We start from the raw sequence: 72089 nt of genomic DNA, 5'->3' as shown, positions 1-72089 counted from the left end.
AGTTTCGTCTCTGAACAGGGAAGGTAGTAACACTGAGTCATATGCGGACTCCTCCACACGCACTGCCACTGCCACAAGGAGTTTGAACGCCTCTCGCTCCAGATTGTAACCGCACTAGGGATGGTTGAACTATTAAGGGAAGATGTCACTATAAATAAACAAACATAGCTGCCGTTCCCTTCATCTCCATCTTCACATTCTAAAGCTGAGCATCACTTTCACATTCACATTCACATTCTGATTTGTATCCAAGATTAGCAATGGGGAAGTCAGGCATGGTGAATCCGATAGTGATGCTCATGATAGTAGTTATAACTAGTCATGTATCGCGTACACGGTTGAGCACGCTGAGTGAAGAAGGGGAGCGTATGTTGAGAAGTTGCGGGCACTGTGGACGGCATGATCCTCTAAAGAAGCCGTGCTGCCCACCACACGCTCAGATCATGGTGTCACCAGTGTCACCTGCTATGAATACATCCTTCATATAACTCTCACCAGTGGAGTACGTTAAAGTTACAAGTGAAGGACATGTGTTGAGAAGCTGCGGGGACTGTAGACGCAATGATCCTCCAAAGGAGCCCTGCTGCCCACCACACGCCATGGCCTCAGCTACAAAGCTTGCCCATTGAATTGATCATCCAATTGGTACACCATAAGTTTCAACATCCGATATGCTCATCGGTTGCCACTAGTAGACAATTGATTATGTTAGAATTAAGTATAGATAAATAAACTCTGCAATTACTCACTTTTGTGGATGTATTAAGATGACTTGAATCCAATACTAGATACCTCTATTTTTCACGTGTCTATGAATTCCTTTGTTTTACCTTATGATATTTGAAGCTATGAAACTCGACGAAAACATTGCTAACCAGCTATCATAATCTATTATTAGCAATTTTCGCTTCTGATTAGTTCTCCTTCTTATTAGATAAATTATTCTCTTTTATATGAATTGAAATCTTGCCATTAGCTTGTTTACAGAAATATAATCATAATTCTCTATAATATAGTACTCAATCGTGGGATGGTTGACTATATAAGATTAATAGCTCAAATAAGCTGGACTAATTATAAAATAATGGAGAAAAATAAATATAAAGTTCCCAAAAATCTTATATTGAATATGAAAATCAACACTTTTAATATATGTATGAAGAATAAAAATATATATTTTCCCAAAGCTTCAAATTTATAAGCAATACATGTGTAGAATGTAAAGATAATGGAAAATGATGATCAACTATTGAGTTAATTATTAAACGCTAGAATTCCACAATTCCTCTTTTTTTGCAATTGGAATTTTTTTTTTGAAAAACTAAATAACCATTAAAATTCTAATTAATATGTGTAAATAAATGCTAAAGGACATTTGCAAAGAAGAAGGAAAAGAATTAACCTATAAATGAATAAAACTTTTGTATAAAATAACTACTAATAAAATAATAATAAACATTTAATTTCTACTATTTCTATGTCATTAAAGATAAAATTGTGTAAAATAATTAATGCATAAATATTTTATTTGGATCACTCATTTCTTTGTAAACTATTTTGAATGCACAAATTGCACATTTATTAAACACCCCTACTCTTAATAGATTCTAAAAGAAATTACCTCAGTTCAAAGTGGAAATATGAATTCACTTGTGGACATCATCCAAATGTGACAAAAAATGAAATGTTTTACATATCTACAACTAAAATATTGGTCCAAAAGTGGTGAAAAATAACAATACAATATAATATAGGTTTACCTCAAGTAATCCCTAAGAGGAAAGATTTCCCTATATGATAATTTAGTTCATAAAATAACCCTATATGTGAAGTAAATAATGTTTAATTGCAATAATAATCCTTATGTAATGAATCTACCTTATCTTGAAATTTTCATTATAGGTAGCTCATGTTGGGTAGGAAACTAAGTGTATATTTGCTCATGAAGCAAACATATGAAAAGAACCATAGATAACATCTTCAATGCTAAACTTTGTCAATTATTGAATGTATTTCCTTGTTCTCATGCGGGTGTTTAGTAAATGAGGAGATCTTCTTTTATATTGAAACTCAAATGTAATTTTTGAAAAATACCTAAATAACATTGATAAACATATGTTAGTGTAGTTTTTTATTTTTCCTATTTTGCTAGGTTTTTCCTACACTTTTTAATAATCTCGCTTAGGTTAATAAAGCATGTCTTATTAGGTGAATGGTTGTGAGGTGTCACCTTCCTACATGTGAGCATCCATTAGCTATCTTGGGAAGATACTTTGCTATCTTTAGTCCAATAGATGGTTGCTCCTCATTGGTTGGTGTTGTCACCTCCTCCCTCTTCCTAGCCTATATAAGCATGCTACCTGGCTTGTATTTGTATCTCTTATTTTTGCATCCTCATAATGCTATTTTGCTTCTAGAATTTGTATTACTCTCTTGGAGACTAACTCTGTGTTGTTATTTTGATTTTGTATCATTTGCATTCATAGTTTAGATATTTACTCTTTGTACTAGTTTTCTGGGTTGTTAATCTTTTTAGATTCTAACATGGTATCAGAGTTTTTCTATGTGCAAGAGTAGATTTTAGTTTTCTTATTTGAGAGATTCGGGGGGGGGGGGGGGGGGGGGGGGGGCGCTAATAAATTTTATTGTAGTTTTTGAAAAATGAAGTATGCTCTTCTCTTGCATCTTTGGATGATCTTGAGAATCAGAAAAGTTTTGACAAAAATGATTTTTCTCTGGAGTTTCAATCTCAAATCTGACAACCAACTTGCATATTTGGAGTTTTCAATCAGTATTGCAGGTTCCAGCATTTGCATGTCATATTTTATTTTTTGGGGTCATTTCTTGATTTTTGGATCCATTTTTTACTGATAAAGGCATCCAATTTACACTATAGTAACAACTTTTGTACATTAGCAAGAAAAATGCTTTTTGGGTTTTGTTTGCAGCCCCGAAAAACCATCTGGGTATCATTTAGATTTTGCATGCAAGCTGTATATTTTGCAAAATCGAGCATGAAAGGCTACAACCATACCCCTCTCCGTTGGCAGTCGCAGATTTGAATGCAGTTTTCAAATGTCTCGTTCTTGCTCATACGGACTCCAATTTTGATGATTCTTGTTATGAACTTGGCTATTTTTTTGTGCTCTATCCACTAGTGGAGTTGTTTTTTTATTTTCATTCATGAATTCTTCAGAAATTGCAGATTCTCAGCCGTGACTGTGCACAGTTCTCGTTTTAGCATTTCTTTGCATTTCTTCATCATGGATCAAACAAATATGCCCATCCTAACTCCATACAATTACTTTGAGTGGAAATCACGCATGATAATTCACTTAAGGAAAGATGGATTAAATAGGATAACTATGGGACTTGAAACTGAACCTGCTAAAGATGAAGACAAGCCTAAGTGGTTTAACAAATGTGACGAGGCATATGGAACATTGTGTTTGTCTATTTCTCCTGACTTGCTATTTCACATTGAGTCTTTGGATACGCCAAATGAAGTATGGACAAAGCTAGAAACATTGTTTGGCACACAAGATTCAATGAGGGGTCATATGTTGGAAAATGAATTGATTAGTTTGAGTCCAGGCAATTTCAACACAATCCAAGATTTCTTCACCAAATTGAAATCACTAAGGTTGCAGTTAAAACAATGTGTAATTGAAAAGAAAGATGAACAACTGATTCTCAGTATTCTCTCTATGCTAAGTTCATAATGTTCTGTGTTTGTCTCTACCTTCTATGCTACTAAGGGTGCACTTGGTACTCAATTCACCATGCCATCTCTAGATGATTTTTCTATCAATCTCACTTGAGAATAGGACAAGCTAATCTAGATGGGCACTCTTAAGTCCTCTAAGTCGCATGCCTTAGCAACCAACCAAGGCACAAAAGAACAAAAAGGACAAAGTAGTAACAACAATAGTAAGGATGAGAAACAAAATAATTAATGTAGTCTAGAAAATACACTCCAAAAAATGATAGCAGAGACCAAAAGACTCACAGAAAAAGAACTCGAATAAAACAGTCGGATGTAAAACAACAACTTTATTTACATTATGGTTTACCATACACTACTTATCATTCTTGCAAGCTGCACTGAGGCTTATTTTATACTATAAAATAGGCTAAGTTAAGCTTTAAACTAATCTAATGACATCCCTATAATGTCTCAACTTCCTATTACATAATTGGAACTAATCTATTCCAAGGTTTGTGAGAGCCTCACCACCTCAGATTATTTATCTATAAGTTTCTTGATTAACAAACAAGCTTAAAATAAAGATTGCGCCTGCATCAGACTCCCAAGAAACAAAAGATTTGTTCATGAACTCCTGTCCATGAGGTCTTCAATATTTGTACCATGCTTGGATAGTTCTGAAGCTGTCATCCATGTGGCATCCTCAAGTGGATGGCCCTTCCATTTGACTAGGTATTGGAAATATTCTTTGTCTCTGGTTTTCTTGACCACTTTCTTGTCCATAATTTCCTCAAGTTGCTTGGGTGTTTCTTTGGGTAATTGTTGTTTGCACTCAACAATCTTTTCTTTATCTTTTCTAGGTGCTTTAATTGTTTGTTGTTCAACTTTGAAAGGGTATAAATCTACAACATTAAATATAGGAGAAATCGCAATTCCTGGTGGAAGTTCTATTTCATATGCATTACTAGAAAACTTTCTTAAGATCTTGCAAGGGCCAATTTTCTTAGCCTTTAGCTTATTATACTCAACCTTTGGAAATCTCTCTTTTCTAAGATGAGCTAGAATAAGGTCACCAATATTAAAGTTGACTTCTTTTCTTTTTTGATCAGCTCTCATTTTGTACTTGATGGTACTTTCTTCAAGTTTCCTTTTTACCTGTTCATGTAAATCTTACATTGCTCTTGAAAAGTCTTCACCATCGGCACTTCTTGTTTCCAATTTACCCAAATTCCTTAACTCATATACTCCTCTAGGATGCATACCATACAAAATATGAAATGGACTCATACTCGTGCTTCTGTTAGGTGAGTCATTGTATGCGAACTCTGCTTGTACAAGTACCAAGTCCCACTGTTTGGGATGCATATTGATCAAACTTCTCAAGATGTTCCCAAGGCTTCTATTGACTACTTCTGTTTGACCATCTGTTTGAGGATGATAAGCTGAGCTAAAGCTTAAATTTGTACCCAAATTTTTCCATAGAGTCCTCCAAAAGTGTCCTACAAATTTAGTGTCCCGATTAGAGACAATGCTTTTAGGCAGTCCATGTAACCAAACTATCTCCTTGAAGAACAAATTGGCAATATTTGTAGCATCACTTGTCTTTCTACATGGAATAAAATGAGCCATTTTGGAAAAGCGATCAACTACTAAAAAGATTGAATCATGCCCTTTTTGAGTTCTTGGTAAACCAAGTACAAAAGTCCATACTTACTGAATCCCATGGCCTATTGGGAATTGGCAATGGCTGATATAAACCTGCATTTTGACCACCTCCTTTGGCATGTTGACACACTTTACATCTTTCTACAAAATTCTTAAAATCTTTGCTCATACCTGGCCAGTAATAGTGTACACTCAACTAAGCTAGTGTCTTGTTTTGCCTGAAGTGTCCAGCTAAACTACCACTATGTTTTTCTTTCACCAAGTTCTCTCTCATGGAACTTCTTGGGATGCAAAGCTGACTTCCCTTGAACAGAAGACCTTCTTGTATCATGAAATCCATCCAACGACTTCTATCCTTACTAAGAGGATTCACACATGCTTCATATGCTTCTTTGAAGTCTATGTCTTCCTTGTACATCTCCTTTAGATCACTAAAACCCATTATGCTTATTTTAGAGCTCTGCATAATCAAAATTTTTCTGCTCAAAGCATCTACAACTTTGGTAGTTTGACCACTTTTATGCTTGATAACAAAGGTGAAATTTTGAAGAAATTCAATCCATTTTACATGCCTTTGATTTATTTTAGTTTGGTTACTAATAAACTTTAAAGCATGGTTATCAGTATACAACACAAATTATTTGGGCATTAAATAATGCCTCCACTTTTTCAGAGCTTGAACAAGAGCATAAAATTATTTTTCATATGAAGAATATTTCTTCCTTGTATCATTTAGTTTTTCACTATAGTAAGCAATTGGCTTACCTTCTTGACTTAAAACAACACCTACAACGATTCCACTAGCATCACATTCAACTTGGAAGAGTTTATCAAAATCAGGTAAGGCTAGAATAGGTTGTTTAGTAATCTTTTTCTTAAGTAAATGAAAACTTGTTTCTGCTTCTTTAGTCCATTGGAAAAACTGTTTATTTCCCTTGATTGTTTCAACAATTGGAGCACAAATACCACTAAAGTTTCTTATGAACTTCCTGTAAAAACTAGCTAGTCCATGAAAACTTCTGACTTCAAAAACATTTCTTGGAGTAGGCCAATCTATTATGGCTTTAACCTTTTCAAGATCCATTTTCAATCCATCTTTAGATATTACAAAACCCAAATAAATTAACTCATCCTTCAAAAATATGCACTTCTTAAGATTGATTAAAAGTTTTTCTTGCTTCAACTTACTTAAAACCAATCTTAAGTGTCGAAGGTGCTCTTCCTTTCATTGACTATAGATTAAAATATCATCAAGATAGACTATTAAAAATTTTCCTATGAATTTCTTAAGCATTTCATTCATTAATCTCATAAAAGTGTTTGGAGCATTTGTTAAACCAAATGGCATTACTAACCATTCATAAAGCCCATCATTAGTTTTAAATGTTGTTTTCCATTCATCACCTTCCCTTATTCTAATATGATGATATCCACTTTTTAAATCTATTTTAGAAGAATACTTAGCACCACTTAGACAATCCATTAAATCATCCATACGAGGTAAAGGAAATCTATACCTGATGGTGATTTTTTTTATGGCTCTAAAATCTGTGCACATTCTCCATCCTCCATCTTTTTTGGACTCAATACTGTAGGAATGGCACAGGGACTTAGACTTTCTCTAACCAACCCTTTGTCAAGCAAATCTCGTACTTGGGCTTTGATCTCTTCATTCTCTCTTGGAGTCATTCTATAGGCTGCTTTGTTTGGCAAGTTAGCTCTGGGGATAAGATCAATATGATGGCTGATACTTCTTATTGGTGGTAACTCATTAGGCAAATCATCCACAACAATATCAATAAATTCATCTAACATATTTTGAATTTCCAAAGGTAAATCAACCAATTTTGTACTTGTAAGAATTACCTTTAGTTTCCCAATTAGAACAAAATTTACCTCCTCCTTCTTGATTTGATGCAAAAATTCTTTCCCACTTACCATTAATACCTTAGGACTAACCTCTTCAGCTACATTTTCATCCTTAAGAGGTATTAGTGCGTGTTTATGTCCATCTTTTTCAAAAGTATATGTGTTACATCTTCCATCATGGATTGCCTTCCTGTCGAATTGCCAAGGTCTACCTAAGAGAATATGACAGACATCCATAGGCATGACATCACATATTACTTTATCTTTATAACTCCCTATTTGAAATTCTATTTGACACTGTTCCATTACCAATGCCTGATGTCCTTTTTGTAGCCAAGACACCTTATATGGGGTTGGATGAGTTGTCCTTTTCAAGCCTAACTTATCAACCATTCCAGTGGATACAAGGTTGTCAGTACTCCCGCTATCAATTATAACTTTACAACATTTACCTTTGGCTTTGCAGGTAGTTTTGAATAATGCTTTCCTTTGTACTAGCTCTTGAATTTCTTTGGTCGGCTTAAGTAGGACTCATTTCATGAGTAGTGATTCTCCAACCTCAGGTACATCTGTATGAACAAGTGATTCTGTAATCTCCTCCTTAGCTTGAGCAATGTGTGCACTTTTTTGGCTTGTCACAGAGTTCTCTGGACACTCATAAGATGTATGTCCATACTTATTACATTTAAAATATTTGCCAACAAATCCTCTACCTCTACCTCATGAATAGGGTCTTCTGATTCTAAAGGAATCATTACCTGGGGAAGATTGTTCCTGGTGATGTGAACTACTAGCTTCTTCCCTATGAGCTTGCCATTGGTTTCTACCACTTGATGATCCTCTTCCTTTATAGCTCCTATTTTTCCCTCTTGAGCTTTGTGAAATTTTCTAGATAGCTTCTCCTCTACTTTGAGAGCATACTAGTATGCTTCTTCCACTATTCTTGGACATAAAAGATTAATTTCATCTTGAATATTTAATCTCAATCCATTGAGATATTGAGCCACTTTTTCTATATCATCTTCAATATGACTAGCTCTAATGGTCAACTTATAAAATTCCTCTATATAATCTTTAACTGACACTTCATTTTGCTTAAGATTTTGTAATCTCTTAAAAAGATTAACCAGGTAATCTTTAGGTAGGAATTTACCTTTTAGCTTTGCTATCATCTGATCCCAACTCTTGATCTTTAATTTCCCTTTTTGTCTTCTTTCATCTTGTACTCCATCTCACCAGAGGGATGCATGACCTTCCAGTCTTGTTAGTGCAAATTTTACTTTCTTGTCATCAGCGACACTTTCATACTCGAAGTATTTCTCCATTGCACTGATCCAATCGATCAATTTCTCACCATCCAGGCTACCTTCATACATAGGCACTTCCAACTTGGGTTTGGAAGTCGCTCTGGTAATTTCTTTAATGAATCTTGTCTCAAATCCTTCTTCCTCAGGTTCTACCTCTGCCTCTTGAGCTTATTCTTTGTCACTGATATCTTCCATATCAATACTTCCTCTTTGTGCAAGTTCCATAGCTTGCAGTCATGCTTGCATGCGTCTCATCTCTTCTAGGATTTCTACATTTGTAGCTGCTCCTCCTCGACCCCCTCCTCAACCTCCTCTTCTTCCACAAACTCTGAATGCCATCTCTAGGCAAAGGTCTTCTTTCACACTCGTTGGGACTTCTTTATTTTCAGACAATAATGGTAGGGGGCTGAAGAATAATCTTTTTCTCATACAATTTGTTTTTATTCTTACTAAGATCAAAATGTCCTCTTTTATAAAATGGATCACTTAGGAAAGAGATTTCAAATATGCAAACAGTATTAAATTTAAATTCATAACACTTACTCCTATATATTGTAGTAAAATCTGTCACCTTGTGATGAAAGCTGCTCATTCACTTAAATGAATTATTCAAAATAATTTCTGGGTTTGATGCTCCTCTCTCCCAGCTTTCGAAAACATTTTGAATTTCTGAATTTCATTGGAAAATAAGAAACTTATGAGCATTTTATCGGGACTGATCTTTTATATTTGCACCTTCACAGTGATGCCAGATAACTTAACATTTCTCTTTTCTTCTTGCACTGATCTCTACATTGGGTCCTCATAAAAAATTTTCCAAACTGCAAAGACTTCCTTCTATATGCTATTCACGTGGCTGTGAATGTATTCCTCACCCAGCGGCTGTATCAGACTTGCTTTGATACCAAACAACAAGCGGTGACTTCAACAACGATCTGACTTTGAATCAGCACCTTATGATCTCCTTAACTTGGCATCTTCAACAATCAAAATTATAAATCCAAGAAGATTTCCTTCTATTGAAAAATGGTTATGCTTTATTCACAATGTGACCTCATCTAATAGTCTAGCAAGCACTTTGACTATTGTGATCAGCTGTAGCCTGGAGTAGATTAATATACAATCGTCTAATCTAATCAGAAGCTATTGACAGGCTCTGATACCAACTAATGTAGTCTATAAAATACACTCCAAAAAATAATAACAAAGACCAAAAGACTCACAGAAAAAGAACTCGAATAAAACAGTCAGATGTAAAACAACAGCTTTATTTACATTATGGTTTACCATACACTACTTATCATTCTTGCAAGCTGCACTAAGGCTTATTTTATACTATAAAATAGGCTAAGTTAAGCTTGAAACTAATCTAATGACATCCCTATAATGTCTCAACTTCCTATTACATAATTGGAACTAATCTATTCCAAGGTTTGTGAGAGCCTCACCACCTCAAATTATTTATCTAGAAGTTTCTTGATTAACAAACAAGCTTAAAATAAAGATTGTGCCTGCATCAATAATAGTGAGGAAAAGAAGGATTAGATACCAATTACTTCAAAAGAAACTATTGATACCTCATCCTCTAAGGGTGATAAGCCTAAGAAAGAAAAGGTTAAATGTGCCTATTGTAAAAGACCCAGTCATGATGAAAATAAATGTTTGAAGAAACAAATTGATCACTTGACATACATTCTTGAGAAGAATAATATTAGTGTTCCTGAGTCTATCAAACAAAGTTCTAATGAAGATTCTAACAAGGAAAAAGAAAACAACAAGGGGAAAGGAAAGGGCAAAGCTCTTGTTGCAGTTGCTTCCTCACCATCCACTTGGGTTCTTGATTCGGGTGCTTCGCACCACATGCCTTCATCTAAGGAAGAACTTGCATCCTTGGAGCCATGTTCTATGCCTTCTATTTTGATGGGTGATGACACTCCTATTGAGGTGTGTGGGAGAGGGTCTATTGATGTGGGGGATGGAACATTCCATGATGTTCTTTGTGTACCCTCATTATCAACTAATCTCCTATCAATATACCAAATCACTCACACAGGTTTAGGCAAGCGGGTTGAGTTCACTCCTGATTTAGTGGAGATACGTGAGTTGCATAGTGATTCTGTAGTTGCAGTTGGGAGAGCAGATCATTAGTCACAACTCTATTTGTTTTCTCACATTGTTCCTAATCCTCCTTCATCTATTTTTCTCACTCAATCTAATGATGTGAGTAAATTATGGCATGAGCGGTTTGGCCATCTTAACTTCCACTATTTGCATCAGCTCAACCAGTAGAGCATGGTCACAGGGTTGACTTTGGTTCAATTCTCAGGAGGTGTTTGCCAAGGTTGCATTCTTGGTAAGCATCCTAAGGAAAAGTTTGACAAAAGTAAGGCATTGAGAGCTTCACAGATACTAGAGTTAGTTCACAGTGATTTGGCTAGTCCATTTAAATATCCTTCTTTTAGTAGGGCCCGATATGTCCTCACATTCATTGATGACCTTTCTTGATATACATGGGTGTACTTTCTCAAACAGAAGTCAGAGGTATTTGATCATTTTCAAGACTTCAAAATTTTTGTAGAAAAGCAATTTGGAAGAGCCATCAAGGTTTTGCGCATAGACAATGGTGGTGAGTATGTCAACCATTGGTTTGAAAGATTTTGTACTTCAAAGGGGATTGATTTACAGCATTTAGTTCCATACAATCCTCAGCAAAAAGGTGTTGCAGGACAGAAGAATAGATCCTTGAAGGAAATGGAAAACTGTATGATTCGCTCTAGATCTCTTGCACCACAGTATTGGGTAGAAGCCATTAACTATGCTTGTTATATCCAGAATCATGTTCCTCATCGAGCCTTGAAGGGAGTTACTCCTTTTGAAGCTTGGAGTAGTCGAAAATCATCAATTAAGCACTTTCGAGTTTTTGGCTCCCCTGCATGGGCCAACATTCCTACAGAGAAACATAAGGCCTTGGATCTGCAAAGAAGTCCTTGCATATTTGTAGGTTATCCTGATGGTGTGAAGGGTTATCGATTGTTCCACCCTACTACACATGAGTTATTCATTGAGAGGAGTGTTAGGTTTGAGGAGGGATCTTCAAGCTCACTTTCTATCACTTCTCCAACTCCTTCTACCTTGACATTAGAGTCACTTAGAATACATGACAGATCTTCTGATGAGTCAGATTCACCTAAACAGTCTTCTACCTCTACTTCTGATGCAAAAAGTGATTCAAAGAACTCACCTCCTTCTTCTCCTAGTCATCATTCAGAGGTTAATGATTCCCCTCTAGATTCTCCATCTTCTTGCCCACTTTGGGCTAGACAAACCTTGCAGTCTACAGGTGATTGGGTTGGGGATCAATCAGACACAAGGTGAACTCGTTCACAATTCCAAGATGCTCCACATGTCTTCATTGCTACTGCCTCAGATCCATAGTCCTTTCATGAGGCTTCTGGTATTTCTGAGTGGGATACAACTATGCAAGAAGAGTATAGTTCCTTGATGAGGAACCACACTTGGGATCTTGTCCCTCTTCCTAAAGGAAGAAAACTTGTTTGATGTAAGTGGATCTATCGGACAAAATTTGCAGCAGATGGGTCAGTTGACAAACACAAGGCTCGCTTGGTCGCCAAAGAATTCTCCCTGGTTCCTAGGATTGACTACTCTGAGACTTTTGCGCCAGTTGCCCGAATGAATTCCATTCAAATTGTTCTTGCCATTGCTACAACTAATCGTTGGGAAGTACATTGAATGGATGTGAAGAGTGCTTTTCTTCATGGTGACCTTCATGAGGAGATCTACATGGAGCAGCCACAGGGCTTCCTTCAAGATTCTTCACTTGTGTGTCATCTTTGAAAGTCTCTCTATGGCCTCAAATAGGCTCCTTGGGCTTGGTATGCCAAGATGGACTCCTTCCTTCTATCAGTTGGATTCACTCGGTGCCATTCTGATTCTAATGTCTACATTTTGCAATAGGGTGATTCACTTCTATTTTTGGTTTTGTATGTTGATGACTTGCTGATCACATGAAGTTCTTCACCCACCATTAAGGCTATCAAAGTGGCCCTTCAGGACAGTTTTTTGATGACTGATTTGGGCTTGTTGCATTACTTTCTTGGGATTGAGATCCTTCAGTCTCCTTCTGGGATTACCATCACACAATCCAAGTATGCTCTAGATTTACTCTCGAGGTTTCATATGGCTGACTGTAAGCTTGCTCCGACTCCCTTCCTTTCTGGAGTAAAAATTGAGGCTCAATGTTCTTCTCCACTTGTTGATGGAACTTTGTACTGCCAACTTGTTGGGAGTCTCATTTATCTAACTCATACGAGACCTGACATCTCCTATGCTGTAGGCATGGTCTCTGAATTCATGCAGGAGCCCCATGAGTTACACTGGAAAGTAGCCAAGCGGATCCTTCACTACATTCAGGGTTCTCATAGTTGTGGGATTCACTACGTAGCAGGTATTGAGCTTGATTTGGTGGGCTAAATAGATTCAGATTAGGCAGGTGATTCTGAGGATCACAAGTCTACTTCAGGGTATAGCTTCTCACTTGGGTCAGGTCCTGTTTGTTGGTCAAGCAAAAAGCAGTCTGCTATTGCTCTGTCTTCTACTGAGGTTGAGTATCAGGAGGCTGTAAATGCTGCCACTGAGGCCATTTGGATTCAACATCTTCTCACTGAGTTTGGTATCCAGATCAGATGGCCATCAGTCATATTTTGTGACAACCAGAGTGTCATTCAGATCTCACAGAATCCAGTTCATCATCAGCGGACCAAACACATAGAGGTCCACATGCACTACATTCGGGAGCTCATCCATGGTCATGTCATTGACCTTCACTATTGTCTGAATTTTGAGCAAGTTGCTAATATATCCACCAAACCCTTCACTAAGAGCAAGTTCCTTCATTTGTGAGCTTTGCTGGGAGTGCGGGATGCTTCATCTTTTGGGGGGGGCTCTTCCTCTCACTCGGAGTCTTGACTTTTTTTGTGTGGGGGGGTCTCTTTTCTCTCTCTTTTGGGAAATCTTATGTACATGGTACCTCATCAAGCTTGACTTGCTAGGACCCATTTCTACATCCACCTAAGCTTCGCTTATGGGGGGGTGTTAGTGTAGTTTTTTATTTTTCCTATTTTGCTAGGTTTTTCCTACACTTTTTAATAATCTCGCTTAGGTTAATAAATCATGTCTTATTAGGTGAATGTTTGTGAGGTGTCACCTTCCTACATGTGAGCATCCATTAGCTATCTTGGGAAGATACTTTACTATCTTTAGTCTAATAGATGGTTGCTTCTCATTGGTTGGTGTTGCCACCTCCTCCCTCTTCCTAGCCTATATAAGCATGCTACTTGGCTTGTATTTATATCTCTTGTTTTTGCATCCTTGTAATGCTATTTTGCTTCTAGCATTTGCATTACTCTCTTGGAGACTAACTCTGTGTTGCTATTTTGATTTTGTATCATTTGCATTCATAGTTTAGATATTTACTCTTTGCACTAGTTTTCTAGGTTGTTAATCTTTTCAGATTCTAACAATATAGTGTTTTTTTACTTGCTAAAATAAGTCCATTAACATATTTTAAAGTAATCTTTTTTTTTCTATATTGCAATATCTAGTCCCAAGGTCTAAGTGAAGTATGGCACAATGAGTATGACACCAAGCACATACACCACTAAGAATAGGGTACAATAAACTATGGTTTGGTCCTAAAGGATTGGATGAGATGTCAAAGAGGCTAAAAAGATGGCATGTTATAAATAATTTTAAGATGATTAAAAGAGCTACAAATTTTATGTATAATTTAATCTATATAGTTACATCTCTATAAATTTAGAGTATTTCCCTTAATTATATGTATGTTTAAGTGATCATATATATATCTAAGACACAATTATTTTTTGGGTGTTCTTTATATGTATAAAAAAGTGTAGTAGGGAAGTCATTTCTTATTCTACTCACAGATCTTATTTTTCTTAGTTTAAAAAGGTATATGTCTGTTGCATGTGGCATTGCTAATCAAGGAGTAAACAATATGTTAGGAAATTTTATAGATTGAAAAAGTTTAATCTTGGTCCCATTTGATGAAAAACATTATCTACAAAATTATAAGTAAATAAAATTAGTTGAATTAGGATCATATTGATCACCATCTATTCTACAACATTCTAAATAATTATATAATAATGATAGGTATATCTCAATGATGGCCCTCTTTCTATTTTTTTCTACCTACTAAGATAATATTAGCTAGAGTGAAACAATTGATAAATATTTTAGACTAAAAGTGACTCTCTAAATATCATCAATTATTTGAAAGGTGTCATTCCCTTGTTGCATGATTAGGCCCATTATAAATTATTTCCTTCAAATATTTAGGGACTTTGATTAATGCATTATTTATAATGTGCAATGTGAAGAAAAATATGTTACGATTTGGTTATCAAACATTGGTGTTAGTTTGGAATGTAAAAGAGAACACAGTACTAGAATGTTACTACACAATGATTATAGTCTTAGAAACAATAGTCCACCAAGATAACTTGGGCAGGGGGGGCAGGCAAGCGGGGTGAATCAGGTATCCAACAATTAAAACATTTATCTTCTTTAAACAAACTTAATTTTAAAACCAAAGTAAACAAAAACAATAATAAGATGCACATAAACAATTGCACTAGATATGCTAATTAGGAAAACCCTTAATTAGAAGGAAAGCCCTAATGAGAATGATACCCACATGATGATGTACTAATATAAATATTCCCTGTTAGAGGATGGACCCTGTTAGGAGAGTATTACAACATTCAATACATATGAGTCCCTGTTAGGAGACTTTGAATCCCTATTAGAAAATTCCAACCCTGTTAGGAGTTATAGTAAAATGTATGCAAGAAGAGCCCACTACCCAAACATGAAATTTCAACTACAAGAAAGCTCACTTTTCAAACATGCAATTTACTATTATGTTCTTCTTTCCTTTGTTCTATTAAGAAAATGAAACACTATTAGACCTTGTAGACTATTTCATGAACCTTGGATCCAAATATCAAACCTCGAATCACATAATAAAATCTTGGCAATGAAGTTTCCTTCACTTTAGTTCTATTCTGCTCAACTTTGCAATCCACTCTCTCTATTGTTTACAATCACTTCTTCATCTCCAATTCCATGTCATCCCTATATCTCCATGATAAAGGAAAATGTTTTTCCTTTATAACAAGTCCATAAAATAATTCTTTGAGTTAGCTATTAGTCCTTCTCAATTAATCATTGTAGGACCACATTAAGAGCACATTACACTTAGTGATAACATTAATCTTCTACCTTACAACATGAATAAATTTTTGTACATGTAATATTATAACAAGAAAACTTAGCCATGTCATCAGCAACATGACTTCTTCATATCCTCAACCTCGATTTTTAGAATAACAATTTTTCTATGAGATATAAAAATTTTACCAAAACATGCCTTTGTAAACTCTATCTTAGAATAGACATCACCAAAACTTGCATATCTTATTCTAGACTTATCATTTCTTCATTTAACATTAACTAGATAGAAGTATTTCTTATAAATTTGAATGGTGAGAACACTTAACTAGTCATCTATACCAATTTTGTCTATTCATGCTTCCACCAATCCCCCCCTTTGGAATTGATGCCAACAAAGATGAAAAACATCTAGTTCCAAGAATACCAACAAAAGACTATTAATCTTTCTTTTCAAATCCTTTTCATCATTCATTCTCCTCCATTGATATACCTCAATGTGTTTTCCATCAAACTGTCATTCCATGTTTTACTTCTTCTTGTTTGTCTTCTCCTCATGATGTTCTTCCTTGTGATCATTTTGCTTCTCTCATATGATGTTTTTCATGTCATACTTCTCCCCCATTGACATCAATATCAAAGGTTTTAGCAACCATCAAACTTAGCAACAACTGATTCTTACTAGCTCAAATGTCCAAAGACATTGTTCAAAACAACATCCAACAAGAGTTCTAGATGACTCTGTCCATCATTGATGCTCCCCCATATAGGAAGCATCAATATTTAGTCCAAACAAATAATGATGTTGTATTACACTAGATTGATGCACTCTTACATCTTCTACTTTGATGTAGGAAGGGGCATAACCCCTAGCATGCCTCACAAATACTCAAAAGTCTCTTTCAGAAGAAGCTTAGTGAATAAATGTGCAATCTGATCTTTAGTGCTCACATACTCCAATATTATTTCCTTTTCTACAACTTTCTCTATCAACATGTGACACTTGATAGAAATGTACTTAGTCTTTGAATACAACACTAGATTTTTAGACATATTTACCATTCTTGTGTTGTCACAATGTATGACAATATGTTCACTAATTTCTATACTTATATCCTTCAACATTTGCTTCATCCAAACAACTTCATTACAATTATTTACTACTACAACATATTTTGCTTTCGATGTACTTTGTGAGGTACAATCCTACTTGTTGCTTATCCAAGAAAATAATCTTCCTCCAAGAAAGAAGGCTCCACCACCAGTGCTCTTTCTGTCATCCATATTGCTTGCAATCAACATAAGTATAAGCACTTTGAGTAAAATCATTAGATCTATCATACCACAATCCAAACTCTAATGTTCCTTTTAGATATCCAAATATTCTTTTGACGGCTACAAAGTGTGCTTCTCTAGGATCAACTTGGAATCTTGCAACAATTCTAACTACATTTGCTATATGCAACCTTTTATGAGTTAAATATTGGGGTAAAAGTGCAAAGTTGTGTCACCTTCTAGGCTAACTTATTAGAATGAAAGAATTTGAATATTTCTATCTAAAACTCAATTTTTTCAAAACATATAATCTAGATAAATTTATTCTAGCTAACTTGTGTATGGTCTCACACTTTTCTAATTAAAAATGTCTATTAAATGCACGTTTTATACTAGATTGTATCCAATCAATAAAGAAATAAAATTATTTCAGAAAAGTGGCTTTTCAATAATTCTTACAATTTTTTATGATTTTTTTAATAACATATAAATATCATTTTATAGAGCTCAGAGTCAAGAATGTTCTCATGTATATTTTATAGTTTTTTAATTAGATGTATTATATTGTAATTAAAAAATTCCACAACTACGTATTTTAACACTCAAAAAGATGGCAATTTTGAGAAAGAAAAATATATTAAATTATATAAAAAAAATCTTAAAATAATATGATGTTCTAGAGGAGAGAGTCTTCTTCTAGAATATATAACTTTTCTTTTGGTTAGAATAGATTTGTTTTGAAAAATGTTGTGGTAGATGAAAACTATCAATTTCAAGTGAGTTGAAATTTCAATCTGTATAAAAGAGAACATCTAGGTCTAAAGCCAATTTTCATTTCTTATCATTCTAGATATTTATGTTAGCTATAACATAGTCTAAAATCAAAGGGAAATAAGCTTATTTCCATATATTTTGGTGGTGGGAACTAGACCCCCAATTTTCAACATTTTTTTGACACCTAAAAAGTTATCTATAAAAATTAGGAAAATATATCAATTCTTATTCCAAATAATTATTAAAAATTACAATCCTAAAATTCATCCATTTCTACACATTTCATTAGTTTGTTTCTTTTCCAAATTCAAAATAATAATACCAATTTTATGTCATTAATGGTGAACAATTACACTTTTGTTAGCCTTTCCCTTTACAAAAGGGTGACACAAGTTTGTGCTTTTACCCATTGAAAACCTCTAATCATAGATGTGTACTTCTTTTGCTCAACAATAGGTGTCTCATCCTTTGTAGCTAACTTTGTGTCTAGTTACCATATGTGTTCCAATGGGTTTACATGTTTCCAAACCAAACCTTTTCAGTTAATCCTTCAAGTACTTAGTCCAAGAAATAAAGGTTCCTTCTTTATTCTATTCAATCTACAATATTAGAAAATATTTCATTTCTCCTATCATACTCATCTCAAATTCTTTCTTCATCTCTCCAACAAACTTTTCACTTTCCTCATGATTTCCTCCAAATATGATATCAACAACAAAAATTACCAAAATCATCAAACCATCATCAATTTCTTTCCAATAGAGATTACTATCTGCCATACCTTTGCTATATCCAAACATTTTCAAATGTTTGTCCAACCTTACATACCAGGTTCTCGGTGCTTGCTTCAAGCCTACAATGCTTTCTTTAGTCTACATACTATGTCCTTATCATCTGTCAAAGCATAACCTTCAGGCTTCTCTATGTACACCTCTTCTTCAAGTTCTCCATTCAGAAATGCTAACTTGACATCGATCTAATATAGTTTAAATTTCCTTTGTGTTGTATAGGCTTAGAATAAACCTACTGCTTCTATCCAAGCCACAGGAATGTAGGTCTCACTATAGTCTATTCCTTCTTATTGTGAGTAACCTTTACATACTAGTCTTGATTTGTTTGTTACAACTTTACCTTGCTCATTCATCTTTTTCGTAGATACCCATTTAGTTCTTATCACATTCATGTTTGCTAATGTGGGGACCAATTACCATGTCTCATTCTTTACTATCTGATCCAATTCCTCTTTCATAGCTTGTTTCCAATAATTATCTTTACATGGTTCATTTGCATTCTTAGGTTCAACTTGAGATATCAAACATAGTTTTTCTTTGACTTTCCTTCTTTTCATCACACATTTATCTTTTCTTCTGATGATCTACTCAGATGGGTAACTCTTTATCATATTATTTCTCAAAGTAGGATTTGCTATCTCAACTATTGGCTCCACTGAAGGTTCTGAGCTTTGTTCTTGCCTTGACTCTCCTTCATTCTACAAATCATTGTTAGTCTCACCAAATACTCCATTATTCCTTAACTTAGTAGCAACATCATCATTTGAATTGTAATCAATTATACCCTCTTGTGTCCTAAATTTCTCATCATTTCTCACATTTTCACTTTTCATAATAGTCTTAGTTCTTAGATTATAACATCTATAAGCATTTATTTTCAATGAATACATCACTTATAGCATCAATCGTACCAATTTCATCATCTCTTTTCATATAGCATTTACTACCAAAAATTCTAAAATACTTAACTATAGGTGAGTGACCAAATCACAATTCGTAAGGGGTTTTGTTTGTGTCTTTCCTAACTTGCACTTTGTTCATAGTGTAGACTATTATTTTCATAGCTTCTCTCCAAAACATCTTGGATACATCATTCTTAGCTAACATAGGTATTTTTTCTTTTGTAACTGGCTTATTCCTTCTCTATACAATGCCATTTGTTCAAGGGTTCTTAGAGCTAATAATTGTCTTTTGATTACATTAGCTTTACAAAAGATGTTAAATTCATTTGAAGTGAACTCTCCTCCTCTATCTGATCATAAACATTTAATCTTCATACTAGATTCATTCTTAACTCTATTCTTAAATATCTTGAACTTATCAAATTCCTTAGATTTCTCTTTAAGAAATACAACCCACATCATTCTATGAAATTCATCAACTATAATCATAAAATGCCTTTCACCATAGAATCATTTAGTCTTTGTAGGACTACTGATGTAATGCCCACCCATAGTTTATATTTCCATTATATTTACCAAACTCTTTTTATTCCTATTTCATGTATGTGTTAGTTTCAAAGATATTAAATTTATAATTAGGCTATTATTTCATAACTTGGACTAGAGATATATCAATGATGATTACTTAGTTGACTATATTCCATGTGTTGTTTAATGATTATGGTTTCAGGTGCATCATTTAATGATGCTTTAATGATTCATAGTTAATAAATGTGATTTCTTTGATAGCAATGTCAGATGATGCTATAATGAGAATTACTTCATATGCATAATGATGTATTATTTTATCTGAGCATTTGATGGTTGACTTATAATTATTATGGTACCTACCCCATACTTGCATGTGTATGGTGCGTGTGTTTGTTTTATCTTTCTGTATATCATGTTTGATGTGGTTAAGAGAGTGAGTCGTAGTCACCTTCTAGTTGGGATCTACATGATGTACCACTCCCCACCATTTCCTATTTAGTTTAGATATATATTCACATGTACATACTTGTCTTTTATGCAAAATATAGGTATTAGGCATTGACTTTCTTGAATTGTCAGGATGAACGTGCCCTATCACAATAACTCAATGGTAAGAATGGAGAGATAATGTTTAGGTCCTGTCCTAGCCATAACCTTGAGGTAATCATATAAATAAATATTATTTGTTTGAAAAGAAAATAGTAAAATATGAGAATATTTAATTAATTAGAAAACTAATTAAATATGTGCTTTAATTTAAAAGTATTAATCTAAATTTAGAAGTATAATTTTTTTTTAAAATGGTTTAAAGAGAAATTCGAATATGATGTTATTTAATTAATTATTAATTAATTAAATATGTACTTCAATTTAAAAGATTTAATTTAAAAGTTTAATTTAAGAAGTTGGACAAAAAGAGAATTAAAATATTAAAATATTAAAGATTTAATATTGATTTATTCTAATTAATTATTTAATAATAATTAAATTACAGTTATATTTAAACAATGAGATTTGATTATTATTATTATTAATTTAAATAATAAACTATGCTTTAATTACTACTTGCACTAATTAATAAATTGGAGGAAAAAAAAAAAAATTTAAAATAAAATATAAATATAAAGTTATATTTCTAATTATGGCATAGTTATATTTATTTAATTTAATGATAATTATCTAGGATTTTTATTTTAATATTAAACTCTAAATTGTAAACATCAAGAAGAACTTTACCAATCCAATTGCTATTAGCTTTATAGAATTCAGCAAGTAGCCCGTTAGGACTAGGGGCTTTATCATTCTTAAAAGAGTTAATGGATTGCTCAATCTCCTCAAGAGTTAGAGGTTGCTAAAGGAAAGAAGCATCATTATCCAAGATCCTATTGTGGATGAGACATCTACACTAATTTCGAAGAATCTCAGCTTCCTAAGAATCCTCAAAGGTGAAGAGATTAGCATAAAATTGAAATTAGTGCTTATCACATTATTAATTAATAATTTATCAATATTCTCTTTGGCCTTTTTCTAATTAATAAAATTTAAAAAGAACTTACTACCTTTGTCGCCAACTTGGAGCCATTGACACTGGTACTTTGGATAGAAACATTAATTCTAGAATTATCAAACTTATCCCCAAGTAGGGTAATAAATCCTTTATTAAAACTTGGCATCCCATAACCCTATTAAATCTTTCCTATAAAATTCTTCCTGAGGTTATGACTCATAGGCTAAAGAATATTCTTCCTAAGTTCATTTTCCCTTCCCAAACTAGCTTTGTTAAAGGTAGGTTTATCCTCGAAAACTTGATCACTAGTTGGGAAGCTCTTGATTGGGCTAAGCACACTAATCAAAATGCTTCTATTTTCTCATTGGATTTTGAAAAGGCCTATGATAGAGTTGAGTGGGACTTCATTATCATGATGCTTGATGCTTTTGGATTCCCCTCCTTCTATGATATTGTTAAAATGCTCCTCAAAGATGCGTATGCTCAAGTTGATGTTAATGGATCCCTTCCTTCCCTTTGGGTAGATCGATTAGGCAAGGATGCCTCCTTTCCCCTACCCTCTTTTCTATCTCCTTTGAAGCTCTTTTCTATATCCTTAGGGACAACACTCTCTCCCCTGCGGTCAAAGGTATCACCCTCCCTGATAATAAGGACCTTACCAATTGCCAATTTGCTGATGATGCCTCCCTTTTCTTTGAAGATTTTGAGTCTAATTTTGAAGCCATGATTAGTAAACTTAATTTCTTTAATAAAATATCTAGAGCTCGGTTAGCCCCCTCTATATCTATTTGTCTTGGATGGAGTACCCAATCTCTAGATTGGTTTGAGAAATTTGGTTTTCAGTGGGGTGGCCTGTCCAAGCTCATTAAGTATCTGGGTATCTTTTTCTCAGTTGATCCATCCTTAAAGGAGATGTGAAGATGGGTCAAGGATAAAATTCACAGCAAGCTTAACAAATGGCACAATAGGTCCTTGTCTCTTGCGGGTAGAATTCAAGTGTGTCAAAAAATCCTTTCCTCTTATAATATTTACTATGCTTCAACCTAGATGTTTAATGACTATCAAGTGCTAGAAATTTAGAAAGCCATTAGAAATTACATGTGGTCAGATGGTAAAGGAAACAAGAAGACTCACTCTGTCAAGTAAATTGGTGTCACATCGACAAGCTTCTTGGGGGCTTGGGTCTTAGGGACCTTAAGTTAAGCAGTCTAGCTTTGGCCTCTAAATGGATTTTTCATGCTTTGGAGGGACAGGACCCCTGGAAAGTTTTGATCCGTATTAATATTGGAAGAGGCTATCCTAAAAAGGCTAAGTTTTGGAAGAATCTTCCCCTTGTTGACCTTATTAGCGTTGACTTCCCTACCATAGTCCAAGGCTCTGCTATTTTAAAGTCCATTTGGAAAGCCTGGGACTATGTTAGGCATCTCATCACCAATAAGGACTTCTTTGATAAGAATACCCTCAATGGTGAAAGGTACATTTGGTGGAACCTTAAGCTGGGCAATAAACCCCTTGCTCTTACTCAATCCTGCTCTGCCAAGTTCTAGGCTAACCACAGGACCAAGCAATTCGTTGATATCTTTGAGAAGGACTCCCTTATTTAGTGGGATGAGTTAAAGGTTAAATTTAACCTTCCTAATGTTCATAAGAAGACTTATAATGTGATTGTTAAAGCTAGTAAAGACATCCCTACCTTATGTCATGTTGATTCTGACAGTTATTTCAAAGTTAAATGGCTTAGTGGTATAATTATGTCTAAACTCAAAGCTAAGGATATTTACAAAGTTATTAATTTTACAATGAAGATATTTTAAATCATATTAATAATTTTTGGTATACTAATTTGGATAGTTGTGCTTGGATGAAAAGGTTTGATTATCTTTGTAAAAGTTCTATTGACCCTAAAATCAAATGTTTTAAATGGTTGCTTATTCTTAACAAGCTTCCTATTAGAATCTCTTTCTCTAATACTAATTATTGTAGCATTTGCAAAATCCTAGAAATGGGAAGACATATTTTATTTGAGTACAGTTTTGCCAAAGAAGTTTGGCTTATGTTTGGTATCTCTATTCCTCATTCATTTACCATTTTTGAGATTATTACTGGTTTTATTTGTAATGCTAAAAAAGATGTTAACATGTTTTGGGATAATCTCTCAAGTAACATTTTATGGCAGATCTAGAAGTGTAGAAATGAAGAAAGGTTTCAAAATATACTCAGGTTGCTTACTAAGTCTTTTTGAAGTCTCACTTATTTTTAAAAAAATTCACAAGTCTAAGTTACGATGAGAACCAGCAGGTCATAATTCAAAACGTTGCTCAAGAATGGTTATGATACCTTCTGTGCCAATGAGGTTAATGATGGGAACATATGGAGACAACATTTGGATAATATTAATCTTTTCAATCAGATTGTTCAATGCATCAGCAAGGAAATCAAGAGACCACTTCAGAGTTTCACTAGTGACATGATATATATACTGAAACAAATCCAAGTTCAGAAGAACCTAATTTGGATGGAAGGCAATCTAGGCTAGACAGCATGGATGGATACCTATGTAGATGTTCTTTATTAGTTGCTCCTCTTGATCTCTCTCTCTCTTTTGCTTGGTTTCTATGTAATTCCTCCTTTCTTTTGGTGAGGCTTGTCCTCTTTCGAGCTGTATCTGTTCAGACTTGATGTATAATTGTTGATCCTACTATACTTAATACAAAAAAATAATAAACTCTAAATAATTTTATTAATTAAATTAATAAATATATTGTTAAAAACACTTCAAAAATCAATTAAAGAGAGAGAGAGAGAGCTAATTATTAAATTAATATATATTGTAATTAACTATATAAAAGAGTTGTGCATGAAACGGTAAAAGGTAATAAAGTAATAAACAATAATTTATAATTGAGTTCCCTCTCATGATTGCACAATCAGAGCCTCAATTTAGAGGAGAACTCTTTATCAGAGACATAGAGCTCACTTTGCAATAACATAGGTTTTGGAAGCAAAATTCAGAATTGGATCAAAAGAATTGTTGAAAGTTTTAGAGGGTTTGGATTTGCATGAATTTACAAATTGTCTTAGATTTTAGCTGTGGTTTTGAGGTAGGGTTTGAAAACTTATTTTAGAATTGTATTGAAAGATCTTTCTACTTTTTGTCTTCTTGGGTGTTTGCATATTGTTTATGAATTTACTATATTGATTGTTGAATAAAGAATTATGCTATAAATTTTGAAAAAAAGAAAACTTATTAATCAAGAAAACTTGATCGAGGAAAATTATAACAAAAATATAGAAAATTATTGTGACTATATTCTTATAAACCCCTTTCTAATATAATGAAACTTTGATTATTAAAATTTGGAAGAAAACATTAAATTGGACAGTTAGGGTTCTAATTTAAATTTTTCATCAGAGCCATCAGATTATCATGAGTTTTCTAAATATAGATAAATAATATTCTTGTATGTAAAAATAATTTAATTGTAAAATTTATTGGAAAAAGAAAAAGGATTAATTGAGAGGAAAACATGTTGTAACCAAACTTATGCATGCGCGCTAAAAATAGAAACTTAGTATAGTATAGTTACATGCATGTGAAAACAATATGCTAAAAATAGAAAGTTGAGTTATGGTTACATGCATGTGAAAATAAATATGCTAAAAATAGATGCTAAATATAGTGTGGTTACATGCATGTGAAAATAAATATACTAAAAATAGAAGCTAAGTATGGTATGGTTACATGCATGTGAAAACAATAATGCTAAAAATAGAAAAGAGAGTATAGTATGGTTGTATGATTTGAGAGATCAAAGACATGCAGAAATACTAATTGCATGTGTATTTTTATTTTATGTAATTTAATTTTCAAATTTAAAAAAAAAATAGTTAAAAATAAATAAATGAATAATTTTAAATTTTTAGAATTAAATAAATATTATTTATTTAGTTTAGTTGGATGTTATCATTATTGATTCTTTAAATCTAATTAAACTTTAGCTACATATAACTAATTTTATATTTATTAATGCAAGAGGGAAGTTAATAAATAAATAATTATAATTTTATTATATTTTATGAGAAGTTGTGGTGGAGTCCACTTTGTAATTATTGAGTTAATAACCATTTGACTTTATGAGAGAAATTATAGCTAATTAAATTAAATTTATAATTTTATCACTAGTTGCATTATGAATTAAAGGAAAGGTAAATATTAATATTGGACTTAAATAGAAGTCAAATTAATATTTTAGAAATGAAATTGAGGTTAATATTTAATTTAATAATATACATTTATGCTATTAATTAAATTATTTATGATTCAAGATTATTTAAATGAGTAACATGATAATATTGCATGATATTTTATATGTACAAAGAGATTGGATATTTAAATAATTATATTAGCATAACAATTTATATTAACACATATATTATTACTTTATTTTTAAACACATCCTTATGACCCAAACTAAATAAGAGAAATTTGTGAAATTAAATGATGTGGCTGAAAACTATTTTTTTTTCTAATATTCTATTTATAGTGTTGTGATGTTTATTTGCATGATGATTTTTCTTTGTGGGTTGTTTAGTTGGCCAAGTTAGGATGTGCTCTAGAAGCATTTTTGAGATTTCTTTTATGATTATTTGAAAAAGACAGAATCTCATGATGAGCTTTATGATTTGAATTGAGATTTGTGTTTTATGAGCTTTATGCTATTGAGCATTTATGAAAACTTGAGTTTCAAGATCCAATTTTATTTTTTGGGTTGCCTATTAAGGAACCAAATTCGATTAATATTACTTTTTGTGGTATGTGAAACTATTGTGGTTTGCAATTTTTGAGAAGGTAGTCTAGGTGCATGTCTATGGGAGTGGCTTGCAATGGAGGTCGAGCCCCAAAGTGGTTACCAAGGTAGTTCATTGTAAGTTGTGTAACAAGTGATAACATAGTAATTAAAATATGTTGGCTAGCCCTTTTTTTTAAGACACATTTAAAATATAAGTTAGAGATTTTTCCTCATCCATGTCTTAAGTTGTTGTATAGACTAACGATGAGATGGAGATGATACCTTGAGAGGTATGACTAGTTTCCTTGTCATCACGAGAGAGTATTCTAGTTCTGTATAGAGTCACTAGGGGGCCGAAGTTCTAAGAGACTACCAGAGTAACCTTTGAGTTGGCTCATTTGATGACACTCCATAGTATGAAGCCTAAGTCTCCTTCATGGTTTTCCTATATTTTCCTCTAGTGGTGTACTTGTTGGATATTACTTCTAATGATGTATTTATTGTGAGTTGTTATTCATTGATTTGATGTCATTTATTATTGATAGTTGGCTTTTATTAATGAATGATCAGTTATTCATTACTGATATTTTTATTGTTGGATTTAGTGATTGGTAGTTTACTTTTATTGCTGATAGTTGTTATCTATTAGTCATTGTGCTTGTAACACTTGACATTGATTTTGAGGTGGTTGTATATTTTTGTTTTTGGTATTTATATGTTGACTTGGTATGAGATGTTAGTATTGAAATGCATGTCCTTTCGATTTTGATTATCTCTTTTTCTTGAGTAGTTTGTGTTACGCTTGAGGTAGTTTTGGCTATCAAGATTTCTTGCCTAAGATTATTTTATAATTTGATTATTTGTGTGTGGATTGTATATTATCTTTCCTACATGGTGGGAGTGGGAGCCTAATTAGGTGACCACGTAGTCAAGAGGTAGTGTATTCTTACCATTTCAGTCCCACTTCAAATCGATAGATGTTGGATGCTCCTTGATACAGTGGTACCATTACTCTTGAAGACTTCTATTCATTTTATGTATCTATGTATCATGTGTTTTGATATCCTATGGGATATTGTATTGTATATTGATATAATTGTATCTATTTTCACATACCCTATGACATATGCAGTGGATGTTATTCATTAGATGTGATTTCATATTATTAGTTGTACTGATGCATTTGCTTATATGATTATGTATGTGTTTATTTATTTTATGTTTATGGACATTATAATTGAGACTTAAACTTATTAATAAAACTTTCTTAAATGTGACTAAACATGAAGGAACCTTTGAAGAATTGAAACTGTATTTGTAATTGATTGAGTATTCTTGATGTGTATGTATATATTGCTTCCACATTGTTGTTACTTTGATGTTATTTAAACTTTTTTAAAAATAGTTCAATAAACTTTGTGACTTATTAGGTTTTTTTAGGGTTCCCGAGCAGGGAGTTACATCTGGTATTAGAGCCCCAGTTTCAATATTGGGAACTCAAGGTATATTGTGCATCATTAGTTAGCAAGTAGTTAAACTTGAAACATGATTTAAACAATAAATATTTCTCAACATAATATTTGAACCTAAACAGTTTGAACAAAAGTGTTAGAACTAGTGGAACTTTTGAACATAAAACTTGCAAACTCATAACATATATGTTCTTGACTTTTGATTAATGTCTATGAGTTATAACTTTTATGTTTTTCAATGGATTTAGATATGTTGATCTTTTTTTTTGGAGTGTTCTAGGAATCTATTTCAGTATTTATTAAAAAGATGAATATTGGATTAATACAGTTATTGGTATATTATTATACCATAATCAAATTGCTCTAAGTGATTGAAAGTGTATACATGGTTAACTTATTTGTACTATTTTCTTAAATGATCATTTTGCTTGACATTGTAGACAATACTCTTTGACTTTTAGTTACCCTAGTCATTTTAGTAGGCTTCCAAGAGCAAGCCTAAATCTAGGAGGGTGGATATAATGCCCACCCATAGTTTATTTTTGCATTATATTTACCAAACTCATTTTATTTTTATTTCATGCATGTTTCAGTCAAGGATATTGGATTTATAATTAGGATATTATTTCATAACATGGACTAGAGATATATCAACGATGATTACTTAGTTGACTATATTTCATGTGTTGTTTAATGATTATGGTTACTATTGCATTGATGATGCTTTAATGTAGTTAATAAATCTGATTTCTTTCATAGCAATCTCAGATGATTCTTTAATGAGAATTACTTCATATTTATAATGATGCATTATTTTATCTGAGTGTTTGATGTTTGACTTATAATTATTATGGTACTTACCACATACTTGTATGTGTATGGTACGTGTGTCTGTTTTATCTTTCTATTTGTCATATTTGATGTTGTTAAGGGAGGGATTCGTAGTCAACTACTAATTAGGATCTACACAATCTACCACTCCTCGCCATTGCCTATTTAGTTAGATATATATGCACATGTACATGCTTGTCTTTTATATAGAATATAGGTATCAGACATCAACTTCCCTGAATTGTCAGGATGAGCATGCCCTATCACAATAACTCGATGGTAAGAATGGGGAGATAATGTTTAGGTCCAATTTCAGTCATAGCCTAAATACTTGTCTTGCACATGGAAGACTCGTAACTAACTTTCCACCCTTTTTAAAACCCGTCAGTTTATATTTGCCTATGTTGTTTGATTTTGAGTTTTCATCTATTTTGGTAATGTTGCTTTTATGTGGATTTCTCTATGTGATTTATTTGATAAATAATTTAATTATAATATTTAGGTTAAACGTATAATTAAATATTATTTGTTTAAAAAAATATTAAAGCATGAGAATATTTAATTAATTAAAAATTAATTAAAAATGTGCTTTAAGTTAAATGTATTAATCTGAATTTAGAATTCTAAATTTAGAAAAAAATAGTTTAAAGAGAAATTAGAATATGATGATATTTAATTAATTATTAATTAATTAAATTTGTACTTCAAATTAAAAGATTTAATTCAAAAGTTTAATTTAAGAAGTTGAACAAAAAGAGAATTAAAATATTAAAATATTAAAAATTTAATATTGCTTTATTATAATTATATATTTAATAATAATTAAATTAGAGTTGTACTTAAACAATGAGTTTTGATTATTATTATTAATTTAAAAAATAAACTATGTTTTAATTAGTACTTGCACTAATTAATAAACTAGAGGAAAATAAAATATAAAATAATAAAATTTATAGATAAAGATATAGTTCTAATTATGGCATAGTTATATTTATTTAATATAATAATTATTATTTTAGATTTTTATTTTAATAATAAACTTAAAATAATGTTATTAATTAAATTAATAAATCTATTATTAAAAACACTTCAAAAATTAATTAAGGAGAGAGAGCTAATTATTTAAATTAATATATTGAAATTAAATATATAAAAGTGTTGTGCATGAAAAGGTAAAAGGTAAGGTAATAAAGTAACGAACAGTAATTTATCAGTGAGTTCCCTCTCATGATTGCACAATTAGAGCCTCAAATTAGAGAATTCTTTATTAGAGACATAGAGTGCACTTTGTAATTACACAAGTTTTGGAAGCAAAATTCAGAATTGGATCAAAAGAGCTATTGAAAGTTTCAGAGGGTTTGGATTTGCATGCATTCACAAATTGTCTCAAATTTTAACTGTGATTTTGAGGTAGCGTTTGAAAACCCCTTGTAAAATTTTATTGAAAGTTTTGTCTACTTCATGTCTTCCTAGGTGTTTGCATATTGCCTATGAATATACTATATTGATTGTTGAATAAAGAATTAAGCTATAAATTTTGAAGAAAGAAAAACTTATTAATCAAGAAACTTGATTAAGGAAAATTATAGAAAAATTATAGAAAATTATTGTGAATGTATTCTTATAAAACCCTTTCTAATATAAAAAAAAAAATTGATTATTAAAAATTGGAAGAAAATAATTAATTGAACAATAAGGGTTTCAATTTAAAATTTTCATTAGAACTATGAGACTATCATGAGTTTTCTAATTATAGATAAATATTATTCTTGAAAATAATTTAAATGTAAAATTTATTAGAAAAAGAAAAAGAATTAATTGAGAGGAAAACATATTGTAACCAAACTTATGCATGCATGTTAAAAATAGAAACTAAGTATAGTATGGTTAGATGCATGTGAAAGCAATATGCTAAAAATAGAAAGTTGAGTTATGGTTACATGTATGTGAAAATAAACATGCTAAAAATAGATGCTAAGTATAGTGTGGTTACATGCATATGAAAATAAATATACTAAAAGTATAAGCTAAGTATAGTATGGTGCCATGCCTATGAAAACAAATATGCTAAAAATAGAAAAAAGAGTATAGTATGGTTGCATGATTTGAGAAATCAAAAATATGCAAAAACACTAATTGCATGTGTATTTTTATTCTATATAATTTAATTTTCATATTTATTTGTTTTAAAAAAAACTATTAATTAATTATAAATAAATAAATAATTTATTAATTTTTAAAATTAAATAAATATTATTTATTTAGTTTAAGTGGATGTTATCATTATTGATTCTATAGGTTTAATTAAACTCCTAGTTGCATATAAATGATTATAAATTTATTAATGCAAGAGAGAAGTTAATAAATAAATATTTATAATTTTATCCCTAGTTGCATTATGAATTAAAGGAAAAGTAAATATTAATATTGGAGTTAAATAGGAGTCAAATTAATATTTTAAAAATGAATTTGATATTAATATTTAATATAATAATATACATTTATGTTATTAATTAAATCATTTATGATTTAAGATTATTTAAATTAACAACATAATAATATTGCATGATATTTTATATGTACAAAGAGATTGGATATTTAAATACTTATTTATTTAGATAACTATATTAGCATCACAATTTATATTAACACATATATTATTATTTAATTTTTAAACACATCTTTATGACCCAAACTAAATAAGATAAATTTATGGAATTAAATCATGTGGTTGAAAACTATTTGTTTTCTAATATTCTATTTATAGTGTTGTGATGTTTATTTGTGTAATAGTTTTTCTTTGTGGGTTGTCTGGTTGGCCAAGTTAGGATATGCTCTAGAGGCATTTTGAGATTTCTTTTATGATTATTTGATAGAATGTCATGATGAATTTTATGATTTGAATTAAGATTTATGTTTTATGAGCTTTATGCTATTGACCATTTATGGGAACTTGGGTTTCAAGAACTAATGTTATTTTTTGGGTTACCTATTAAGGAACCAAATTTGATCAATATTATTTTTTGTGGTATGTTACACTATTGTGATTTTTAATTTTTGGAAAGATAGTCTAGGTGCATGTCTATAAGAGTGGCATGCAATGTGAGCTAGGGCCCAAAATGAATGCCAGGGTAACTCATTGTAAGTTGTGTAATAAGTGATAACATAGTAATTAGAATATCTTTCCTAACCTTTTTCCTTGAAATACATTAAAAAGATAAGTTGAATATTTTTCCTCGTCCATGCCTTGAGTGCTTGTATAGACTAAGGATGAGATGGAAATGATACCTTGAGAGGTATAGTTTCCTCATCATCATGAGAGCTTATTCTGGTTCCACATAGAGTCACTAGGGGGTTAGGGTCCTAAGAGACTGCTAGGAAAACCTTAGAGTTTGATCATGTGATGACACTCCATAGTATGCAACCTGAGCTTTCTTTATGGTTTTCTTATATTTACCTCTAGCGGTTTACTTTTTGAATATTACTTTTGATGGTGTATTTATTGTGAGTTGTTATTGATTGATTTGATGTCATTTCCGAACCGTTTACATTTTCGAAAAGCTCTCAAAGCGCTCTATAGCCCTATGGATGAGCTTTGATCATCCCCCATTTCTTGGCCCTTTTCAAGGTCATTTAATGCTCCTAACTTGACTTTGAAGCATTCTTAGGAGGTTTCCAAAACTTGAAAAACTGCAATAACTTTCAAACCGTGGGGTCTTTTGACCTGATTCTTTTTCTGGAATGCTCTAAATCACAATTACATTCATTTGGCCAATTCACACCTTCTAGTTTACCAAAATGATGGCCCAATTACATGCTCCTATTTTTTTAGGATTTACACGAACACTGATAGTGGAACTGTGAGAGTTGGAACCTTTATTTGACCTAAATGGGTATCCAAAAATGAAAACACATGAAACAGAAACTAAGTCTAGGTACATTTTTTTGGGTGACACAGGATTGCCGTTATACCTTTGGATGCTCCTGCATCATTGTTGATAGTTGGCATTTGTTTAGTGATTGTTCTTGTGACACTTGACATTGATTTTGAGGTGGTTGTATATTTCTAGTTTTGTTATTTATATGTTGACTCGATATGAGATGTTATTACTGAAAAGTGTGTCCTTTCTATTTTTATTATCTCTTTTTCTTGAGTAGTTTGTATTACCCTTGAGGTAGTGTTGGCTATCAGGATTCCTTGCCTAGGATTATCTTATGATTTGATTATACGTATGTGGATTTTATATTATCTCTCCTACATGGTGGGAGTGGTAGCTTGATTAGATGATCATGCGGTCAGGAGGTAGTGTATTCTTACTATTTGGGTTGCCCTTAGATTGATAGATGTTGTATGCTCCTTGATATAGTGGTACCATTATCATTCTTCATCTTATCTTGAAGACTTTTATTCATTTGATGTATCTATGTATCATGTGTTTTGAGATCCTATGGGATATTGTATTATATATTTATGTACTTACAAACTATTTTCACATACCATGTAACATGTGCAATGGATTTTATTCATTAGACATACTTTCATATTAGTAGTTGTACTTATGCATTTGCTTATATGATTATGTATGTGTTTATTTATTTTATGATTATGTACATTGTAATTGAGACTTAAACTTATTGATAAAACTTTCTTAAATGTGACTAAATGTGAAGCAACCCTTGAGGAATTGAAACTATATTTGTAATTGATTATGTGTTCTTGATGGGTATGTATATATTGCTTCCACATTATTTTTAGTTTGATGTTATTTAAACTTTAAAAAAAATGTAGTTCAGTAAACTTTGTAACATATTAGGTTTATTTCTTTTGGGTTCCCAAGCAGAGTGTTAAAACTGAGATCTATGTGTGCAATCTCCAATTTTGTTGTAGTAGTAAACTTCTTGTTGGGAAAGGAACTCTTGTTATGCTTTGCCAAAACACATTCTTTGCAAATTGTGTTAGTAGGTTTTACAATCTTAAGAAAATCTCAAACTGCAAACATACTACTAGTCTTCACAATACTACCAAACTTTATATGACAAAATCTCTTATGCCATAACCAACTCTTATCTACCTTTGCAAAAAAAAATGTCATTTTAGTAGGATTCAACTTAAATACATCACCTCTAGATGTGGTTCCTATTCCAATTACCTTTCCATTTTTTTCTTTGATCATGCATATCTTCTCTGTGAACTGCAACTAATAATATTTGTCCACTAGCTATCGAAACTCAAAAGATTGTGCTTCAAACCATCAAAAAAATATACATCCTCAGTATTAGTTTTAGCATCAAGAGTTATAGATCCAATACCTTTAACTTGGCATGCTACATTGTTTCCAACTTTGACACCTCCATCCCGAATTTTAAAGTCAAAAAACTTTTCCATATTGCCAGTCATATAATGTGAACAACTACTATTAATTATCCAAATAGATTTATTTTTAACCTATGACAACAAAGCTACTTTCTCTCGACTTCCTTTTTCAATTGCTACAAATCTTATTTCATCATCACTAGCACTTACTACTTGTTCATTAGAATCATTTTGTTCATTTGCATACAAACACTCTCTATTTCTTCTAGGCTTTTTATTTATTTTATAGTTTTTCTCTCTTTTATGACACTTAGATGTATAATGACCATATTCATCACAAGTTCAAAATTTAAATATTTTCTTACCTTCTTTTTCTCTTCTTACCAAAAGGGCTATTCCTTCAATCTTTCTATCCTCATCATCTTTGCTACTACTAGAAAAATCTCATCTAGCACTTATGCTCCTTGATAAACTAGGTCAAATATTCAAGGCACTGAAAGTTGTTTCAGTTGAAGTCAATTCTCTAGACTGTCTAAGCTCATTCTCAACTACTTCAAGTCTTCTAAGCAATGTCTCCTTTGTGAAATCTTCAGTAAAAGATATCAATAACTATGTCATTTCAACTGTTGACTTGAATTGTGGCGTTAGAGTCTTTAATATCTTCCATATAACCTCATCATCTTCTTTGGTTCCTCAAGATTTAATACTTGCAATAATTTTTGATACCATGCCTACATATATTCTTACATATTCATCTTCTATCATTTTAGGATCTTGAAATGCACAAATCCAACTTTGTAGTCTCAAATTCTTAGAATGTGCATCACCTTCAAAACTATTTTCCAATGCTTTCCAAATTAGATGTGAAGTAGAAGTGATTTTACCTAATTGTATTCAATTTCAAGAAGTGTAGTGAATAGTGCTTCTCTAGCTCTCATATACACATAAAAAGATCTCTCTCATCCTCTGTACAATTTTCCAAATCTTTTTCAGCAATGTTTGTCTTCATTTATTTTTTCAAGATCCAATATCCCACACTCATACATAGTAGATGTGTCTTCATCTTTTCTTTCTAGCTCTCACAATTTTTTCCATCAAATTTTGGACTATCTTTCCTAAAAATACTTTCTATGGATCTCCCAAAGTTGTTAAAATTTATCTTCAAGAACTTGATTTTCTAATACCAATTAATAGAATAAATAGTCCACTAAGATAAATGAGAGGGGAGGGTGAGCGAGGGGGGGGGGCGGGGGGTGAATCAATTATCCAACAATTAAAATATTTATCTTCTTTAAACAAACTTAACCACTAAACCAAAGTAAACAAAAACCATAATAAAATGCACATAGACACTTACACTAGATATGTTAACTAGGGAAACCCTTGATCAGAGGGAAAACCCTAGTGGGAATGATGAATACAAGATGATGTACTAATATAAATATTCTTTGTTAGGAGTCTATTACAATATTCAGTACATAAGAGTCCTTATTAGGAGAATTTTAATCCCTTTTAGGAGATTCAAACCCTATTAGGAGTTATAGTACAATGTATGCAAGAAGAGCCCACTACTCAAACATGCAATTTCAACTACAAGAAGAGCTCACTATTCAAACATGCAATTTACTGTTATGTTCTTCTTTCCTTTGTTCTATCAACCAAACCAAACACTCCCATACCTTTTAGACTAGGTCATGATCCTTGGATCTAAATATCAAACCTTGGATCACACAATAAAATCTTAGAAATGAAGTTTCCTTCACTTTTTCTCTATTCTGCTCAACTTCATATTCCACTCTTTCTATTGTTTACAATAACTTTTTCATCTCCAATTCCATGTCATCCACATATTTCATAATAAAGGAAAATGTCCTTCCTTTATACAGAGTCCATAAAATAATTCTCTAAGTTAGTTGCTAGACCTTCTCAATTAATAATTGTAGGACCACATTAAGAACATGTTACACTTAGTGATAACATTAATCTTCCACCATGCAACTTGAATAACTTTCTATACATGTAATATTATGATGAGTGAAATTAGCCATGTCATTACCAACATGTCTTCTTTATATCCTCAACCTAAATTCTTAGAATAACAATTCCACTAAGAGATATAACAAGTTTACTAGAACATGCCTCTATAAACTTTATCTTATAATAGACATCACCAAAACTTACATAACTTCTTCTAGGCTTATCATTTATTCATCCAACATTAATTGCGTATACTAGGTACTTAGAAGTATCTCTCATGACCTTAGATGGTGAGAATACTCAGCTAGCCATCCATACCAACTTGATCTTTTAATTGTTCTTCCATCAGATACCACAGAAGACTGCTATGTTGACATCAATGATAGACTTAGTCATGAATATGACACATCATCATAGTAACATATCTATAATACTCCCCCATATGAATATCATCAACATTCATGCTTCCAACATATAGATGATACGATATGCGAGTCATTTTAAAAAATGATGACCTTGGAAAAATATAATTTATGAGGGAAAAGTTTAACATTTTCATTGTTCTTCTTGGTATTATGTTTTCTTCCTAGAGAAGCTTGAGTTTTTACTCTATTTGGTAGTGGATTTGGCAGATTTTTTGAATGGAAAATGATAAAGCCTATTTCAGGCCCCCTCATTTTGATAAATAGAAGAATATGGAACTAATTTGGTGTAAGCTTATTTCATTTAGATTAGCAAGGTATATTGAGTAAAAAAATATAATTTATACTATGATTACTAAGGTTTTCATACATCATTCAAACTATGTGATTACCAATATCAACAACGTATCACTATAAGTGAATGAAGACCTTATGGACAAGAACTCCAACATTTTAGGTGATGGTAAAAACTCTATAGGGATTTAAAAAGTGTGCCTCTAAACTACGTGTGTCATTAATCTTATCAAGAGAAAGTGATATAATGAGAAAGAACAAAAATGGTGGTTTTTATAAAACCTCACTCCCTAAACCATTATGTGTTTTTACAAATATCATTATACATTATCCTCCCTTATATGGAAAATTTTGTAGTATACTCAAATACCAATTTGTCATATTGAATAATTTTGGCTACATTAATTGCATTTCTCTACCCTGTTATTTTATTTCCTATTTTAATAATAGTATTAGGGCTAATGAGAAATCTATGCCTTCCTACATGCTCTATTAGGTACTAATTCTCTTGATTAAGGAGTATGTTAAAGTTGTACATGTAGATATATAGTACGTTGACAAGTTTGGTTTTAAATTTAAGAAAAGCTCTAGGGTTTATGTCTCTTGTAAGAAGGGCACATCATAGGAAAATTAATGATAGTAAAATGGATGATAGGACTATTAGAGTGAAAGAAAAGAATGGTGAATATAAAACTGGGGTCGGTTATAAACATCTTATGAATAGACAATAGTATTTTTAAATAGATTCACCATTGGAATTATGTTGGGATAAGAACTATTTACCAAATGTAAGGATGTTTACATGCATTGTAATGTCTCCACTTAAGATTCTCTTTTACTTCACCTCCAACTCCTAACTTGTGCTTGGATTTCACTATAAAGGGAACTTATAAAATTTCTCTTCTATTACCCAAAATAATTATTCAACATTTATTTTTTATTCTTATTTGAACATCACTCCTAGCTATTCTATTTTAAATCTTCAATTATTTGTTTTAATCTTTCAATATAATACCCCCCCTTTAAAATAACATCCTAGCTAATAAATTTACCACCCTTCTATTTAAATTTTCTTATATGTGTATTATGTTTCTTTCCCTCCTATAAATGAGAATAATCCAAACTTAAATCATTATAGATTCCTCTTATCTCTTTATTTATAACAAAGAGAACTTGAGTAAGTGCTCCCTATACTTGATTGTTTGTGCTATTTATCTCCTCTCTCTTTATCATGTTGTCATCTATCACTTCAAAAACAATTCCTCTTTATTTTACTATTTATATTTCCTTCTCTTCATTGATTGATAATTTACATGGCTTGGTCAAAATACCCTTATTTAGTTTAAAAAGTTGGCTAACTAATTTGTTCGCCTCACAACTTTATCAAGACCTTAAATCACTTCTTTTGTGATTATAGAGTCTTAATTGATAATGCCCCTTACACCTTAGTTTCTTTTCTATTTGTTAAAATTTTTATTACTATATTAACCCATGTGTGGTGGCTTATGCTCCTTATCAAGTGACATTGAATGTGAGAATTTGGTGCCTTTCATTCTTCACCCCTCTTTCTTGGGTTAATCATGCATGAGTGGTACTATACAAAATATATGTATCCACATGATAGGGTTTTAAAATTTGATCTTTCCTTGCTCCACTTATTATAGGTGACTCTTCATTTTAGTAATTGCTCAACTTTATATTCCTCTTAGATACATTCAGTTCCTCTCTTCTTCCCTTTACTAATTGCCCAAATTTAGTATTCCTCTTAGACACATTGAGTTCCTCTCTTCTCTTAATTCTTTGTCATCTCCCATTATGGATAGTATTTTGCACTTCTATGCTTTTAATATCCCATTATCCCCTTTTTAGTATTCAATTCTTTTATGTTTATTCACCAACCCACAACCTACCCATATTAATTGAGGCACCACATTTAAATGAGTTTGCATGCTTTAAAGATATGTCGCCTCATTCAATATATCCCAGACTGACCCAATTATGTGGTTATTGGTTAATTTTTTAAATTTCAATATTATGTAGTGTGTTTCCAAATTATACATATTACCTGGTTAAATACATGTATAAATAGATAATACAAAATTATTGTTAATATTAATAATAATTTTGTATTATCTAATTATACATATATTTAACTAGGTAATATATAATTTGGAATCACAGTACATAATATTGAAATAAATAATAATAATAAATAACCCCATAATTGAGTCAATCAAGAACATATCAAATGAGGCACCTCTTATATATAAGAGACAATCATGATGAAGAAATGAGTCCTCGTAGGAAAATAATGTTGCATAGTAAAAAAATGCCACTATACTAAGGAAAGTTGATCCTTAGACCAAGAGAGAAATAATGTACAAAAGTCCTTTCCACCCAAATGTGAGATAAGAAATAAATCCTATGGTATGATTATACCATAATATCTCATGAGGTATGAGGATGAGTTGCAGGTAACAATGATAGTTATGAAAAAAAAATCCTATATCCAAAAAATACTATAGAATTTAATGTTATACCATAGAGTGATAAAACAAGAAACATCATATGATAACCTACTATAAACATCATAAGATTATAAGATAGATGTCATATGAAATTTAAACTATAGATGATTGCAAAATGAGAAACACTAGAATCCAAGATATAAAAAGGCATTTACTAGGAAAAAGACACACGATCTTAGATGTAACAAAATATTTTCATGACCAAAGATAAAGATGTACCATAAAATAATACAATATATAGAGAAATAAGAAAAGATGTAAATGAGAAGCATGCTATACTTATAACAAAAGATAATATGAAGAATAAAAGGATATAAACATCCTTCTAAGATATATAATAATATTATTATTAATATTAATAATAATAATACTATTATTATTATTATTAAATACTAGATGATAAAATATTAAATGCCATTACCATTTCAAAATGGACTATACCTAAATATTCATATGTTTGTTGAGAATATTATTGTTGACTTACTTCTTTCTATTACTCTTATATATGTTCACCATTTTCATTAGTGCATAAAGTCTGTCAATGAATACAAAAGATATTGGTCATTGAATACTATTACCAAGCCATAACATGTAGACCAAGCCAAGGTAGAATAGAAATGCATCTATGAGTCAATTTATAGCTAAGCACTATATATATTGAGTAGTTATATGTATGCCAAAAAAATGTTGAAGTTGATGAAAGATTAATCCCACAACTCCCAAGAATCACCAGCATGCAAACACCTATCACAAAAGAGAGAAGCAAAAGGCTATGGAGGTTGGAATTGCCAGATCTATAGATGAGACATTCTTGATGAGAAAAAAGAGAAATTGCTATTATCAAAAGTGAATCAATAAAATTGTAGAAAGAGATCAATCCTTATAAAAGCAGATCAAAACCCTAAAAAGGTCCAATCTAGATTGCGTTGTAATAATTAATAAAATAATTAATTATTATATGCCTAAAGTTTAGCTTAATTAAACTAAAGATAATAAGTGAATTAATAATTGAATCAAATTGATTTAATTAATAAGGAAATATCTTATTAATCTAACACCCCTTCTTAAGATAAATTTAGAGAGTAGCTAAAAACCTAGAAACAACTACTGAAAGAAAATTTAGATCCTGACAATAAGGCCTAATGAGATACCCAAGTGTAACCAAATCTCTATAAAGAGTAGGAATAGAGAAAACCAAATGGGGACAACCCTACTCTAAAAGGAGATGGAAATAATGTTTTAGAAGATAGGAACAAAAGGATGATCATGAAGAACACCACTGAAGCATGAAGCTGCAAACACTATCAAACTACTGATCTCAAGAACCTCCACTAGATAGGACATGACCAAGTAGAGAAGACTAAGTCTGAAGAGTTGATCAATTGATGATGAAAGGTATCTTCATGGCCTCCAAAAATAGGAAAGAAAGAATTTCTATATGTTAAATGATCCATCTCACCGAAATGAATACGTATCTAGCCATTGTAATCACCTAGTACATAGGATCAAATACTAACTATATAACTCATTCCATAAAAATAAGAAAGAAATAGAACCAACATAACCCCCCTATAATGCTAAGAGGTAAGACATAAATACTGAAAGTCAATCCAATATCTTTTGTAGAAAGATGAACTAGGGACATTGAGCGTGCAAAAGAAGTTGAAACACCTATAATAGAATGTGTCATTGACACATCATGAGGCTAATGAAATGGAAGGAAAACTCACTTGAAAAAGGAAGATGGGGAATGTGGCCAACATGAAAGCACCCAAGGCACTTTATAATGTAGTGTAAGTACAACAAAACACAAAGATGTGCAAGATCCCAAAATGCAATAGAGTGACATTTTATCTTAGTGCATTTGCAAAAATACTACAAAACAATGTCAATAGAGATCAAAAGATACATAAGGATAATGCAATAGATAGTATAATGCATTAAAAATTATCCAAAACAACAAAATCGATCCCTAGACCTAAAAGAACCAAAATATCTATCAGAATGCAAAATAGAAAAAGACTGAATGAGATGTGCCTAGAGTAGAATCTAGAAAATAGAATGTCTCAAGATATGTCTCTGAGAGTGCAAAATGGATCTTTTGACATTGACACCCAAAATAGGCCACCAAATAGCATCAAACATCCAAACAAAGTACACCATCATGACAGGCTTGGAATCAACTTTTTAGATCAAAAAATAGAGTTTGAATGAGCAAGTTATTGCCAAAAATCTATACGTAGGTCTAAAAAAGTGATGGAAAGGAAAGAAAAATTGTTACATCAGGATCCGTCCCAAAATACCTTGAAAAATGTGTCCACTAGTACCAAAAATTGCCTCAGGAAGCATGTCAATTTTTTACCAAAGCTGTCTCAAAATTTGTGTGGCAAAAAAATCTCGATTTGAATGTCAAATATAAAAAATTGATGCCTCAACAAATGTGAAAAAAGGAGAAAATCACCACCTTGGGAAATGAGCCCAGTTTGGGAGCAAAAAATTTTAGCCTCAAATTCCAACTGTAGCCAAATGGGACAATTTTTAAATGAAAATAGGGGTTTTTGGGCACTCTGAGCTCAATAGTGATGTTTGTTTTGGTTCAAAGTGACCTAAAAATTAATGACCCCCTAGATTTAATAGAAAATAACTTTGAAAAATGAAACTCTCTGAAAAAATGTACAAATCTAAAAGCCAAGATACACTTCTCGTGAATAGAACAAAGGCATGAAGATCTGGAGCTCTGATAACATGTTGAAGTTGATGACAGATCAACGCCAGAGCTCCCAAGAATTATTTTCATGCAAACACCTATCACAGAAGAGAGAAGCAAAAAGACATGGAGGTTGGAATTTCTAGATCCATAAATGAGACTTTTTTATGAGCAAAAAGAGAAATTGCTATTATCAAAAGTGAATCAATAAAATTACAAAGAGATGAATCCTTATACAAAGAGATCAAAACTCTAAAACTGTCTAACCTAGGTTACATGATGATAATGAATAAATTAATTAATTATTATATGCCTAAAGTTTAGCTTAAGTAAACTGGAGCTAATAAGAGACTTAATAATTAAATCAAAATTATTTAATTAATAAGGAAATATCTTATTACTCTAACAAAAAAGACATAACCAAGGTTGACATGCTTAACCATGTCATGAGCATACTAAATTTGAGCACACCTAGTGAGCATGAAGAAAGTATTTACCAAGCTACACTAGAAGTACATAAAATTTTGGAATGACACTAAAATCTATGTATGTCAATTCAACTAAGCAAGAAAAGATGTTTGTATAGATTGAGAAGAATGTTTTGTAAGATTTTCTTAAAAGATTAATTTGACTACTGGGGATCCTAATTTAGAATATGAACCAATGGAAGAAAAGAAGATGCATAAGATGATAAGGATAATTCTAGATCATAAATCTTGATCAAAGAGTGTATTCCAAAAAATTTAATAACCTTAATTATGTCATGAATCGAACAGGCAAAAATGATTTATATATGAGGACCTATAGAAAAATTTTATGTCATTAATTCTACTACTTTATGTTGAGAAGGTGATATGATGGTGTTGAAAATATAAGAGGAGTAACTAACAGGGGAGAGGTGAATCAATTACCGCTAAAATAAATCCTAGATCCCTTAGATGTTAGTACAAAACAAACTTTGAAAACTATATACTACTGAAGCTTAGCAGACACATAGAAAATGTTGTAACATGGTAAACAATTAATTGCTTGGTAAACATTTAATATGTAGATATTAAGATGTTATCTAAGATTACCATTACATTAAATTAGTTGCAAAACACATAAGTAAATAGCATGAACACATTTGACACCAAGATTTAATGTGGCAACCCAATTTGGGAAAAAACACTAATTACAACTAGTTACTATTTTCACTCTTTTGAAGTGAGCCCTATTAGGATACAACCCTATTAAAGGTTAAAAAACACATTGCTAGGTGTTACCCTATTAGAGGATTTAATCACCCTATTAGGAGTGACCTTGTTAAAGGTCTTTGGACAATTCAGTAGAACTACCACCTCATTAGAGGATTTACAAATAGTTGTTAAGCCAACTCTATTAAGAGATTTTAGATCATTGGTACAATTATTAGAGAGTAACGATGAAATGACCTTATTTCTAACGCAACTAAATTGTTGATTACAGATGTCAATTCTAGCTCATATACTTGATCCTTACTGATCAAAAATATATTTTCAGCTTCACAAGGATATTATTCTTATCCTTCAAATTCACTACCTCTTTTCATCATTAAATCTTCAATGTATTCTCATATACTTCCATAATTTCAAATCCTCAACTTGACCTTTTACTTATATCTTTCATATTGTCAAGTAAGCTAGAATACAACTTCGAATAACCAATATTTGTCTTCTCAGTCAGCTAGAACCATCAGATAAATTAATTAAACTCAATATGCCAAAATAAGAAAATCCTTCATTAGGTGACCCTACTCAGTAGACACTAACTCATAAATGATTTTCCTATGTTAAGAAAGTGAGCTCAGTTAAAACTACATATTCATAAAGTTCCTTTGGTAACCAAGTGAGCTTAGTTAATACTAGTTCGATCCAACTTTTCCTTCATTAACCAAGTGAGCTCGGTTAACACTCGTCTTCTGCATGCTTTCCTTTGTCTCTTGAGTGAACTCCATAGACACTATCTTTTAAACATGGAAAACTCTATAATGCTTAGTAGACATAGAAAATTGTCTTCACTACCTAAGTGAGCTTGGTATACACTGACTAATAATGATATGAAATTTGTGTAACATCAAAAAATATACACAATTAATCAATGTTCTCAAAAATCTCCCTCTTTGGCATTGATGGCAATAAAAATGTCATAATGAATTTTTAGAGCAAGAATAAAGTAAAGAACATATCCTTAGTTTCATTTTGATTCTCATCCATGAGAACTCCCTCTGTCAGTGTGAACTCTTTCTACCTCTAGTTTCTCCCTGTGTCAAAAAACTTATGTCTGTTATTCTCCCTCTAATGAAATGACAACAAACTTCTCTCTCTTTGATATTTCTATGAGATATGATAGTATATTTCTCCCTATTTATAAAAATTTCTATGATATTATTCTTCTCACTCTTTGACAACACATGCCAAAGAAAATGTTCATTGAATATCAGTGTACCTCAAGTAATAATTCATTTACAATATGCCCTTGCTAATTATGCATCAACTAATTTATATTCAACATGCTCTACTTTATGCACCACTAAATTTCATTTAGTGAGCTTCAGATAGGGGAATGACCCCTAGCTTACCTCTTAGATACAGAAATGCATCTTTACATAATGGCTTCATGAATATGTTCATAATTTGTTCTTTTGTATTAACATATTCCAATCTGACTTATTTTTCTTAGACCAATTCTCTAAAGAAATGGTATCTTATAGCAATGTGCTTTATTTTGGTATGCATCACTAGATTCTTTGATATATTGATTGTACTAGTGTTATCACTCTATATAACTACTGGATCCTTGATCTCTATCTTCATACCTACTAGAAGTTTCTTGAACCAAACAATATTAGAATAATTAACTACTATAGCGATATATTCTACCTCTATTGTGGACTAAGAGATACAATTCTAATTCTTGCTTGTCCAAGAAACTGGTCTTTTACCAAGAAAGAATGCTCAATACTTTCTGCCCAATTAGCATTAGTAAATACTTTTGAGTCCAGATCTCCTCCTATTTTGTACCATAATCCATAGTCTTATGTACCTTTTAGATATCTAATGATTCTCTTTATTGACATCATGTAATTTTCTTTTGGATTTGCTAAGAATCTTGCCACCATACCAACTGCTAAAGCAATATCATGCCTTGCATGTACTACATGCTACAATTTTCCAATCAATGATTTTTATGTGGTCTAATCTACTATCTTGAAATCATTATTTTTGGAAAGCTTATGTCTAGTAGACATAGGGGTTCCAACTAGTCTTCAATCTTCCATTCCAAATTTCTTTAGTATCTCTTTGATATATTTAAATTGAGTAATATAGATAGCATCTTTGCTTTGTTGAATCTATAATACAATAAAGAATTTTATCTCACCAAACATAGACATCTCAAATTCTTTACTCATTTCTTCTAAAAATCCCTTGCACAAGTCAGCATTTGTTGTGAACAAAGTGTCATCAACAAATATTTTTGCCAACACAATCTTCTTGTATGGTCCTTCTTTGATATATAGACTACTGTTATCATTTGTTCTTTGAAAAGAAATCTGTACTAAGTAGTTATGAAGATTTTCATACCAAGCTCTAGGAGCTTGTTTGAGACCATATAATGCCTTGTGTAATTTGCAGACCATGTCTCTCTTGCTAAGATCTACAAAACCTTTAGGCTATTAAATCTAGACTTCCTCATCAAGAATTCCATTAAAGAATGCAAATTTTACATCCATTTGATAAAATTTAAATCCTATATGAGCTGCATATGCAAGTAAAGTTATAACACCTTCCAATCTAGCAATAGGAGCAAAAGTTTCACCATAATCAATACCTTCTTCTTGAGAATATCCTTTACACACTAACCTCACTTTATTTGTAGAAACTTCTTTATCTTCATTCATCTTATTTCTGAACACCCATTTTGTGCTAGTTACATTTTTGTCCTTGGGTTTAGGAATAAGAGTCTAGGTTTTGTTCTTCTCAATATGTTCTATTTATTCATTCATTTCCTCAACCTAACTTTCATTATCCAAACCATCTTTAACATTTCTAGGTTCAAATTTAGTAAGTAAACATGTACCTTTTAATTTTCTTCTTGTCATTTTTTTATTTGATTTGTCTCTAACGATCTCATCAAGTGTATGATGCCTTCTAATGTATCTTGGTAACACAGTCTCTCTGGATAAAGAATGACTTTCATTGACTTCATTATAAACTTCAATGTCAGGCTTGGGTCCCACTATCTGTGACATAGGTACATCAAACAGAGTTTGTTCTAGCTCAGTAGCCTTTGACTACAAATTGGGTTATTTAGACTATGACTCGAGTTGGAGTGTGTATAACTTGGTAGCTTTTGAAGATTTTGGGGTCTTGGGAGGTTAAGCCTCCTTTCTCTTAGATTGGTTTGGTAGGGTATTAGGTTCATAGTAAACAAATCTGCTATAATCCTCTAGCTCTTTGTTGCTTTCTTCTTTACTATTTTCTGTAAACTCTACAATCCTTACATGTGAACTTTCTATGATTTATGAGTTGATAGATTTAAACATTTGTATGCTTTACTTTTGTAGGAGTATCCTAGGAATATGCCTTCATCACCTTTGACATCAAATTTTCCTTTCTTTGATTCTTTCAAGATATAACATTTTTTACCAAATAATTTTAGGTAATTTACATTAGGTTTATAACCATACCATAGTTCATAAGGATTTTGGTTTGAGTCTTTCTTCAACTATACTCTATTCAAGATATGAACTATAGTGTTGATAGCTTCCTTCCAATATTTGATAGCAACATTCTTTCTATCATCAATGTTCTTGCATAGTCCATGATGGATCTATTCCTCCTTTTAGCTATACCATTCTACTGAGGTGTACCAGGGGTTGATACTTGTCTTTTGATTCCTTTCTCAATGTAGAGTTCATTGAATTCATTGGAGATGAATTACCACCTCTATCTAATCTTAAAAATTTCAACTTCTTTCTAGTTTCATTTTCTATTCTTGCCATATACCACTTAAATTTTTGAAAAGCTTCAGATTTTTCTTTCAAGTATATTACAGTCATAATTCTATAATACTAATTAGCAAAAAGAATGAAAAACTTGTCTCCACTTTAACTCTCTACTCCAATAGGTCCACATAGGTCTATATGTAAAATCTCTAAGACTTCTTTAGAATGATAGTTTTTAATTTTTGAAACTAGTCTTTACCATATTACTAATTTGAAAATTCTTGCCTAGACCCATATCAGGTTTTCTTAAGCTAGGAATACCTCTTACTCTTTTATGTTTGCTTAAATCTTAACCATATTATCAAAGTTTACATGACATAATCTTTTATTTCATAACCATCTTTCTTTTACTTGAGCAATAAAACATGGACTTTTACTGAGATCAAGATGAAATAGATTAACTTTTGTTTTCTTATGTAAATCAGTTTTTGGATTAGATTGTACAAATATTTTTACCATCAACATTTTGAATCACACTACGTGATCCATCATCAGGATGAGAGAGCAAGAGATGTCAAACAAAGTAAGTAGCAGATTTAGCAAACGCTCAACAAATAAAGGAGAATATGAAAAAAGGATTGCACAAACCCCAAAGCTGAACCAAATAATAATAAATATAAAAATGAAAACAAAAGAACACAATTGGGGTGAATGACTAAACAAAAGGACATCACACCAGAATAAGCTAGATCCAACTAGATTTCCTTTACCATCCAATAGATTGGCCTTTCCATTCATGAATTCTATGTTGAATCCAATGTTATTCAATTGTGCCACACTCAGTAGATTATGCTTTAGTCCTTCAACCCAATAAGCATTATCACATACAAGTTCGTAGGTTAATGATATACAACCTTATCCTTTTATGCAACAAGGTTTGTTATTCCCAAATCTTATACTACCTCCATCATAATGTTTCATGTGTTCAAATTATTTTTTATCTCCAGTCATATGATGTGAGAATCTAGTGTAAATAATCCATGTATCAGTTTGTCTAACATGAGAGATAAGTGCTATCTTATCTCCATCATTAGATTCATCTTTTACAACAATATATACCATTTCATCTTCACTAATATCAGAATCTTTAGCTAGAAAAAAAAATTTCTTACCTTTTTCCTTGTAGCCCTTGTATTTTTTGGATTTTTTCTTTCCTTTGTACTTATTACTTTTCTTCTTATCATTTTTTTCTCTATTTGGACATCTAGCAACAATATGACCAAATTTTTCACAAGAAAAACCTTTTAAAGGAATCTTGCCTTTGTACTTTCCTCCACCTTTTAAATATTTCCTTGAAAGTAGGGCTTGAACAACTTCAAGATCACTATCAAAAATTTCTTCTATTTCTTCTTCACTTTCTAATTGAGTAGCCGTTGATTTCTTTTTCTTTTCCTTGAGTGAGAGTTTGGCTTCAAATGAAGACTCAACATTTTTGGAACTAGTAACATAGTTATCATAGTTATCCAACTCAAAATCTATCAATCTTCCAACTAGAGCATCCAAAGTTGTATTGCTATTTTGATCACATCTCATTTCTTGAATAGAAAATACTCTAATTGCATAAATAGGAAGAAGATTTTTGAGTACCTTGCTTACAACTATTTTGTCCTCTATGTCTCCTCTAGATGCTTTGATTGCACTCACACTTGCTTTGATTTTTTCAACATATTTTGTAATGTTTTCATCTTCATCTAATCAAATTGACCTCTGAGACTTTCTACTTTGGCTCTTCTTACATTGTCATATCCTCCATAGATAACTTTCAAATTGGTCCACATTTCATGTGTTATTTTATAGTCTTTTACTTCATCAAATTCAATGTAACTAAGAGTAGATGCAATATCAATCATCATGATGTCATGATTCCTCTTTTCAACAATGTCTTCAACTGATAATGTTCTAGTGGGAGTCTTGTATTTAGCATCAAGATATTTGCAACCTAAATTACTAATAGTAGCCAGATGTAATCTCATAAATCCTTTTCATATTGCAAAGTTGTCTCTATTCAACTTGGGAATCTCTCTTCTATAAGGCATCTTGATCTTTAGCTTAGGTCCTTGAAACCTTCTCTACAAGCACCAAAAGCTCTAATACCAATTGTTGGAAATATAAGAGGAGTAACTAAGGGGAGAAGGTTGAATTAGTTACCACTAAAATAAATTTTAGATCCCTTAGATGTCAGTACAAAAAAAAATCTAAAAATTGTATATTGTTGAAGCTTGGCAACCACATAGAAAATCGTGTAACTCGATAAACACTATAATTGCTCGGTAAAAATTTAACATGTAGATCTTAAGATTTTATCTAAGATTGCAATTACTTTACCTTAATTGCAAAACATATAAGGAAATAGCATTAACACATTTGACACCAACATTTAATGTGGAAAGCCAATTTGGGAAAAACCACCAACTGCGACTAGTTATTATTTTCACTATTCTTAAGTGAGCCTTGTTAAGAGCCAACCCTATTATAGGTTACAAAACACACTATTAGGTGTGACCCTATTAGAGGATTTAATCACCTTGTTAGGAGTGACCTTGTTAGAGGTCTTTTGATAATTCAATAGAACTGCTACCTTGTTAGAGGATTTACAAATAGTTGTTAAGCCAACTTTGTTAAGAGATTTTAGATCATTACTACAATGGTTCAAGAGTAACAATGAGATGACTTGATTTTTGATGCAATTGAATTGCTGATTAAATAGATCTCAATTTTGGCTCATATACTTGATCCTTCCTAATCAAATATATCTTTTCAGCTCCACAAGGATATTCTTCTTATCCTTCAAATCTACTATCTCTGTTCATCATTAATTCTTCAATGTATTATCACATACTTTCATACTTTCAAATCCTCAACTTGACCTTTTACTTATATCTTTCATATTGTCAAGTAAGCTAGAATACACTGTAGAATAACCAATATTCATCTTAGTCAGCTAGAACCATCAAATTAGTTAATTAAACTCAATATACCAAAATAATAAAATCCTCTGTTAGTCAACCTTTCTCGGTGGACACTAACTTAGAAATGATTTTCCTATGTTAACCAAGTGAACTTGGTTAACATTGCATATTAACAAAATTCCTTTGGTAACCAAGTGAGATTGGTTAACACTAGTTCCATCCAACTTTTCCTTCATTAATTGAGTGAGCTTGGCTAACACTCATCTTCTGCATGTTTTCCTTTATCACCAAAGTGAACTCAGTAGACACTATCTTCTGAACTCGAAAAATTCTAGAATGCTTGGTAAACACAAAAAAATTGTCTTCACTACCTGAGTGAGCTCAACATACACTAACTAATAAGGATATGAAATTTTTGTAACATCAAAGATAATACACAATTAATCAATCGTTTCAATAGATGGAAGAATAAAGAGATAAAATCTACTCTAGACTAGCATAACATGTTAAGGATTTGATACATTAGTCACAAAAGGTGATAAGCAATTGAGAAGAAGAGAGATTAAGACAAAAAGGTAAGTTTCATATAATCAGGTCAATTTCATGACTATTTTCTCACCATTGTAGAAAAAAATCTTTTAAAAGCATAGATTTAATAGTCTATTTATAAATCTCTAAACTAAGTGGAGATACTATATTTGTTTTGCTAAATGCCTTGCATCATGTCTTGCAATGATTTGCCTCTTATCATCTCTATTCATTATTTAATCATCCTCTTCTTTTCTCTTTTTCTTAAAGACTTTACATATCCTTCTAGATTTTACTTCTTCTTCTCTCATCAATGATTTCATCTTCTCATATAGGTTTGGTTTTGCTCCTTTAAATTTGATATTGCATCTTTGGAATCATTAGACATGATTTGATCAAATAGTTTCTCGATCACTTCTTCCTAATATGTTGTGAATTTAATTGACTATGCAATTTCATTCCTTCTATTTAGTGACTACTTCAACCTCTTTTCCATTTCATTTATTTGGCTCATCACCATCTTTGATACCAACTTTTGATTCTCAATAGTCTTATCAATGCTATAGCTTTACATATCTTGAATCTTTTCTCTAAGGTGGTAAATCCTCTTTACAAGAGGGAAAGCACTAATAACAATTGTTGGAATATTTAGGAAAGGTAGGATGTTGAAAGGGGTGTGAATTAACATCAGTTAAAGATTTTCTATCCATTCAAATTTTATATACCCTTGTAGTATATAAGCTCTATAGACATTCACATTCATAAGATCAATACTTGAAATGAAATTAAACAACACTAATCTACAACAAAAGCATCCAAACATAAATCATACCACCACAACACATGGCACACATGTTTGGTCATGCATAAACCCATGGTTAGAGGGAAAATTGTGGTGGGGATGACATTCACAAATCCTTCACTATTATAGAAAAAGGTTTCCTTGTTAAAGATATAAACCATTGTCACTTCTGGTGACCTACTCTGATAAGAGTAATACAAATACCTATGAGGACCAACTTTTGACAAAGATTTAGAAACATATATACAATTTTTGTAGTCAATTGAGAGATTAAAAAACAATTGTTAAGTATACCCTATTAAAGGGTTTGTCTACTATAATAGTGAGAAAATGGTAGTGAACTCGATCTAATTAGATTCAACTTAATTTCTATATCTAAATCTTTCTTCTTATCAATACCTTATCATTTTGAAAAGAATTTTGCAAAAGAAAAGCTAGATATCATGACAAAGGTTTTCTCCACTAATGAAAAAAGGGAGACTGTTACTTGTATATATCCTATTTGTTTTCATTACTGCAAAAATCTAGTTAGTGAATATGAAATATATTGGTCAGTGAACATTGTTACCAAGCCATAGCATATAGATCAAGACAAGGTAGAATAGAAGTGTAAGTATGAATCAAGTCATAACCAAGCACTATATATATTGAGACATTATATGTATGCCAAGAAAATACTTAATTCATCTAGATTATTAGCCAACTAATATCATAATTGACTATTCGGCGATGATGATATTAATATATGTAAACAAGTCATATTTTTTGTTATATTATCATTGATGTCAAAGTATCAATTGGATAGACATTATGTTGAATCAAGAAAGTACCATATCATTTGATTGATGAAGAAGATTTGGAGAAAGTATTATGAAGTAAGGATTTGATATGTAAGGTATTCAATGGGCACCTGAATGAACTAGATGATGATAACGTAATATTGGTTTGATTATTTTATAATTATTTAGTATTGTAATATGATGACAATCACAAGCTTAATCGAGTCACAAGATTACTGAAGAGAGATTGTATTCACCGATTGACTATAACATTGCCCAAGCTATTGTGAAGAATTGAAGAACACCATGGTGCCCAAGGAAGTTAGTCAATTTCCCAAGTAAATGTGATGTTTATTGAGTGATTTCTAGGTGTTAAAGTTTGAAAAATTAGAATATGAGGCTGATTTTTGATGGAATTTTGAAAAGTTCAAGGTCTATTGTTAAACAATTTGGAGAGATTAAAACTAACAGTCCTTGTTCGAAGGAATCTAATTTGGGCAATGGTTATCATTTTAGGAAATTTAAAATGTGATAGGGGAAGAGGAATACTTTAACACATTTTTCAAATTGAAATTAAATAAAATCAAACTTGGCCTTCCCAAAAGTGCAAGCAAGGAACCCTCCAAATGAGATAGGGAGTAGAAGAGTTTAAAGGGGGTTTCTTTCAATTAAGTGTTAAAATAGGTTTATAGGGGATTGTTGATGGAGTGTAGAAAAACCTTATAGAGATGTAATTGACCACCCCATATCATTAATATAAATGGGTTGAATAACTCTCATAAACATGATTCTTTTATGAAAAATGATAGATAGAAACTAACAGTGTGATATTTTATTCAATCCATTTACATCATTTTAAAGAATAACATTTATGAAATTTGGTTATTGTATATACATTTAACTTATATAAATGATTTTGTAACTAATAGACATGATTACCATATCAATGTTCTTACTATATCAATGTTCTTATGCACACATCCCCCTCTCTCCCCCCTTAATTTATGTTGATCATATAGGCATCTAAAAACACCAAGTAATTAAGGACCCCCTTAAGGATGACATAAGAAAATATGTTTATTACGTAATTTGAATACAAATTTTGGGAATTTTTTTTGTAGTAGTAGATGCTAAACCGATTAAGGTTCCATCAAAATTTCTTGTGTCCATTTGAAAGGTGTATCTTTTGAGCACATTCTTAAATAAAAAAGTATTCATTTATTAATTAATTATTCCCTAAGAGATACAATTTATCTCCATTATTGTCTAGTGACCATAAATGGTTATAATTCTCAATCACATACTCTAAAGCTAGCTTGATAACAATTCATATTAACCACAACACTGAAAACCATACATGTTCATAAAAAGTGTCTTATATGCATTCTTCAAATTTTTCATAATAAAAGAATGACTATGGAAAACCCTTTAAAAATGAGCTTTGGTATGGTTTGTACAACTTTCATATGAATCCTTGCTAGTTTCTACCATTTGTCATACATCATTTACTATGGGAATAAGATTTCATTTATTATGAGTTTGGCCTTCTCCAACCCAATAGTTGATGTTGGTGTTGGAGTTGTTGTTGTTACTAGAGAGAATGGCTCCACTGACCAAGCACCAGTGCAAGTTCATTCCTAAGGTGTTTCATGAGGTAACTTCTCTCCTAATATTATTTTGAATGTCAAGGAGTTTGATAGTACATGCACATGGTTAGAATAACAAACCCTCATTGGGTATTTTGTGGGTTGTACTCCTAAAAGTATGTTGCAAGAATGGTTTTCCAAGGTTTGGATGCCTTAGGGTGTTTGCCTTGAAGGCGTTCAAAGCCTTACCAAAGGCTTTTTTTATTTTTTGTTTTGGCAATGCAGGCCAAGATGAACATGTTTTTGTGAGAGGCCCCTGGATTGTCAAGTCCTCCCTCTTGGTTTTTGAATGTTGGTTGTGACATTTTGCTATTTCAAATGATCGAAAGCTTAAGGTACCCATTTAGGTAGAGTTTCCTAGGTTTTCCATTCCTTTCTGGTCTTTTTTACCCACTATTGCACAAACCATTGGCAAGGTTGTGTGCCTTGAAGAAGACAAGCTTTTCAATCCTCATCCCCAGTGTAGGATTTGTGCTAAGGTTGACCTATTTAGGGACCTTAAGGATACCATGGATTTCTAGAAAAGTTGCATCACCTTTACTCAAAAGGTTGTTTACCTTAACCTTCCAAATACTTGCTATTGGTACTAGTTAGTTGAGCATAAGATTAGAGATTTTCACTTGTTGGACTATAAATGCCCCTCTTCTTTCAAAGCCAAGCCCACTACGGCCACTGAGAAAGATGAATGGACTATGGTGGTGAAAAAAGGGAAGGTTTCGGCTGTAGTTAAGGTGAGCTCTTTTCCTATGGATCATGGTAAATATAGCTCAATCTAGATACCCATAGAATCCTCAATCACATTTCCTCCCTTTGCCTCCTATTTCAAACACCAGTGGCTAGGGGATAGTGGGCACGTTCTACCCCAGATATGTGCCCTCTTTGGACTCAAGTGTCACAAGTAATGTTGATGATTACCTAGCAAATGCTATGCAGGTCTCACAGCCTAGATGGCTGTGATGAGTTTTTTCATAATGGAGAGAAGCTTTGGAGGGTCATTAATCTTGATGACCCTTGGTTTGAGACCCCCTCATTTTTGCACAACAACTTCTCCTCTCTAGGAGATGAGAATGACATGTAAGCTAGGTTACCATGAATTTCCTTTCATGGAGTGTGTGGGAGCTAACAAAACTCCGTAAAAAATATTATGTTTGTGATATCAATCATTAGTTTGAACTAGATGTGCTTTGTCTCCATGAAGTTAAAGTTTCTAGGTTTCTTCTTACCTTAGCTTGTCATGTTATTTGGTTAGATAGTGTCATTTTTGCTTCTCAACATGAAGCTGATCAAGGTGGTGTTGTTACTCTTCTCTCACCTTGTTTAATTTCCTTGATTATTTTGCATGGTTTTGACACTTTGCATAGGGTGGTTTGGATTTTGATATCTTTTTAGAATCATTCTTTTGGTATTGTCAACATTTATGCTCCCAATAATGTTGTTGATCATTCAAACCTATGGCATTGGTTGGTAGATCATTTGCCATTTGCGACATGAATTTTTTGTGGTGATTTTAAAATGGTTGAGTTGGTCTCTAACAAGGAAGGCCTTTTTCCCTTTCAATGGGCAACTGGTGAATGAGAGGCATGGTTTTACATGCAGAACAAGTTAGGCCCTTTTGATCTCAATGCTAACCACTACCACATAGATGGGATTTGGCATACTTGGACCAATTTTAGAGTTGGGTTTGAAGTTTTCAAGAGACTTGATAGGGCTATTATTTTTGCAGGTTCCTTTTTTTCCTTTTCTCAAAAGCATGCCCTACCTACCACTCCCTTGCCTGATGTGACATTGTCAAATCACTTGCCAATTCTCTTTTCTATCATACGGTAGACAACTCAACCTCACCTAAGTAAAACCTAGTTTTACCTCAATACTTCCTTGTTGTCCCATCCGCCAACTATTGTACACATCCTACATGTCTAGAAGCTTTAGTCTTAGCCCCATACTCATTTTGGATAGATTCAATGGTGGAATGACACTATCCTTCATACTGAAATATTTCTTTGCATTTATGGTAGATAGATAGCTATGCATTGTAGGAGATCTTATGAAGCCACTACTCATGATTTGCATATGGACTTAGAGGCTCTTGCCACGAATCCATTTGATACAGAACTTCAAGTTTGGCTTTCCAACCTTCTGCACTAGAAACAAGTTGTAGATAGCTATGCTACTAAGGGAGCTCATATCAAGACTCATCTCTATTGGTTGGAGGTTGGTAATAGAGCTTCCAAGGAATATTTTAGTGCTTTGAGATCTTGTCACTCTATGTTGGATACTAAATGCATCCAAGAAGATTAGTAAGTTTTTATAGCTCAAGGCCCTCTATTGCGCATGATCAAGCATTACAAGCCTACCTTGATGTTACTCCTAATAGGATTTCTCCTTAACAATATGTCTTTTGTAAGAAAAATCTAATGCTTGCAGACCTAAATGAAGTTATATTTTCCATGGTTGATGATAAAGCCCCTGGTTGTGATGGCTTTCCTTGTGAATTCTACAAGGTGCTTTGGGATGACATTGGTCCTGATTTGCTTCATGTCTATCATAAAGCATACAATTCTAATTCATTGGGCAACATTATCAATAAAAAGAATATTAAATTCATACCTAAAGCTAGCAATCTTGAAGAAATTTGCAACTGGAGGCCCATTTATTTGTTGAATGTCTCCTACAAGATCATTGCCAAAACCCTCTCTCTTAAAATTTGGTGTTTACTCCCTCATATTGTTCAACCTGAACAAACTAGTTTTATCAAGTCACACTATATCTTGGACAACATCATTACTATCTTGGAAGGTATTAAATGAGCCAAACAATCGAAACAACAAACCATATTCCTAAAGTTTGATTTCAACATGGCCTTTTATTTTAGCTACACTTCAAGCTCTGGCTTTCAACCCAGTCTTTTGACATGTGGTACAAATCTTTTTTGGGGATGCCTTTGCTTGCATCACCATCAATGGTCATCATTCTAAAGCTCTTAGGCTTTTTAGGTCTATCCATCAAGGTTTTCCTCTCACACCTTCTCTCTATGCTTTGGTAACTAAGGGCTTTGGCTATCTTCTTGCCAATGCCATTTCACAAGGTCTAGTGCATGGCATTTCTCTATCTAAGTTGACCACTGAGCTCATTAATGGTCATTTTGCAAATGATTTTTTCATCACTTTGATTGAGGATAAGGAAAACATTTCCAATGGCTTATAGTGTTTGGACACTTTTTTCCTTACTTTAGGGTCTGCTATCCAATGGCACAAAACCCTCTGCTACCGAGAAACCTTCTTTCCAAGCCCTTAATGGTTGCAATAGTATGGGTGGAAATGGGTCCAACATGGTGAATTTTTTTAATTTTTGGGCACTCCCTTTGCTTTTCAAGAATCTCTTGTAGGGTTGTGGAATGTTGTGCTTCCTCGAATTGATAAGAAGCTACAGTATTGGATCAATAAGCCCCTTACACTTGTGGAGAAGTTTGAAATATGCTCCAAAGTGCTTGCTACTATGCATGTGTACTATTCTTCACATTGAGCTCCCTCCAAAGCCTCTTACCTTAAGCTTGAATGTCTTATTTGGGATTTTCTATGGGCCTTTGATGCTGTGCATCGTGGCTTTCATAGAGTTGCCTGTGACATTTTTTGTTTGCCCAAAGATTCGGGTGGCCTTGGATTGCTTTCCACCTGGAAATAAGGGATAGCCCTCTATGCCAAATGGGTCATATGGGCTCTCATTGGAAATGAGGCTTCGAAACTTTTGTTATAACACTACATTTCTTCAAGCTTTCTGGTTAACTAGCTGACATGGAAGGGGATTGTCTTTCAAACCCTTCTTTTAACTTCTAAACATGTTCAAATTCAGGGAACTTTTGTTGCTAAGAGAATTTGGAAGTCCTAGGAAGGCATCAAGCTATGGCTTCACTGGGATGATAATGGGTTCAGAGGTGAAATCTTAATGAACCAACAAAACCTTTGGCAGTCACCTTTATTTGCAACTCAAGGTGTGCCTTTAGCCAGGATTCAAAGATCCAATGTTTTGCATTTATTTCAAAGGGGTATTAAAATACCCAAAGATTTATTCTCTAGGGTTACTATGAGCCTTTGCTCATGGGAGGATTTGTAGGTGTAGTATAAGCTTATTCGTCTAGATTGAAAAATAATTGATCTTCTAGTTTCTGTTATCCCTCTTACACAAGCTTGGAATTCACTCATCCCACCCTTGCTGGAAAGATTGGAAGTGGTTGACACTCTCAACGAGCATTGGCATTTGCATTCTTCTCATAAGAATTGGAGTCTTAGATTTTCCACTATCTGGCATAACATCACAGAGCTAAAGATTTCTCACTTCTCTTGGTGTCTCCTTTTCCAGGGCTTGCCTTTATGTCCTCGAATCTAACATCTAGGAGTTCTAGATCCTAGATGCCCTATTTGTGGTTAGACTAAAAGCTTCCTACATATTTTTTGGTTCTATTGACGAGCTCAAAATTATTGGCTCTAGATTTATGATTTTTTTAGGCCTTTTCATCTAGAGGCTTTCACATGGCATATGGTGGTTCTTGGTGATGCTCCTAGACTCCCTTTTAGATATGCCCAAATTTTGCATGCTTTCAGAATAGAGATATTGTTTATAATTTGGAAAGATCACAATGTTGGGTTTTTTTTTTTTTGATCGGTAAGAGGCCGAAGTCAAGATTAATTATTATGTGTTGTAATTAATTTTTATTATTTATTAAGTGTTATTGTGAGTAGATTTGAACCCAAGACCTCTTCAATAAGAGGCTCACAATCTACCATTGTGGTGTAAGCTCTTTCCTTAGATTACAATGTTGTTTTATTCTCTCATAGCTTTCTTGATATTCATGTAGCTATGTACTCTAAAGCACGTATATATAATAATGTCATGTTCCAGATACAAGTACAAACTAACAAATTTGTGCTGGAAGTATCTCACCTATAGCAGCTACTTGCTCATTGGGGAAATGAACCTAGTATAATTGCCCAAGTGTCTCTGGATGTTTTATTCAGTGACCGTACTCCTCCTCGTGATTGTCGACGAGGCGGGAGCAATTCCATTTGTTGCTTGTAGACCCCCAAGTCATAGCCTCATTGCCGCTCTTCCAGTGGTGGTTTTCATTGCCGTCGTCACTTGGCCTCGTCTCCTTAGAGGCTGGGTTTGAGTTGGTCCCTAGTGGCTCCCCTATTATCGTTGATGCGGGTTGGTTGTCTGCTCATTGTGACCCCAAGTGGGCTTTTCCCCAGTTGGATTTAGCCATTTCTCCTCCTGAAACTAAGGAAAATAAATCTACAAGGATGTTGATGATGCTATTGTTGACAGTTGGGCTCCTCCTGAGCCAACTAATAACTCCAAGCACTTATGAGGTTCTGATGACAAAGACCCTCCTTCAACTAGTACTGCTCTTGCACCGTAAAGATTTTTTGTTTTTGCTCTTATATATATATATATATAGAGAGAGAGAGAGAGAGAGAGAGAGAGAGAGAGGAATAGTTGATTTCTGACCTTAGGTCGTTTGAACTCATGGGATGATCTTGCATCCCCCGATGCAACAATCTATTCATAAAAAAATAAAATATATTAACTTTTACTTTGATATGACTACTATTCATTAAAAATAATTCCATTATTGTCTTAACCGAAAAATTGGAAACTTTTCTCAAAACCGGTGTTAGTGCAGAAAATCATTTCAACTTCTTTATTTTTAAAAGTCAAATCTAAAAAAACGCCATATACGTGAAGCTAATTTTAATATTTGATCCCTTATTATATTTATAATTTTGAAAACCGTACTGAATGCGCTTAACTCCCTCGTCCACAATCGCTGCATCTTCAAAAAGCCATAGTTTTACTTTGAATTTCGAACATTGACCATTTCATACGCTCGCAACTCCCTTCATAAAATATGCTGCAATTCAACGTGCCATTCTTTTACTTTGAAAATCATCGCCACTCCTCAGTAAGTTTCAATCTTGACCATTTCAAACAAGATATGATCTCTCTCTATAAATACGATATTCTTTCCTCCTTCATACCCATTCAACATCTTTTCTCTTTAATACCCAAAAAAAACATATTCTCATTTTTCCTTTCTCACATTTCCCTATTCAGCAGATAAACAATGGCGAGATTTTTAAAAATTATGGCGGTGTTGCTCCTCCTCAACGTTATGTTTTCACTCGCTGCATCTGCTCGTCCGATATTCATCAAGCAAAAAGTAAATACATTTTCAGCCATCACCGGCACTAAAATGGTTAATAAAATAGTAGAAATTGTGGAAATATTATCATCAAGTTCTAATTGTGGGGGACACATAGCAGACCCCAAATGCCACAAAAGATAAAAGCGAGGCTTTTATACATCATTTTGGTATTGCTTTTGGCTCGGTAGTGACAAGGAGAAATATATTTCAATTTGTCCCACGCTAATCACTCACATAATTTAAAACCAAGAACGCTTTCATCTATTCGGATTGCGTACTATGTAATTAATCTCTCTGTAATCAAGAATATGCATATTCACTCGAATCGAATCTTGTATCCTAAAATCCGATTCATTATAATTTTTTCTTTATAATTGTTAATGCTTTCGAATCTTATACATTAAAATCTCATCCATTATATTCTAAAATCCAAGTTTTTTCCTCTTTAAGATGAAAAATCTATAAACAAGAATTGTGAACAACTCGAGTCCCTGCCACTACTACTTTGAAACCAAAAGGACAAACTAAGTGTTTCAATCCAATTTGAGAGGAGCTTGGAAACCTAGATGAATTTTATTTTATTTAAAATAAGTAGAGAAATAAAATACTAACATCATGAATTCTTTAAAATAAACTAAATACTAACATCATCATGAATCCTTTAAAAATAAATTTAGAGAAATAAAACTTAGAGAATTAAAATACTAACATCATCCTCAATTCTTTAAAAATAAATTTGGAGAAATAAAATATTGACATTTAAATTTAGAGAAATAAAATACTAACATTTAAATTTCCTTTAGAGTAAACTCAAATTGTTACTGATTTTATTGAACTAAACTTTCATCTCCAAAAACCTTCCAAAATGAACCACCTTTATTATATTACATCAAAAGAATTCATTTATTAAATCCCTCCAAAATGAACCGCTCATATTCTAGTACATCAAATTCTTTTTTCTTAAAGGGAAAAAAAAAGAATAGTATGGTCATGCTTTATGGAGTTGCTAACATAGTGCACGCAATCTATTAAAACATAAAACTTTAAAAGAATTAATTTCATGAAATAACAACATGATATTCCAGTTGATGAGCTAACTAGTTGACAAGTTGTATGGAACAAACATGAATATTTAATTTTTTGTAAATGTAAATTGATTTTCTTGTTTCCTTAATTAGAATAAAAAAGAACCCTCTCAAATTTAACAAAAACAATTCAAAATTGGTAAAAAACAATTCAATATTGGTACAAAATCAATCCAATTAAATCAAATTTAAATTTAAATTTTCAAAACTATTGATTTTAACATTTGCAACAATATCTAGATAGAGGGCTACTACTTCTAAGTTAGTTGTCAATATTTTATTATTGATTATCTACTATTTCTAAGTGAGTTGTCAATACTCAATATTTTATAATAAGTTAGTCGTCAATATTTTACTATTGATTAGAAATTACTTCAACAATATCTAGATAGAGGGCTACTGCTTCTAAGTTAATTGTCAATATTTTATTTGTCAATTGTCAATATTTTATTATAATAATTTATATGGCTATAAGTCTAATTACCTATTGGATTGACTATTGGATGACTATTGGATGACTTAATTAAATGTATCTATATGAAAAAAGAAATCTATAATTAATATATGTGACCCCTCTTATTTAGTCAAAGAAGAGTGATCTAAGACTGAAGAAAGTGAAGAAAGTCTATGGAGACTATTACTTTTTGGGAGTTAATTCCCTCCTACTGGAGGAAAGTAGATTTCACATACTCTAGTATTCTTATTTTAAATGAAGAGCTTTACATTGCATATCATAAAGAAATGCTTCTTTAAATAGTTTATGCTTATTCTTTGTAATTGGACTCAATCCCCTCACCAGGGCAATTTTAAGGGCCAATGCCAGATAAGGACTAGGAAAGTATAACATATTTGTTAAAAACATATTCAACTTTACTATAAGTGAATAGTCTCCGTCCGCCCCAAACCTGATCCAATGACAAGTGTCAGCACTTTTAGCATAAGAGAATTCTCTTTCCCGCATGTAATCGGCGTCAGCGTCCCGTCCAGGATTGAACCAACGGCGCATAAGACATCAACGAAGGTTCTTTCTTTTACCCAGTGCTACTCAGAATGCTACTTTGCCGCCATAGCTGTGACCAACAACCGCAACAAAATTCAGCTGCATATTTTCCGGTAGATACTGAGAAAGCGTCTTAGACAGCCACTCAGTGATGCATTAAACATCATTTATCTCACATATGGTGTTCAGATAGGTTACATTATACATCTACATAAAATAAAACTGTCAGGGAGACATTTTAGTCTAGACTGGAAGTTTAGAATGCTGCGAAAGCCTGAGATATATAGAGATATTTTAACTGCAAATTTCATCATCAAAGAATGTGAGGGAAAAAAGTTATAGCATTAAAATCATTCCTTCAAATTAATTTTAAAAAATTATCAGTGGAAAAGCAAAATGTCTTGATCAATTATTCAGTAAATGAAAAATAGAAAAATCTTTCATTAAATGAAATAACAAATATTCTTCAAACAGAGAAATTTCTGAATAAAGCATTCTTTAAACAGAAAAATAACTGAACAACTCAAAATAAATTTTAAAATATTATTAGAACAACCAACATTATTTTAAAATATTAATAGAACAACAAAATGTTGGTTGAATCATTCTATAATCAACAAATAGAAATATAATTTCTGAAAACAACTAAGTGTTTGAATCAACCATTCTTCATTGTTAGACAGGTGAATAATTTAAAACAAAAAAATAGAATCATCACTAAAACAACAAAATGTCTAATCAATTATTCTTCAAACAACGATACAAATCCTTCATCAAAATAAATAACACAAAACTATCATTACAACCCTTCAATATGTTGTACCAGCTGGACTAAAGGAAGCATAAATGAGCCCTCCTAAAACTAGTCAGTTATATTGAGCATCTGCCTCGTGCTTGCATTGTGATAGAGGATTCATAGGCCCTATTATATGAAAAGAAACCACAAAACTTTGTCATGGGCCTAAATACTTTCTACCTTAAAACAATGGAAAATTTAGAAGCTATACTGTAAGGTGTAATATTTATTTCCCTGGCCTTTTTTTTGCACTTCTTTGCATGGTACTCATGCATCAAGAGAGTGAAATTTTCTCTTGCCCTCACAAGAAGGGAATTCACCATGCGCCTATGTGCCTAAAGGATGAGGAGATCACCTCTGATTTATACAATGAAATCTTGCTTACTCCAAAGAAAATCGCAGTATTAGAAGCCACTCTATTTTAGGATGTTGTAAACGGAGATGAGAAAGTATTCATATAGGCAACCATGGTAGTGTTGCAGATTAATTTGGTCATCTATTTAAAAAGTAAAAAATTGGAAACACAGATCTATGTACAAATATGACACCTGTGAGCCTATATGACAAATCAGTATAAAAAATGTAAAATGTCGCAGTGCAGACAAGTCAGGTAAATAAGCTTGCAAAAAGCCATGTGGCTTGAGTGCCATCTGGCTCCCAAGGTTATATTTTTCATAATATTTAGAACAGGAAAATTAAAAAGATCCCCGAGAAAAAAAGGCCCAGCCAATAGAAAAATTGAAATTGTGCAACGAAAATTACATTTTAATAAATATTAATCAAAGAACCATAGAATAGAGCAAATGTTTACCCGGTGCTACAGTTTTCGAGGCTGGAATTAATACGAAAGAGGGAGGTGAAAACTTTAGTCCCTGCCATAGATGGCATGGACTAATAATTATTGATTACCTCTTATAAATATCAACCATCTTATATCTGCACTTAGGCATATCAATTAGATAGATACAAAATTACATCTATATATCTTCTCCCCTCTTGAAGAAGTGCACCTGTTTGCATTTTATAGCCTGCTTTTATACGCTTAACATATATAATCAAATATATTTAAAATTTATTTCTTAGTGGAAAAGTCTTGACAACATTATTAGTTTGCAAACCACTATACAATGAATCTATATGTCAACTATTCTATAATGATATTTTCTTCTCTAGTGTTTAAAATTCTAAAAGTTAATATACTTCAAATTCTACAATTTAATATACTTGAATTTGTCCCTTTAAACAATTCTTTGCTTCCATCTTTGCAATATCTTTTTTGTGTAGTGACCTCTCCATGTCTTTCTCTTTAGCGTACTCTCCCTTTGTAGTTATTTGTCTCTTCTTTTAGTAATGGGCTCCTTTTTAGTAATCTCCTTTTCCTTTTAGTAATCTCTCCTTTTTAGTAATCTTTCCCTCTTTAACAAAAATACCAAAGACACTTGTCTTAGCTTCAAACTCATCATACATCTAAATTATGTAGATTTTGCATGATTGGTTGATACTTGTCATATGTCTATGACTAATCTCTTTATGTTGTAGTGAAGTAAATATTCTATCATAGGCATGTTCCAAAGTAGAGTTGTGTTGCAACACTATGTAGGATATTATGATTAGTGTACGCAATGCAATGCACCTTGTCTTCTTAAGTAGTGTTGGTTAGGGGAATCAGCCATAGTTTACCTCTAAGATATTCATGATAATATGTAGGTAAATGTTTTGTGAATATGTCTACAATCTGTTCTTTAGTATTCACATATTCTAACTTTACTTCTTTGCCTTTAAATAATTCTTGAGTAATGATAATTGATAGCAATGTGTTATGTTTTAGTTTGCATCAATAGATTCTTTGAAATTTTAATAGCACTTGCATTATCACAATAGATAATGACTAGATCTATAATCTTTTCTTTCATACTTTTCAACAATTTCTTAATCCACATTATATTTGAACAATTCACTGTAGCTGCTGCATACTCGGCTTTAAATGTTGATTGAGAAATACAATTCTACTTTTTGCTTGTCCATGACACCAATCTCTTTCCTAGAAAGAATGCACCTCTACTAGTTCTTTTTTTGTCATCAATATTTCATGCCAAATCTGAGCCAGTGAACACCCTTAGTTCAAGCTTTTCATTTCTTTTGTTTTGTACCTTTTAGATATCTCAATATCCTATTTATAGTCATGATGTGATTCTCTTTAGGATTTGCTAAAAATGTACCAACTATCCCAACTTCCAAAGCAATATCTGGCCTACTATGAACAACATACTATAGTTTTCCAATTATGGATCTGTATAGGGTCTGGTTCACATCAGTAGAATCATGAATCATAGATAGCTTATATCCTATGGACATAGGTGTACTCACTAGCCTTGAATCCTCCATACCAAAAGTCTTTAGTATCTCCTTGATATATTTGGATTGTGTAATGAAAATACCAAACTTCATTTGACACACTTGTAATCCAACAAAGAATTTGATTTCACCAAACATAGAAATTTCAAATTCCTTCGTCAATTCATTAGAAAATGATATGCACAACACTTCTCATTCTGCAAATATAATATCATCAACAAATATTTCAGATAACAATACTTCATTGTTCTTACCATTCTTCATATATAAGTTATTGTTATCATTTGTCCTTTCAAAACCAATCATTATCAAATAGTTATGTAATCTTTCATACCATGCTTTTGGGGCTTACTTCAATCTGTAGAGGGTTTGGTTCAGTTTACATACCATATTCTTCTTGTTTGGATCTAAAAGTCCTTCAGATTGTTCAATGTATACTTCTTCCCTAGTATACCATTTAAAAATGCAAATTTGACATTCATCTAATATGTCTTAAAATTCTTGTAGGATTAGTATGCAAGTAGAGTTCTAACTCCTTCAAGCCTTGTCACAAGAGCAAAATTTTCTCCATAATCAACTCCTTCTTCTTGTGCATAACCATTGTATACCAACTATGCCTTGTTTCTTGTTACTTCTCCATTTTCATTGGTTTTGTTCCTAAAAACTCACTTTCTCCTAATGACACTATTGTCTTTAGGCTTTTACACTAAGGTCCAAGTATTGTTCTTCTCAATTTGGTCAAATTCTTTATTCATTGACTTGATCCAATCTTCATTGTCTAAAGTATCCTTTATTCACTTGGGCTCAAACTCTCAAAATAAGCATGTATTGTCTTTGAGTCTTCTTCATTTCATAATACTTGATTCAAGATCACCAATGATTTGTTAAGTTTTATGATATCTTCTCACATATTTAGCTAACATAGGTAGTTTTCTTTTTGGTTCTTCTTCAGATTCATCTGGAAAAATAATCTTAGGCTCATTTCCTCTTCCTTGCTTTGGTTGTAGTTCAAGTTCTGCATGCTCAACATTTTCCATGTGATGGTCAGCATTGTCTATCTATTACTTGACATTTTTAGTCTATTGGTTGACACCTACTCTCTATTGCTCAACAATTTGCATTTACATTCCATCATTTCATGTTTGATGGGAAATTGTAGCTTGACTTGTATGTTCAGTTTGAGTGTTGGGAGCATCATCATCCACATAGATGAATTTACTATAGTCTTCAGGATCTTCATTACATGATGTGTCACCTCTTTCTGTAAACTCATCAACTTTCACATTTGCACTTTCCACAACTTTGTTAGTGTTAAAATTTAAACACTTATAAGCTTTTCTTTTAGTTGAATAACCTAGGAATATGCCTTCATCACTTTTTGCATCGGCCTTTTCCATTCCTATTATTTTTTAGTATATAGCATCTACTACCAAATATTTTGAAATAATTTACATTATGAGAATAACCATACCATAGTTCAAAAGGTGTAGCATTTTTACTTTTCTTGATGCGTACTCTATTCAGGGTATAGACATTAGTACTAATCACTTCTCTCCAATATTTTTGTGATGCATTCTTCTCCATCATTAATGTTCTTACATAGTCCATTATTGATCTTTTGATTCCTTTTTCATTGTAGAATATAATGAACTCATGTGAAATCAATTCACCACTTTGGTCAGATCTCAAACACTTCAGACCCTTCTCTATTTATTTTTCAACTTTGGCTAAATACCAGTAAAATAACTAAAAAGCATCATATTTATCTTTAAGGAACATCAAATTCATTGTTCTAGAGTAGTCATCCAAAAATAAAATGAAAAATTGATCTCCATGGTAACTTTTAATACCGATGGGTACACAAAGGTCAGTATGAACCAATTCCAAAATATTATTGACAATAATTTTTTTAATTTAAAACTAGACTTTGTCATCTTTCCCAATTGACATTATTTACACATAGCATTGTCAAGCTTCTTTAGTTTAGGAAACCCTCTTACTTTCTTTATCTTACTGATACTCACCAAATTATCAAGATTTATATGACATAATATTCTTTTACATTACCAAGCATCTCGTTGCTATGTAAACAAACATGTCTGACTTGATAGATCTAGGTAAAATAAGTTACCTCTTGTCTGCTCACTAGTTCCAATTAGCTCACCATCACCATCATGTATGTTGGCCTTTCTATTGTGATATTCAACTCTATAACCTGATTTTTTCAGCTATGAAACACCCAAAAAATTGTAGTTAAGTCCTTCAATCCAATAAACATTATCACATGTTATCTTATCAATCAGTTTAATGGTACCTTAACCATTTATAACACATGGGCTATCATTGCCAAATTTAACACATCCACCATTGTATGGACCAATATCTTCAAATTTATCTTTATCACCAATCATATGGTTGGAATATTCACTATTAATTATTCATCTATCACTTTTTTTCACATAACAAATTAATGAAGTTTTCTCATCTTCATCAAAATCCTCTTTCTTATCAACATATAAAACCTCATGATCATTACTCTCTATTTTTTTTTTGGTCATTACTCTCTATTTTTTTTTTGGTCCTTTCTTCAAAAATATAACAAGATATCTTACCCTTTTCATCCTTTCTTCTCTTCTATTCTTTGTCATCTATTCATCGTTTGTACTTGTTTTCCTTCCTTTCACCTTTATCAGTTATGTCAAGACATCTAGCAACAATATGACCAACTTTAATATATATAAAATAAATGATAGGAAATTTACCTTTTTATTTACCTCTTCCTCTTCCAAACCTTTTTGCAATGATGGCTTCAAGTTCATCAATCTCATCATCAGAACTATCACTTTCACTCTTCATATGTTATCCTTTCTTCTTGCTAAGAACTAATTATGACTCGAAAGTAGATTCAATAGTAGCAAGTGTGTAGTTATCAAAGTTTGACACCTCAAAAGTAGTAAGTCTACCAATTACACCTTCTAACATTAAAATTTTACCTAGTGTGTATCTTAGTTTCTAGATTGCAAAAACTCTAATGGCATAGATAGGGAGTAGAGCCCTCAATACCTTACTTATCATTGTTTCATCTTTGATTTCTCTAGTTGCACCTCAAATAATATTAAAAAACCTATTTAGCTCTTGTCCAATATTTTACTATGTTCTCATCTTCCATAATTCTCATTTCATCAAATTTTCTTCTCAGGTTTCTAATTTTTCTCTTTGAACATTGTCATCAACTCCATATATGGTCTTCAATTTGCCTAACTTATTCTTTGCACTGTCACAATCTTTTAGGTCATCAAAATCAATATAGCTTAGGGCTGAGGAAATATTCAACATTACTTGGTTGTGTTCTAGCTCTTGTTTTAGTTGTTCAATAGTCAGAGGAGCAGTTACATTTACATATTCATTGTCTAGAAAATCGACAATAGCATCATTGATACTAGATATGTGTAACCTCATCAAGGTTTTCCATGCAAGAAAGTTCTTCTTGTGTAGCTTAGGTACATCTCTCTTATTAGTCATGATCTTTAGCTTTAAGTACCTTCAAAATTTTCTTTGTAAGCATTGAGCTCTAAACCAATTGTTAGAAATGTTTAGAACAACTGAGAGGGAGTGAGTCAATTCCTAAAGGTATTTATATACCACTTGAAAAGTTAAACAATAAAAACTTTATTATCCTTCTTATCTTGATGTTTCTTAGTCTCTACTCTAAAACTATCATAAACATAAATTGCATTACATAATGAAAGTATTATTAAATATAAAAATACATAACACATTCATCATAGTTTTGACACTAGGATTTTATGTGGAAACCCAATTTGGGAAAAAATACCAGTCACATGTTACTCTTTTTCACTCTCTCAAAGTGATCTATATTAGGATCCAACCTTGTTAAAGGTTACAAAACACACTTTTTAATGTGACCTGGTTAGAGGATTTAATCACCTTGTTAAATGTGGCCTTGTAAGAGGAATTTGATCATCCCATTTAGAATCTCACCTAGTTGTAGGATTTACACAAACTGTTAAGTCTTCAAATGACTATTAGGTCAACCTCTATTAAAAGGATTTCAATACAATGTTTACAATTATAAGAAAAAAAATTTTGGTGAATACAACTCGCTTTTGTTGATTCAGATCTCTGTTCTGTCCTTGTGCTAAGTTATTGATAAGCTTTCTACTAACATCTCTAATCTCAATTTGGTTGGACACCCTTCAAGAAATCATTCCACTCTTCTCATCAACACTTAAGGCTTTTTCTAATATTCACTTATCAATAATGACATCATATCTACAAGCTTTTCCTTTATCTTCCCATCCACTCACACTCTTGTGTGTCTTTGGTCTACCTTTCTCTATATGTCTTCTCTTGACATATAAGCTCACACATTCACACTTGCATACACACACACACACACACACAACTTTTTTTATCTCTATATCTCCTTAAATAGGCAATTCACGCTTTACCATTTTCTACATCCACCATAGACCTTAGGCTTTACAATTGCATTTGACTCGATTCATTGTATCTATCCATCTTCTTGATCTTCCTCTAGAATCCATCTATTTGGTCTTTACCTAATATTCTCCTCAAATTTAATGATCCAACTTATCAATATTATATTTAACATGTTTTACATATTCCAAGAAATCAACTAAGTTGGCTTGATCTTGTGATTTATTTGAATTCATTCTCTTACCATCACTTAGAAATCTCCAAATTTTGACACTCGGTCATTACTAGAATCCATGATCATTGTAAATATTTCTTTCTTGACATTAACTAACTTTCTTAGTTGATGCTAATGCTCAATGAACACTAGTTTTGCACAACACTAATTGTATCTTATTTTACACTTGCATTACTCAACATTCCTTAGCATTTTACTCTTTTTCTTAGCTTGGGTTATCTTTCTTAACATAAATAATTACTTTTGTTTATGAAAGTATATCTAATCAAATGTCCATTGTAACTTATTTTTCATAACTTAGCCTTTCCTCTAGGTGCTATTGTTATGAGAAACTTCTCAAATCTTCTTCATCAATCAAATAGATTTGACAGTTAGATTTGAGATCAATGAAAAAACAACAAATTTTCCAATTGTAAGTTTCAAATAGTACATGTGGACATCCCCTATCCCACCATTCGTATCTTGACCATAACTCTTTAACATTCAAACCTTTCTCCAAAATTTATGTTTGATGTGCATGTAGTGCAGAACAATATGAGAGTAGTCAATAAGATTTTATCTTGTCCATTTTTAGCCTTTCTTGGGTATGATGGTTGAGTTTTGGGCATTAGTGCATGTAGATCAGGCCAATACAAATCAATTGTACTAATTGTAAACAAGATCGTGGGAGTTCCTAGTTTTTTGAGCATATCACATAATTATGCCTAACCTTTTTCCAATATGACCTTGTATCTCTTAGGTTGTTCCAAGACACATTAATTTATCAGCAAGGTGTGTGTCAAAGAAATTTTTCATATTTTCTCATAACTCATTAATGGTTATCGGAAACTCTTCAATATTCCTTTTTCTAAAAAAAGTACTAGAATTTTGTGCACGGTGCCTATTATCATGTTTGTCATGTAATATCTAAACTAATGATGTTTACAAAAGCTATGATCCCTATATCAAATTAGATACTTCACATATTCATGAAGCTATACTCTCCATAGATGTGGCTCCAACCATTCGCATTGTCTATAAATAGAAATAATGTCAGAAAGGCCATGTGAATTAAACCAAATGTAATATACTCATTCACTAGAGATGCATCTATTGATGGCAAGTCAATCAAACTCAAAGGATCTATATTGGGATTATTAACTCATGCATGTATGAATTCCTTTTCCGTTTGAAGATTGATTAGTCATGTTGCCATTGATGTTGAATAATTTATCGTGGTACCATTAATTTCATCAATTTCATTTGTAGACATATAATTTCTTCTAATTCATTAGCAATGTCTAAATGAACTATCTTTATTTCATGGAATATATTACAATCAATTATTTTTAATATCATCTAATGCATGAGTATCTACATTGATATCTATATATAAAAAATCATTTTCAATTTTATACTTCTGAGCATGATATACCCAATGGTTGTTAAGCGTAAAGGCATAGTTTGTACCATGTTGATCTTTTTTCAAGCTATTATTACTAGCAATTCTATAATTGGGCATGGAAGAATTTTATATATCTAACCAATATTTTGAGGGAAACATATTGTGTGTCCCTTATATCTATATTGACCCCCTATTGCATGTGTCACTTACAAAATTGGAGTTACAAATGAAATCAATATTTCTTCTACCTGAGTCAAGTTTGCAAGTTCAGATGGTTGTGATCCTGGATCCATACCATCTACTACTAAGAATCTATTATTTCATTTTTCTTGTTGACAACTACTGCACATTGGACCTTCTTCTATTTGGATAGATTTAATGCCAATATAAAACTCCTAACAGATGTAGCACATTGTAGGCATGAAAAATTATCTAACTGATGTTAGAAGTGTACCTAAAGCTTTTGATAACTATTATCTAATATTTCATTGTGGTTCCTTTGAAACTCTATTTCACAACCAACATCTTCATTTTGTTTACTCAAGTTTTCGTCCATAGGATTCAATGGCGCAACACCTATCAATGCAACATGATCATTTTTGACCCCCGATGTAGTTGTCACACTATTGTTATGGATTTTTGTTTCATCTAATATTCTTTGAGTTAATCTTCTAGCATCATGTTTCCTATCTTGTTGGTTATGATTAAGACTTTACTTTTTTTCTTTTTTTCTTTTTTTTTCCAGTTTCATTCATTTCATTTTTTCATCATTTTCTATAATCTATATGATATTTCCTCCTACAATCCCTTCTCTCCTCATTTTTTTTCAACATGTTTCCATTTTCTATTCCTTCTTACATTTCTTTTCTCTTGGTCTCCAACATTATGATCTTTTTCTTATTGGGTATGTGCAAGTTCGTGGTGTGCCAAAAAGTGATGATCTA

Source organism: Cupressus sempervirens, chromosome 3, assembly GCF_028749045.1.
Source record: "Cupressus sempervirens isolate cs-2001-9-10 chromosome 3, ASM2874904v1, whole genome shotgun sequence".
Lineage (NCBI taxonomy): Eukaryota > Viridiplantae > Streptophyta > Pinopsida > Cupressales > Cupressaceae > Cupressus > Cupressus sempervirens.
This window is presented reverse-complemented; position numbering follows the sequence as displayed.